Source organism: Nymphalis io, chromosome 6, assembly GCF_905147045.1.
Source record: "Nymphalis io chromosome 6, ilAglIoxx1.1, whole genome shotgun sequence".
In the NCBI taxonomy this organism is placed as follows: domain Eukaryota; kingdom Metazoa; phylum Arthropoda; class Insecta; order Lepidoptera; family Nymphalidae; genus Nymphalis; species Nymphalis io.
Window position 1 is genome coordinate 11,537,464 of NC_065893.1, and position 72,089 is coordinate 11,609,552.

At 34.2% G+C, this 72,089-nt stretch overlaps 1 protein-coding gene and 1 non-coding gene across 2 annotated transcripts; one reads left to right on the forward strand and one right to left on the reverse strand.

The window, feature by feature from the left end:
- Positions 1–25,101: 25,101 nt before the first annotated feature.
- On the reverse strand, positions 25,102–27,191 carry LOC126768958 (zinc finger protein Noc). The gene is made up of 2 exons (XM_050487457.1): positions 26,765–27,191; positions 25,102–26,653 (listed from the first exon to the last, which is right to left on the reverse strand). The coding sequence occupies exons 1-2, from the start codon at positions 26,849–26,851 to the stop codon at positions 25,400–25,402; spliced, it is 1,341 nt and encodes a 446-aa protein (XP_050343414.1). The 5' UTR covers positions 26,852–27,191; the 3' UTR covers positions 25,102–25,399.
- Positions 27,192–48,781: 21,590 nt separating this feature from the next.
- On the forward strand, positions 48,782–48,853 carry Trnae-cuc (transfer RNA glutamic acid (anticodon CUC)). The gene has a single exon. It is a non-coding gene; the product is annotated as a tRNA-Glu (tRNA).
- Positions 48,854–72,089: the final 23,236 nt, after the last annotated feature.

A 72,089-nucleotide genomic window follows, 5' to 3' on the forward strand; every position in this document is an offset into this window, starting at 1 on the left:
ATTAGTTATTAATATATCCTTAAACTAATTGCGTAATTCTATTTTGGTTTTAGTTATGTTTTACTTAATATAAGATATGTATCTTAATTTTTGGATTACTAATTGAATAAATAAATAAACAAGCACGAGATGAATTATAAGCTCAAATCAGTGCATGAAAAATGCACAGCACGTGAGACTTTCTTTAGGATATTAATTACTGTACTAGTTGTAGTAGTACTTTAGGATATTAGATACTACTGACAAATATTGTGGCAAAGGATCAGAATAACATAAAAATTACCATTTTATATATACGTACGTAACAGCCTGTGAATGTCCCACTGCTGGGCTAAAGGTCTCCTCTCCTCTTTTTGAAGAGAAGGTTTGGAGCTTATTCCACCACGCTGCTCCAATGCGGGTTGGTGGAATACACATGTGGCAGAATTTCAGTGAAATTAGTTTTTTGGTAGATACCTTTCACGCCGAAGGTTGTAGGGGTTCGATTCCCACCCAGGACAGACATTTGTGTACATGAACATGTTTGTTTGTCCTGAGTCTGGGTGTAATTATCTATATAAGTATGTATTTACAAAAGAAAAGTAGTATATCAGTTGTCTGGTTTCCATAGTACAAGCTCTGCTTAGTTTGGGATTAGATGACCGTGTGTAAATAATGTCCCAGATATAATTGATTGATCTATCTTTTTTTTTAAATAATCAACATAAGCGCCATATTATATTTTTATCATGTCCGAATGTGTTTCCCCAGTGACTATATTATCTTGACTTAGTAATCATTATTACGAACGAATTCAATACAATCAAATCTCCTTTGTTACAATTTAACACATAAAAAACAAGTTGAAAGGTTAAGTAAAAGCTATTATTTAATTATTTAAGCTTATTAGGAAATTATGTATTGTATTTATCTTAAACATTTGGAATGACATATAAGAATCAGTTCAAGAATACACATGACATTTGTCATAGGTTATTTCGTGATATAATACAATAGAGGAATGACTCGGCGAATAGCGTAATGCCTTTCAAACGAAATCTACGCAAACAATAACTTGAAACCGATTTAAGAGAATTTATGGACACACGTTTCCAAGATCCTTGCGCTGCGTGAAAGTTTTGCCAAGTTTTATTGCCTATTAACTAGAGAATTTTCAACTTTACGCTTTTATAATAAGGTCTATTTAGCTGTAAATGTTAAGTAGCAACACAAAAACATGATGGACGACTAGACACATCGTCTATTATACTCTAATGTTCCAATATATTATCTCTGAAAAGAGGTCCCGCGTGATAAATTGGCCAGACATTGGCATTTTTTATGTCGTGCGCTTAAATTACACACAAAAAGCGCCAGGTGAGGTTTTGCTAAAATTGTGTTAATTTATAATATTTATTGTCAAGTCAGGTTTGTCGCTTTAAATTTTGATCAGCGCGAAATGTGTGAGGTTCTTGTTATTTTTTTGCAACTAATCGATATTTATGTTCAATTTTAATGGAATTTAAAAGTTTTTTTTTTCGATTCGTTGTTGTATTGTTGTCGAATAGATTCGTCAACAGTAATATCATATGATAAATCGTGTTTTTGTTATAGAACTATAACTTGACAAGGAATTAGTTTTGTGTATTTTTTATAGTAAAACATAAAAAAATAATTAAATGTTTCATTTCTTTAATAAGAATGATTATTGAAAAAAGATTAACAATACATAAGCAAAATTTTCATGGATATTATTACCACCAGGCAGGAATCCAGTTTCTTGGGTATAACATAAATAAATAATTTTATCTATATCATTTAAAAATAAACATATTTTTTTATAAATGAAAATATCTTATTAATTTTATCACAGGTCAAGCCGGTAAAGCTCCTTAAGAGTGGCAGCCACGCTTGAAATTCGGTTAGTTTGACATTATTAATATCACCAACAACCTTTGTTTCAATTGCTGATAATTGATTTTTTTCCAGATTTTTAAAATAACAAGAAAAATTAAGTAAATAGTCTAAACGACTAATTTAGACCCAATGCTATCAAGCTAGAAAAATTTTCACTAAAACTAAATCAATGTACAGTTCAGTCATAACACGCTGTATGTACAAAGAGAAAACAATATCGTTTATTTTGAAACGAGATTACAAAATAAAACGGAGCATCGTAGCTTGTATCTCGTAGGCTGTAGTCGTAGCGCTGAAATATGAGCCATGTATTATTCAGGGATATTGCCGTATAAATCATTCGGGGGAATAATTCACAGATATGCGAAGCGAAGTTGTCTCGATACGAAGTTTGAATGGTTTTCATTTCAATTTGCGTTAGTTTTATTTGTTTCTTGTTGGGGTTCATTTTAATATGGTATTGTTTGTGACGTCACTTGCTTGTAAACACGTTACTGTAGATGCTACTTCAAGTTGATGTTCAAGTGTTGGGAAAATTATAAGTCTTTAAATTCCCACAAGTTTAACAAAAGAAAATAGTTTTAAGTGTTTTTTTATCTGTGTTAATTCATTCAAACGTTCGTTTTTTTTTCTATTTAATGTTTACACACCTTGACAGTGAACAAGATAGAGAATGTTCTATAAGCACCAGAAAAAAATCTAAGTTACACTTATATGGTAAAAAATATAATAATAATAAATGGACGTTCTAATGAAAAAAAAATCGACTTAGATATAAATTATTTTATTCAGACCTATTAAACAACAGTTAATTAAAAAAATGCATTCATCAGTTTGTCTGAAAGCTTTCACGATATATCTTGAAAAACTCAATTCATCACAATTATATTTTTTAAGCTCAGACTTACACACGACTCCATTACGATTTTGTTTCACTTATATTATATTTATATACTTAGTTTAAAACTAACTATAATACATTTCATATCAATATCACAGACAGCGTTGTAAAAATATATATTGCAGTCTGTGAGCCTGGGTAAGATACATATTTGCTACGAAGTCATTTGTAGGGAACTTCCATTTGTATAGAAAGCCTGCTCCTCTGAAAATGGCGGTCAGTTATCGTCTGAAATAAATCTGAATTTTTCGTCGCTGTATAATTGTTTTGCTATACGAAATCTTAGTATAGAGTAGCATTCCTCTCTTTAGATACGAAACTGCATTCTTCTTATAACACATACGAATCAAATTATTTCATAAAACCAATATTATTTTAACATTTATTTATTCAAATCCTCAATAATTCACAAGCCGACTCAACCTTTACAAAGTGATTTAAACGTTAACATTTTATGCGATCCGTCTAATTTATGATACCCATTCAAATCGTCCCACTAAAACATGTCATTGATGTAAATTATGCGTCTTCTTAAACTAGTGGGTTGTTAATCTTGTTTTCGATGTCTTATTAATGTACGCTATTTGATACGAACATAAATAATGCTAATTTATATAATTATTCCATGATTTAAGTATATAATAATTCTTTAATATGAGTAGAATTAAATATTACTTATTAGTAGAACAAATTAATCATCCTAATTTGTGTTTTTTATTCTATTTATATTTTGAAATTTAATTCCAGTGAAAAATATACTCCAGCGTCTAGGCGTGTACAAAAGTTACAAAGGACTAGAAAAATTAGAAGTGTCATCGTCACTAAATAAACATGGCTCCGTTGAAAAAACACTTCTCCCGCTGTGCATAATATTTTAAACTCCCCTTACTAGTACAAATGGCTGTCGGCACTCGGTATTATTTTTTCTACGTATTATGGTGCAAGTTTTAGGGATTTTTTTAAATCACTGCAATTTTTTATTTAATAATAATTCGTGATTTCATATATATACATAATATATATATATATATATATATATATATATATATATATATATATATATATATATATATATATCGCAAATTATCCAGTATACATTTTTGAGTATCACTTAAGCCTATTTAAATATCTAGCACAACACGTTATGGTTAACGCGAGAGAAACCGTGCGGAGCAGCTAGTAAACTAAACAGTTTATTTAAATATCAATCTTATTTAATCAAAATAAAAATTTCGAATAAGCCTGACAAAATACGTTATTATTATAATTATTATTGTTATAAAAATATAGTTATATTAAAAAAATACATCTACAAATTTCGGTCTTCGTCTGAAAAGAAAATCAAGAGCTGCATAATATCGCTTCTTCTCATCCCTCGGACCTTCAATCTGTAATAAATTCTTGAGGAGTTCCTAACACTTGGCGGAGCAGACAAAATAATTTATGTTCCCAGTTTACGGGGCACTTTCGCGAACAAATGGCTGCAGTGAGGTGACTGACATCTATGTTATGGCACCATCTCTGTGTAGCATCAGATTAATTGTTTTTACAATTATATTTAAGAAGTAGTTTACAAGCCTTTTTTGGAATTGGAGCAGAGAAGAAGTATCCAAAACTTTTTTTCAAAAGGAGAAGAAGCAATGGGTATGTCATGCAGATGTTACTTTTCTGATAATACTATAAGATTTACTTTATTTTTTTTGTCTTCAAGATACATATTTCGATTAAACACTCTATTTATATATATTAAACGTCTCATCTAAATATCAATGAGTGTCATGTCTGTTTATGCAATTATTTACTGGACAGATGAAATATTGTTAAATATATATACACCAAATATTTTTGAAGCAGCGTAGTCCAAAAACCTACATATCTACTCATTTAAAGGCGAGGACTCGGCCCAGCAGTGCGAAATATTCAGACTGTACATGTTGTAATAACTTGGAAATTAAAGATTCTGTAATGTCATTAATTATTTCTTTAGATAACTCTAACTAACCGTCCTGGCTATGGACGGGTAGGATAATGCTCTACATAGATCTCATATATTGAAAGACAAATATACAACGAAAATGTCTTGTTTTTTTTTTTGAGGTGGAACATTCAAGTTCGTACGCAGAATATCTCAACAAAGTTTCATTACAATCGGATGAATGATTATATAATATATAGCATAAAGGGCAAACATTTTTTCATAATTTATAATTCATTTTTATTTATTAAAAAATGCTAAGAATTATTCATTAATTAGTATATTATTGTTTAAAGAAGTATAAACTCAAATTAAATACTATAATAAGAAGTTAAATTTTCCCTAAACTATGTTAGATTCAAAGTTTTATTCGTTAAGTATAGAAAGTCGTGGCAAAAAGTTGAAGGCAAAGATTACAGTGGCTTGGAAGGCGACGGCTCATTAGCCAGATGTTATCATGTAACGAATGTACGCTAATGGTCGAAGCTTCTATACAGGAGACAATACTGGTTAATGGTTAGCGGGAAATCTTTTAAACGCTGCGGATAAGCGTGAAGTTGCACGTACTATTATGTGGTATTTTTCAATCAAATACAAGAAATAGATAAATGGGATGATGTTTTTTGTAACATTTAATGTATAAAGCAACGCTGTCTCTATTTTTTCATATAATTACTTTAGTTTAGATTACATTTCGTAATATATCAATCAATAAAATAAATCAATTATTATAATATCAAAAATTAATCGGTCGGATAAACAACGCTATAAATCAAATCGTAGCCTTAAATTTCAATCCTTTTGATAGCGTTTCCTTAATGTCAAGTTTGAAATTTTCACTCGCTTCAGGAAACGGTCAGTTCGAGCGAACAAGGGACCTTTGATTCATTAGCCATCATCAAATATTCAGGAACACCGCATCCACCCTCCGACGGCAATTATTAACGTCGTGTCTCGACACGGCCATGGTCGAGTTACGAGCCACTAGATTTATTGTTATTACCGCACATTTCCTCCGGGTAACGTTTTAATTACACAGATCGACGATAAAGCATCCTGGGGGCGCACTTTTCTTCATTAGAAGACAGATCGCCAGCATCTACGCTGAGAGATTTATATCCTCGCCATTAATGGTCTTCCGATAGTTCCATTGTTCTTTGAAAAAAATACTCACAGACGATCATATTTTAGAGCAATAACTTCGTTTCCCTGATATCTTCAACTCGAGAACCGTTTGTCACGTGACGAGTTATATTGACTTTCTGAAACTTCGTAGTAAATCGATGATATAAAATCTCATAAATCACTCCTACTTCATAAGCCAAGGGTCCCTTTACGGTTTTTCATATACCTAGTATAAAAAAGAAACCGCCAATCGGAAAACTTACCTTGTTTCCGATGGAACACCATAAAAGCATTTTCCTTGAATCCTCACCGGGTAGTAACTTCGATATCGGTATTGAGAAAGCAATTGACGTCAAACCGCTTATCATTTTTCATTATTATTTACCAAGCGATAAACAACCTTAATGGTACTAATTTAGCGTGATTGCATAAATAATAAAGGATTCTCCATATCCATTCAAAGGCGGTGCTCAAAGCATCATCAATTATAAGTATTAATATAGTCATTTACATTTCAATGATATTGTTTTTTGTGCTCATCTCAAAACAGACAGTGTGGAATGGAATATTGAATAGTGTTTACAATAAGTCCGATATTAGCTTGAGTAGTATTTGAACTTACGTGGGATCATGTGACATGGGGTCGTCTGCTGGCCATTTGTCACAGAGGCCATTTGTACTTGTCGAATCACGGCCATTAGATGCGAGTGTGTGACCGCGTTGGCCGTTTCGTGTTCCTATATAGCTGTTTCATAACTTGGTCGAGCCACAGACTAACAGAATTCTATACTATGGAAGTTGGAAATACTAAGCAAGTCTATTTGCAGTAGGACTAAAGATTATACAATGGCACTTATTTCCATAGCGTCTCATACAACGAACGTGCATCAAGGGACCAATGCTCTTGTCAATATCGAGCTGTATGAGAGGAGCTGTCCTGTCGATTTATCTTACTTTGCGGCTATTGTTACAGGCGATCGAGGTTACGGTTGATTTATAAGCAGCCTGGCTAATTACAAGAGAGAACGCACCATTAATTTCCTTTGATTCAACCTAATGTCTTCAGCTGACATTCGAGTGAACAAAGTATCGTATGAGTCAGTTTTAAAATCGTTTAAAAGCAAACTTGTATATTGAAGTCCAGTAATAAATATATTCGCATAAAAGTAAAGTTTATCTCTGTTCCCTTTGAAGTACGGTCCGAGAAAACAAACAAAGCAATAAAGAAGGCCTTTATCGGAGCTACGAGTCGACACGCGAGCTAATTTACAACACAGCCGTGGGTTTTATCTTCATTAACCCATCGATTCACAATTAAGACGCGGAATAAATCTCCGGTAATGCGCTCCCCGTCCGCGCCGCGCGCCGGTAGATTCTACTTCAAACAGATGTTATGTATAAATAAAGCCGCACAGAGGCAACCACTCGATATATTCCTGTCCGCGGCAAACTTTACAGATCTATCAGCACTCGCTAGTTGACGACAACTGAATCGAATTGTCACGGAAATTTCATCCTTAAAAACAATTGATTTAGAAAATGTCTTCCTGGTACTAAGTAGGACAACATTCAACTTGATTATCTATCCTGAAGGACGGTATATATAAATATGGGCCATAATAGCGTATAGGTAGCGATTACATATGCCATTGTTAATGAGACATCCTCGCAAGCCTCATCTTATTTCCAGCGTAACGAGTCGATGCTCACATTCGATTATCTGGCCGCGGTATCCGAAGCATTACACTTGATGTATCGTCGGCGACTGCGCGGGATTGTCGGCCATCGCTTGATTTAGTACGACCATTTCTTCCTGGCACTTCGTCGGATGGATACTCATCTGTCGCTAGTGTGACGAATCACTGCAATCGAAAAGCGTAGAGGGCCTCTAATGAATTGTCCCAAATAATTGGGATAGTATTTTATATCGGCATCATTTGTTCCTTGATCGTTGCATTTGTTATACGGCGTTGATTTGTACGATGTCTTAACCTCCCAGAACGTGCATTAGTCTTCCTAATAAGATTAACGAGGGCCTTAAATCGTTGCTCACCTGCGAGAGATTTTGTACAGATACCGAAAGCGTCAAGTAAAACTCGATCTATCTTAAACTGGACCACCAGTAACAAGACAGATATAATTTATTAGGTGCTACGAGATTAAATGGCGATTTATAAGCTTCATTTATGTCGCTCTTTAAATATCTCTTCTATTTTTGGTAGCAGTTTTATTTATTTAACTTTTTTGTGATTGTTTAATATATAACACAGGTTTTTTTAATAACATAGTAAAGTAAGTCAATTTTGTTTTGTATAAAAATACGAATATTTTTAATCACAAAACACAAGTATAAATACTGAGACGTACCAAAAAAATACCACGTATAATGGATAACTATAACCTATTTTGGCACGGACGTTTATCAATCTTAATGATCTTTTTTTAAAATGTTTTGGTATTCTTAACGATCAGATAAAATCTCTCAATGCCCCATTCGATAGCCCGGTTTGTTTACGAGATGAACGCAACGTGTCCTCGCGAAGGAATGGCAAGATAAGATTGACTTTGATGCATACTTTAGACCTGACAGACATGTCGTCATGCTAAAGCTTCGTTCAGACGCAAAACTTATTATTGTTAAATATCTTAGATAACATATATCTTTAGATAACATATAACAAGATTTTTTACGATTTTAGCTTAAGCACGTTTATAAGGATTTTATAAATAAATATAGGTGGGGTCCGCCCACCTATTTCATATATGATAATAGGCTACCTGATGGTGTGCTACCGACCTTGGGAACTAAGATGTTATGTCCCTTGTGCCTGGAATTTTACATGTATACATTTAATATTTATAGATTAATCTATAAATAAATGTAAACTCCCACTGCTGCGCTAAGACCGCCAATATTCTCGACGAAGATGTAGAGTTCATTTCATCAAGCTACACCAATAGGGTGAATATTAAATACTTATTATGTATATTTAATTTTAATTAAAAATATATGAACACACCTTTATGAAACCCCCAAAGCTATCTTTTAAAGACGCTGAAGTATATAATGCCGATGATAAAACAGACTTGATATTCGCCACTGTCACTGCAAGCTCACGATGCCCTATAAATGCCTTGGTTTACGAGATCGACACACGGTGCCTTCGCAAAGAAGCCGAGTCGATAAGATTGACATTGATTCATGCTTCAAACTTGACATATGCGTCCAGTCATTTCTCTAAAGCTTAGGGTCCATTTCATTGGTAGTTTTTTAGTGTTCTTAGTGATAAATTTAATTATTTCAATAGACACATTCACATAGAAAAGTATTTTTGAAGTCTGATTTGACAGTTACAGTTAAAATAAAAATATGAACACTAATTCTTTGATTAAAAATAAATTCTTGTTATTTTTTTCTCTAAACATAAATATACTCGTATTTCAAAATTGAACTTATTTTCATTTTTTATTGGTAATTGCAAATGTAATTTTATAATCGATCGAATAAATCGATTAATCCAATTATTTAAATTATACTTATAATTATAACAATAATAATAATAACATCCTGGGACATTTTTCACACACGGTCATCTGATCCCAAATTAAGCTTGTACAGAGCTTGTACTATGGAAACCAGACAACTGATAAACAACATACACTTTTTTTACATATATTATTTATCTGTCGCAAAAAATTAAAGTCGCTTGCGCAATTATTAAATTGTTTTTCAAAAATATATTTACGGCAAGTAATCGTTAAGATAACCGCAGCAAAGCCGAATGTATGTACATCTTACAAAATTCGTAAAGCCTGTAGTATAGCAAGGAAAATTTCGAAAACAAAACAAATATTTCTCTTATATACATTTATATTGAAATGAATCTATTTTACAAACCAAAATTCAGAATCTCCCATAATATTAAGTAATTCTTTTATTAGACAACGTATTCAACATAAGCCTAAACATTTAATATGTGCTAAAGGTGATTAAAAAACGATGTGATCGACGATAATACATCTTGGGAATTGAACGATTGCCTTCACATCGTTTCCAATTATAAAAAAAGAAACTGTAAACAAAACAAAGTTATAGTTGTATCTTTTACATCCATTTGTTGTGGTAGATTTTTGACAATCAATAAGAAAATTTTATTGAGTTAAATAAAGATTTTGATTTTAAAAATTAAACTCTGTAAGAATATTGTTTGTGCTTTGTGTTTAATGTTTTTATCGGCTTTTCATTTTGATAGCTGTGACAACAGGCTGTATTAACTGCGTAACACACAACAACAACTGTGTAACAGCCTGTTAAATGTCCCACTATTGGGCTAAGGCCTCCTCTCCCTTTTGAGGAGAAGGCGTGGAGCTTATTCCACCACGCTGCTCTAATGCGGGTTGGTAGAATACACATATGGCAGAATTTCAATGAAATTAGACACATGCAGATTTCCTCACGATGTTGTCCTTCACTGTCAAGCACGAGATGAATTATAAACACAAATAAAGCACATGAAAATTCAGTGGTGCTTGCTCGGGTTTGAGCCCACGATTATCGGTTAAGATTCACACGTTCCAACCACTAGGCCATCTCGGTTAGTGCTCCACGCTAATAGTAATAGAATATAGGTCCAATTAAGTGATTTCAATTTAATATAACATAACTTAAAAAAAATCAAAAAGGTATTCCATAAAGTATAATATAAAATACTTTTTTACATATTAAGAAAATTCGGTAGCTACACAGATACAATACATACAATAAATTAATTCACTATAATTGTTCATTTTGTTTATAAGTAGATAGATATTCTGAACTAACCCTTAGATTGGTATGTCTGTCGGCGTGTCAGTCTGTATATAACTAGTTATGTATCTTAAAACGGCAGTAGCATTTTATGTTTAAAAATTAAAGATAATCGGATAGAGCTGTCAGTGATGGACGAGCATTTTAGTTTATTACGAGTCGGCGCACAGTGCATGTAGAATGTGATGATTTCACACGAACTTTTCCAAAAAATTTTTTTAGGAAGCTAACCAATAACAGGGTTTACAGTATTGGTGTATATATTTTTTATTCGAACGACTTTTTAATACTGATGAAGTCATACATCAGCAAATGTAAAGACAAACAGTTGGTAATGAAGATTCTATCGAAAAAAATTGACAAGAAACTCTGTTCTCACATTTTTACACCTATTTACATATTGACGTTTATTAAATATAATCTTTCATATGTATAAATATTTTATATTATTAATTAGGAGACAAACGTGCAGATAATGATGACAACTTACCATCAGGTGTTCCACCTTACCATCAAGTCACCCATGGACGTTGCGGGGAGTTGCTGACCTTGAGATAACCTGTGTACTCGATGGTTGATAACTTAAATATCCTTCTCCGGGAAAACCTCAGGAGAGAGGTCATTCCACAACTTGCACGTGCGAAGAAGGAATGATGACGCACGTACTTTAGCGGGATGCCAAACATCCACACGGGATGGATGAAATTCACTCCAGCGAAATTTATTATTTATCCTAAGTCAAAATCAACGAACACTAGCTCCATGCTTTTATTAACTTTTTATTTTTTTATCGAGTAATAAGCCAAATATTATTATTATCAATGTTTTTTTTTAGTTATATCTTTACTCATATGATTGGTTGCGCATTAATGTATGGAATGATTTACAATAACGATATCTTACTATAAAACATTTTTTAACCATCTTCTTATTTTAATTAAAGAAAATCTATTTGTTTTGTTTTTGGCATCTCTCATGACTGTAACGACTCAAGTCGTATAAGTGTTATGCGATAGTCTCACTTAAGTCTCTTGTAATAAGGTGTTTTATTACTAGCATAAAATATTTATTATAATTCAATTATTTCTATTATCAATTTAGAATTTATATGATGACGTCTTTATATTCGGATGCTTAGAAGCAGCGCTTGGACGGTCACGTCGTTTGGAATTATTAATCTTATTATTAGTTACGAGATATTACAGTCGAAGTTTGTGTGTTCTAATGTCGATTTGAATTATCGATTTTCTAACTTTTCTAATATTAAGTTGTTATTTTAAACTGCTTCGATTTTTCAATTTAAACAAATACCGATCGTTAAAAAGGCTCCGAATTAATTTAAATCTAAATCAATTATTTATTTATATTATGAATTACAGTGTGTCTAATAAAATCTTTTTAGCTTCAAAAGTGTGTGTTACAAATAAACGTTACATATTATTCCAACAATTTTAACTCTTTAAAGTGGAAGGAGTTATCGATACTCTATGTGGGACATCACTAAGCACCTCGAACAGGCTTTGGTAATTAAAGCTGATACATGGCGGATAAACTTCGATTATCTTTATTAAAAATTCATGCTTCATTTGCTATATTAATGAGACAAGATCGCTTATTAAATATGAAATTATGACGGGACTACACGCAGAGAGATTTTGAAATACGACTAAGACAAGCTGCTACATCACTTATTTAATTTTAATTCGAAATCTTTATTCAATATAGAATATAAGTCTGGTTACACATGTTTCTAGATGGTTGAATTACTTAAACTAAATACTTTACTTAAATGACGTTTATTTGTATCGAACACTTGAAATGGAATCATGACAAGAATGCTATGATCATTTCATAGTTGAATCGTAATTCAGATTAATTGAACAAAAAATTAACGTGATGTCACCAGTTACGTTACTCATATATATATTTTAAAAAGATTTTTTGCACAATTACTACTATTATTTATAATGTTTTATAAACTCGCATACTAAAAAAATACATAACATATAATAATATATATTACCAGAACTATATATATTTTAAATTACTTTAGATTCAAGAAAATGAAGTCTTGATGATTGAAAAATTGTGTATATTTTAATATAATTCCTACATATTCCTCGTTGCTCAACGGGCTCTCTATTGACAAATTTTCAATAGCAGATCGGATTCTGAAAGTTTATATTGCTTAAATTCCCGGGACTCGGAAAGTACGTAAGGCAGTTAGTTGGTCATGCGCTTGAACATTTTCCAGTCGTGTTGGATTTGCCATCACGTCAGATTATGAGAATGACGGAATAGAGAGAGCACTTGACTTTGCGTACACACTTATGCACTATAATGTAACTTGCTTAAAGTTGATATCAGCGGTCATTTATATTATGAATGACCATCGTAGCCAAAACCCTTCAGGAAGACAGCATCACAATCATCGCAATAAAGTTAAATATATAAAAAGTTATATAACTCAACAAAGATTGTGAGAAAAAATGCACGCTTATTAAGACAATTAAAATCGTTAACTATCAAGAAAGTATAGAACCGTCATTTTTATAATCGAAATTTAACATTTGTTTATTGAAGTTATAATATCAAAAGCTATCACGTAACATCGATCGATCACGCCCACGGAACGTAACCACCATAAATCATTCATCAATACTCGGACCCGACGTGCAAACGTCAAAATAATGAACGCCCTTGCTTCCGTTCACAATTTCATCATAAAACAGTCTGAAAGTCTTTAAACATAGAGGCTGTAATTACGTAAACAGACATATTGACGTACGTCTGAAAGGTAATCATAAGCTAAAATTTATCACGAAGTGAATCATTCATGCGTTAAGACAGCTGACAGTGCGGCACATATATTATATTGATCGACAGCCTGACGTTACTTGTCACGGGGATAATGTTGTTGCCACACTTGTACCAACCGTGTATTCAAAAAACTACCTTAATTCAATTCATCAAAACGTAAAATAGCTTAAAGCTAATATCGCGTCTAATGACCTTCTAGACTTGCACCCCTATAAATCTAACGAAAAGAACAAAGTCCCAGATGTTAAAGCTTATTCTAAATCCGTCCCTATTACACTTACATTTGATTCAGAATACAATGAAACTGATGGCCTTTGAAGAATTATAGGAATCATGGAGTACGACAGAGCATCAAATGACAACGGCATTTGAAAATTAGACTCTATGCATTCGTAATAACTTTTAAAATTGAATGCTTAAATAATAATGACATAAGACGTTGACGAAATAGGAGTTGCTGAGCGCGGTAGCGAGACGTGTCGCGGCGTGTCATCGGAACGCAATGAAGATTTATGAACAGACCTGTACTATGTACGTACAGTCAAAGCCACATATGTTCGTGCTTCTGATAGTTTTGATCAACTGAACATTTCAAATGTAGTCATTGTGATAAATTATTCAACTTGATTTTCACACTTCACAGGTATGATGACGGTTTGGAGTTAAAGACAAATTGTATATCGAATTTCTTTATTAATCATCCACGTAAATTAATATTTAATAATTTTACAATTCAAATAAATCTCTAACGACCGGGATTTTCCCAGTTAGGGAGATTGAGATTTTTTAGTTTCTAATTATCGTTCAATCATCGACTGTATCTTTATTTATTTATAATGATAGTTGTTTCTCTAACTCAATTCTACATTATTTAATAATTCATCAAATATTAAAACATTATTACGTAATTTTCTTGAATACAACGGTTCCGATTCATGCACAATAGAATATATAAGTTTATCTTTTAATATTAATAAATTATTTAAATATATATAATAAAATGTTCCATTTTCTGCGTTTGAATGTTTGGAATACAACATACGTGAAATGGAATTAACCAAACGACACCGTACCCATGATACATGAAAAGGATTATAGTTTATTACTAGAAAATGATCAAGGTTATCTTACTACAATAATTAAATTTGAAAATAGAACAATTGACAGTTATTACGAATTTAATATACAAAATTGCTTTTTACGTTTTTAAATTTAATATTTTAGATGCAGGTTAAATTTTTTATTCTGTTTGAGCTACAAACTTTGATATTATTTTTATTATTTTGAAATTAAATAAAACATAAGCTGCTTAAAGTTCAATAAGCTGAATAGCTTATATTTTTTTTAATAATCGTATGAAATTAAGTTATATACCTTTATTAAAAATTTAAAGTCTTTGCATGTTCATACAAAAATAATGAAACACAAAAACCCTTTATAAATCCTGTCAAATACAGCCCTTAAAGTGAATTTAAATTTAAGACAACTTCATATTTGCGTATACACGAGTGTAGAGTTAAACTCGGGACGAGCGGTGTCTCATTACGTATTAACGCCTCGGGTTGCACTTTGAATTGAAAACCGGTTCGCCCTCACGGCGTACACAATAACGCTACGCCTGTGTAGCTTTTGTGTCAACTACATAGATTTTATGTGCTGTTTAGATGATTGTCGTGCATGAGCTTTGGACTTGACGGGATTGTTTCTGTTTCATATGAATATCGTTATTAATAATTTTCAAAATGTGTAAAATTAAGTAATCTTTACGAAAACCGGCATAATATGGCAACAATTATTATAATTATTATTTTATAATGTTCTGTTAACATATACCCATACTGGCGTTTATAAAATTAGGTTATGAAATCATACAAAGAAAGTTTATCATTCAAAATTATCCTTTTTATATTTGATTTTTTTATAACAAAAAAAAAACTTAATTCTTGTTAAAACATATCTTCATGTTTAAGAGCTATTTATAACAATATCGTAGTTATGAAATTAAACTATTCTTTTAAAGTTCAACATTAGTATAATTCATTATTTTCTTCAATTTATCTATTTAGACATTTTTACAGAAAGCTTAACTCTATTAAATAATATCAAAATAAAAAGTGCCTCATAGATCATTAACTTAGTAGCGATAAATTATCACAGCAATAAAATAAATTCTAATATCAAAACCAACAGAAGTTACACAAATATACTAATACGCCTACCGACCTTCATTAAAGCCGTCATCGTTCAAAAGGAAAATTGATTTACGACACTGCATTACGCCATTACTTTATGACGCGAGAACGCTCAGAAATAAAATACTAACAAACATACAACCGGCATCCACGACTATTATACCCACACAAATATACAAACAAAACCACCGAAATTACCATTTACCTTATCATAACGGTTTAAAGTTGAAAATTGAACGGTGTACCCTAATGCAATAGAAGAGGGATGCGGTCACGGACCGTCATAAAGCGAATAAAATACGGGACAGAAAGAATAAACGCTCGTATAAGCGCTGTAATGTCTGTCAACATAAAATATTGTATCCTGCGAGGTTGGGAGCTACAGTTCAAATTGTTCTGCCTCTATTGCAGCATTAATCTTTGTCGCGTGAAATGGGAGACGTGGAAATTGCAGTTCTTTGAATGTTCTTTTGAAGGCTGACGTTATATAAGCTTCGCTGTTTTCGTTTTATTTTCATCGACAAATTTTAGTTTAACATTTTAAGAATAGTTACTGATTTTCTGTTTGCAAATAAATACTGTCTGTATTTATTATATATATGTATATATGTTAGTCTTTAGTTAACCGTAAAGCTTGAACCTAGGACTTTTAGATCGGGACGACAGGTATACCATTGAGTAATAATCTCCTTTTTTTGTTATCAAAATTAGGAGATCGGTTTAAAATTCAGACATGCTTCTTTCATTTGTGATAATTTTAACATTGAAATCGATATTTTTTGCATTAAAATACCATTGTTTGTTTGTATATATTCATATATAACAATGCCAAATACATAACATTATTATTTTATTTAATAGTATTAAAGTTATGCGATAAAAGATATAAAAATACAAAATAAAATATAAATCTGTTATTTAAAATGGGTTTAACGAATAAATAAGGCGCTTCACAAAAGCAGAATGACAAAATAAATGTTTTAAGTATTTCCTGATCTTAATTTTACTTATGATAAGACGTAATTCAGACTGATAAGGAAGTACCACGCTTATTTTTATTATATTACATGCTTTGTTGTCTTCGCAGAATATAAAATAATATTTTATTACAAAAAACAAAACACGACTTTACTTACACGCGCAGTTAAAATGAAATCTTTAGTTGATTTGTGAACTTAATTGTTTTTAAAGTAGTTTAAAACTAGTATGTGTTACTTACTGTAATTATTATAAACGAAAGAGGAATGTAGTGAGTCAAATGTAAATAATTTATTGCATTATAAAACACTAAAGCCTCTTACAATGCGAATGCCTGTCAGAAAATTGAATACCAGGTGAACCATCTGCTCAACAGTCGTATATTTTTAACTACAATGTAACGTAAGTCCAGCGACATACAAGTGACAATTTCGTATTGAATAAATAAATATTTTAATATAATAAGTAGATAATAATAAACCTCATTATGATTGTCTCGCGGAATTCTACGAAACACAATGTGACGCTTAATTTTAATTGTTCGATAGCAAATGTCTCGATGTATAAACTGAATCGCATATTGTAGACTAATATATTATAATAATATAACTAAAAATCATAAATACTTAAACTCTCTATATAACCTTAAATGTTAAATACTTTCTTGTAATATTATAAATTGGATTTTGTGACAAAGGAAAAAATGACGATTAGAAGACCCCACCACTAAATACTTTGTATTGTTATGAGTTGACTGGGGGGCTGAAATGATTTAATAGGTAAACAGGCGCTATAATAGCTTCTTAGATCATTATTAGTTGCTCATTGATAGTATGGGGAATATATGTTTAATATTTTGAGTAAAATTATAATTATGAGGTGACGACAATATACTTGTCCATTTTCTCACCTCCCATCTCTTTCATAGATATAATGTTTATGCTCTTTATTCGTTTTATTCATAGAAAAATGCGCCAAGTGTGAATAAAATTCGTTTCTTTGAGCAATGTCAGGAGAAATCACTAGAAAATACTAAAATTATAGTAAAATCCTTATTCATTGTTCTTCATTGCTTTGTATAATGTTACAGAACTTACTGTTGTTTATTTTTAACACATACCACAAGCTGAACGCCTGGTTGTCAACAGACCGCTACCGTGTCAATACCGTGACAGGCGATAACTCTGGCTGACACTTCTTTTCAAGTCTTCTATGCTCGTGACATGCCATTAGATAAACTTTTCCCGATTGAAACTAGGCGTAACTAACATAGATAATATGTTAATTATAATTGATAATGAATTTTTTATTGACTGTTTTTTTATTAAATATAAATATATAATAGTCATCAATGTGCGCGCCATATCACAAATTTTAATTAAGGTTTTATTTGTGAGAAAAAATACTAAATGCAGTAATTATCTTTGTTTGCAAATTGAATAGGCTTAATTGTTGTGTAATTTATTTCGAGTATTTTAGATGAGAACGATTAAAGTGTTAATAAATTGATTTACGATTCATTGAAAACTATGTTTAATAAGCCATTAATAGTTTAGTAATAAAGAAAAAGTAATTAATGTTTTTATTTAAGATCGAAGTTTAATTGAAATTAAACCATTTCTATTATACTAGTACTAACGGCCTTACTTATAAATGTGGTTTAGTGGATTAAAAGATGCTTTGTATACTTCTTTTAAATGTCAAATTAATGATAATAATAAGAGCGAAATCAACGTTTAATTAACTTACTGGTGGTAGGGCTTTGTGCAAGCTCGTCTGGGTAGGTACCACCCACTCATCAGATATTCTACCGCAAAACAGCAATACTTGATATTGTTGTGTTCCGGTTTGAAGGGTGAGTGAGCCAGTGTAATTACAGGCACAAGGGACATAAAATCTTAGTTCCCAAGGTGGCGCATTGGCTATAAGCGATGGTTGACATTTCTTACAATGCCAATGTCTAAGGGCGTTTGGTGACCACTTACCATCAGGTGGCCCATATGCTCGTCCACCTTCCTATTCTATAAAAAAAAAAAAAACATCCTTTTCAATACTTATAAAATCTTTTGCGTTGAGTCGCACAGCAAAAACTAACTAAATCTAGAAAGCTGAATTTGGAATATAAGTTTATTTTATAATAATAATAATAATAATAATAATATCCTGGGACATTTTTCACACACGACCATCTGATCCCAAATTAAGCTTGTACAAAGCTTGTGCTATGGAAACCAGACAACTGATATACTACATATACTACTTTTGTTTTGTAAATACATACTTATATAGATAATTACACCCAGACTTAGGACAAACAGACATGTTCATGCACACAAATGTCTGTCCTGGGTGGGAATCGAACCCACAACATTCGGCGTGAAAGGCAAGTGTTCTATCAACCACGCCAACCGGCTCGTCAATATATAAATAATGTAAGTATGAAGTACCTAAGAATGGTTTTTTTTGTGGAAATTTCAAATTTAAGGGCAATATCCTCCCATTTAAACTTAGTATGCATTTGACTTGTTATTATAGATTGAATTCACGGAACGGGCAGCTATGGATCGTCTGTGGTAAAATGAAGAGTTAGGTGGTTTATCGACGAAACCATATTTGATATGATTATATATTTTTTTTTTTATTTTATTTCATTGATATGAAACTATTTTTTCGTCCGCAGCTTTGCTCGAGTCTTAAGAGAGAACTAGAGAAGAATTAGAGATAAAAAAGTTTATATACAGCCTATGTCCTTCCTTGAGATTCAAGCTTACTTCATACCAAATTTCATCAATATCGGTTCAGTCTTTAGACGTGAACGCTGACAGACAGAGTCATTTTCACATTTATAATATTAGAATAGATAAATAATGCAAAAAATTAGGCATGTACATGGTTTGAGGTACTGGATATCACCTAGATGAATATCTTTAGTAATAATATGTGTGATTATATTATAATCTATGTATTTCATGCCAAATCATATTTTTTTTTATAGAATAGGAAGGCGGACGAGCATATGGGCCACCTGATGGTAAGTGGTACCCAACGCATATAGATAATGGCATTGTAAGAAATGTTAACCATCGCTTACATCAATGCGCTACTAACCTTGGGAACTAAGATGTTATGTCCCTTGTGCCTGTAATTACACTGGCTCACACACCCTTCAAACCGGAACATAACATACCCAGTACTGCTGTTTTGCGGTAGAATATCTGATGAGTGGGTGCTACCTACCCAGACGAGCTCGCACAAAGCTCTACCACCAGTAAGAATCATCAAGACTCATATCCAAAAGTCCAATTATTGAATTTGACAAATCAATTATAAGAACTAAATACAATTAAAAACGTTGTATAATTGCATATATCTTTAACGCTAATTAATATATGTCAGCTACGTAACAGTCATTTAATTTTTATTGTTGTTGATGATGGTCAAAGTGACAAGCGTATACCGATTTTGAAGAACGATTAAGTCATTATAATTTTGTAATTATCATGAAATATACATCAGAGGATAGATCCGATATGGATGGATAGATGGTATGACGAGAACACGTGATTGCGGGTTTATATTTAATATTCTAAGTTTATAAAATATTCTAAGGAAATCTGCATGTGTTAGATTAAAATATGCCAAGTGTAACAATTAATTTACTTTGAAGTAGCCTGGTGGATTAAGCTAACAAAATGAGCCATTAATAAGTAGTTAGGTAGTTAGGTTAGGTACTTTATTTTGTGTATTTTTTATTTGATATAAGAAGACAGACAGGCAGATGTTCCAACTTTGGGAATAGAAGATATTATAACTCTTTGGAGTAATCTAAAATGTATAAAATGTTTTGACAGTGTTTTGACACTTAATACATTTTAGATTACATAATTGACGGTGGCTCGTTTTATTCTTCTTGCAGCTTCAAGGGTGAAAATGATCAATTGATCTGCAATACTAAAATAAAAAAGAAATTAAAAACTTATAATTAATATACAGCTGTTGCTTTAAGCTTGTACCAAACTCGAAGTAGCCTTGTAATTTGTCCCTATCGATGCCATAGCTATTGTCACAAATCATTAACTTTCATGTTATTTTTTTATCAATTCAGGGCTATTCGCTATACGAACTATTGTTCGGATAATTTCATTTATTCAATAAGATTGTTTAATAACAGTATACGCGTTTTGTTCAAGTCATTGTTTTCATTTTGTTGTAATATTTTTGATAATTATAGCATATTCTTAAATTACTCACCTACTGTTTTAACGGCTTTTTTATTGTGGTTTAAATTATAATTTACATTGAATTTCGACGTCATTCTGATCGCATATAAAAATAGCCAAGATGGCCGCTTGGATAACATAAGTAGATCTTAATCGAAGATCGTTTATTCAAATCTGGGCAAGAATTGCTGAGTTTTAATGGTGTCTATGTGTTTTTTTTTATAGAATAAGAAGGAGAACGAGCATATGGGCAACCTGATGGTAAGTGGTCACCAACGCCCATAGACATTGGCATTGTAAGAAATGTTAACCATCGCTTACATCACCAATGCGCCACCAACCTTGGGAACTAAGATGTTATGTCCCTTGTGTCTGTAATTACACTGGCTCACTCACCCTTCAAACCGGAACACAACAATACCAAGTACAGCTGTTTTGAGGTAGAATATCTGATGAGTGGGTGGTACCTACCTAGACGAGCTTGCACAAAGCTCTACCACCAGTTAAATAATATATAATAATGTTTAATTCATCTCGTGCTTGACGGTGAAAGAATCTTAAAGAAAAGTGTCAAATAAATTTTGCCAATCCGCAATATAATCAACTTCGCAGGTTGTATTAATAACAGCAAAACTATTCTATAAGAACACACTTCATTACCCACGCGTGAAAAGTTGTCAACCGGTGATATACTATTTTGATACGTGAATTATTGAAATGTTATAATTATTATTTTTGAGATTCGAATTTGTTCTTACAGATTAGCCCTAATACTGTACTGTATGTTATTTCTCTTGAACACCAGAACATTCCCAGATACTTTTCCATTCAATTTTATAACAACAATTCCTTGCTTAAGTAACTATTTTCGAAAATACTTAATACGAAACTGAGTTTCATTTTTGTATCTTAATATTAATTAAAATATATTTGACTTTTGATGTAAGAACAAGGTTAGCTTGAATAGTTCTAATGAACTTATTTTTTTAATGTTGCAAATTGTAAAATAAAGTCAAGATAGAGTTTTTTCTGTTATTTTCCGTAATTTAGGTATTTATTTGTATTTTTAAACACAGTTTTTTTAATTTAAAACGTATATCTGGTTAATTATTTTTCATTTCATATCTGATTTCATTTTAATAGGTTTCATTATAATGGCAATGTATACTGTAATGATGGCTGACAGTTTGCTAGTATATAAATATTTATATGACAAACATCAGAGTATATGTATATTAATAAATGAGCAGACGTTGTTTTCATAATGAATAACTGAAACAAACTACTAAAGCAATATTGAACTTATACCAGAAGACACAGCGGTTAGATTTAGTTAGTTTGTTTGCAATTTAACTCAAATTTGCCGTTTATGATTTTTCGACGGTCGACAATATTACTAGATTTATATGCTTTCAGTAACAGCCTGTTAATGTCCCACTACTAGACTAAGGCCTCCTCTCCATTTTTGAGAAGAAGGGATGGAGCTTATTCCACCACGCTGCTCCAATGCGGGTTAGTGGAATACACATGTGGCAGAATTTCAATGAAATCAGACACATGCAGATTTCTTCACGATGTTTTCCTTCACTGTCAAGAACGAGATGAATTATAAACACAAATTAAGCACATGAAAATTTAGTGGTGCTTGCCTGGGTTTGAACCAACGATCATCGGTTAAGATTCACGTGTTCTAAGCATTAGGCCATCTCGGCTTCTATATGCTTACGGTCCTCACAATTATCTGTGTTAATGTATTTTTAAAACAAATATTGTAATTGTTGTGGCTACTTTAAAAAGCTTCACATGTTAGCTATTTTCACTAAATTGTTTTACGTTTGTCATTAAAACATGTAGTAGCTACTAGTGGTCCTTAAAATAAATAAAATAAAAAAATAAAATAAAAATAACAAATACAGTCAAAATTAAAAAGAGACGCCGTAATCTCCTAAAAAAATTCAATTTACAACACAATATTGTATACCAAGAAACTTTATAAGTCATAAATGAAGTTTGACTCGAAATTGTGTATCATTCGACAAACCTATTGTATAGTAACAAGCGTCACCTAACAATAGCCGACTTTAATATTCCACAGCGAAACGCATTTATCACAAATCTCCATCATTCACTGATTCCATCACGCATTGTTGAACATCCTGTCCACTAGTTGATTCGGTATAAAAGGCCGCTCACTTCATTTGAGGGTTACAATACGCTCACACAGGTTTTAAATAACCCTAATATGACTATAAAAGGTTGAACCGTTCTGCATTTAAAATATCAAACACATAACACTATTATATTATTCATGGAACATACTAATATTCAGGTAGAAATCAATTTGCATATCAACAGAAACACGATTCGACAATAGTTCGATGAAGGGTGGGATAACCCTCTAATTCGCTGTGCGGGTCTATAATATCCCGCATGCATAATTTATACTCTGATATGTTAATTTACTTCACCTTATGTTTATGCTAATCTTAATTGGTTATTTCGTTGCACAGATTACACTGACGTATCTCATCAATCGTTGGTGCTCATCTGTCAATGGTAATCACACCGTGAGAGATTGAATACATTTCCCCGCTGGCAGCATTATTATAATAAACATTATTATCTCAATTAATGATCTGACGATTTATTTCGTCTTCAAACATTTTAATGACACGATTAAGAACGTAGCACATAAAAATATCGCAGGTCATGTAGATGTTTTTATAACATGCATGATCCCAAAGAAAATTAAAACTAAAGTTAATTCAATACAGATTTTGAAGGTATTATTTTTGTATAATAAAAACAATCAAAACATTAATTTTAAAAAATATATGTAATTTTTATTATTTCCTAACACCTGATTGAAATATGACAAGAACATGACATGACATACTATTGTGAACTCTGTTATATGAATTTGAATGCTAAAAGGTTTTACTTATTAATGTATTTTTTTTCTAGTATATTATAAATAAAAATGGCAATTTGATCTCAATTATAAAATTAAAATGATTACCCAAATTACTTCGTTGTCTTTTTTCATTTTATTTCACTGAATAAGTTACTTTCATTTATAATTCTGACATCGCTTACTAGATGGCGTTAGTTGTATCGAATTCTCAACGTTGTATGAAACAATAAAGTTCGAACTATGTCAAAGTCGTACCAAGTTATCTAATTGTTAACTTGTTAATTTTATAGCTTTTGTGATCGATTGTCATAATATTGAGCGAATAATAAAATAATAAATAAATCAAAACACGCTACATACCAAAAATAATATTATTATGATAGTTTATGAAGATCAAAATCTTTAAAATATAGGCGTACTTATAAAAATGGAACATTCAATTTGAATTTACTTAATAAGAAAAATATAAATAAAATTGTTATAAAACACTAAATTTCATATAAGAATGTGATATTAATCATTAATTTTGTTTCAATTCTCTGTTCTATTTTTTCTGTTGGTAAAAAATATAACGAATATATTATTATAAAATAAGGTCAAAAATAAAATCCTCAAAAAGAAGAAAACTAATATTAAATGACTTTATTGTAATTCAGACTCTGTTATAAACTAGTCTATCATCTGTCTCTCAGCCTTTTCGTGCGACCAATTATGTTTTTGACAGTTGAATTTCCAACATGACATGGGCCTAATCAAAATAGCATTTATTAAAAAAACACCACATTAACAAACTTGACAGCTCACGGCTTTGTTATTAATGACGTCCAGTCTCTCTTGTACCTACTTCGTCTTTTTATAGTTTTTTCAATGAAATAAAATTGTTTTGTTAGACTTTTTCTGTTCGCTTTACGTGGGCGGTAGCTGCGCTGGTATTCGCGTGATTGCAGTCTCGTTTTATCACGCTACGTTACTGTTGATTGACGGCACTAATATGTATGTTAGATGTACATTAATCAATCATTCGTATCGGCTTATTGCTCCGTGCCAGAATTAAAACGGTTCAAGAATGATGTGTAATTTACTTTATGTGAGCTCTTATGGCACTTTCTCAATGTGTTTATTATGATTTATTGATGTAAATTGAGTGAAAGTATCGTCATATTCAAATTTGTATTTGCCATCTTTATGCAGCAATAAAAAGTGATTGATTACTTGTATGTAAATTTTTTTCATCGTTGTTAAAATGTAGTAGAAAAATAAATTAAAAACTGTATAATTTTCACAAAGATATTGTATTTGAATTTTTCATTTAATATTAAACATAGATATTATTATTTTACACAATTCATTTGGCTGTACATAATCTTTACATAATCCCTACATTACCAGTGTAGATACAAAGTCCGTCGGAAAGTTAACTTAAATTATTATCTATTTAAAATTGCACTATTCACTAAACTTGTCATGGCGGGTTACGCCTTACAACATCAATTAATCTATCATGATATCACAGAAGAAAATTGGACATTACAAACATTAAAAATGTCAGTCATTATCCTCACTACACTAGATTACTGATGCACTGCAGCGGCTCCGAGCCTCTGACTATACATGGCGTAAGGCGAGTAGAAAGGACCCAAAGCTGGATTAAAAGCACCATACGGTGATGTGCCAAGGCTTGCTGGTAGAGCTTTAGAATATGGATGATATCTGCTCGCTGACAGTGGGCTAAGAGGTGCCGTCGGATATGCGCTGCGTAGGCCAGCAGTTGTAAAAAGAGGATTTAATGGATTCAAAAGCGATGCCTGTGAAACTGCAGACGAAGTTGGTGTTGATCCGTCCGTTGTGTGACTTCTTAAATGTTGCAGGAGTTCTTCTGAATTTCCAAAACGTTTTCCACAGTAGGACTCACCTACAATCCAGTTACAGACGTAGGGACGGCTCAACTGTGGGTAAGGAATATTACCGGCGGCTCCCTGTTGCGATAAGGCCATAGCCATAGCTAAATTATACTTTTGGTGATCGCATTGCGTACATCCGGCGGGACACGCACCGTTGCTCATTAAAAGGTGATGGTTGTTAACAGAGAATTGGCAGCCAGTGCAATAAGGGTCCTTGCATACCGGAACCAATGTTTCTCCTCCCGCCGGTGTTTTAACTCTAGCATATCCAAAATAAGGGTTTGCTGAAGAGCCTGGGAAGCCAGCTGCTGCTGCCAACATAGCAGCATGGTGGGCGCTCAATGGGGCTCCGGCGTAAGGGGGTCGAAATGCAGGATTTGCGTGTTGTTCCATACCAGGTGGGCAGCAAAGTCCAGCCAATGGATTAAATCCAGATAAGCCGGGTATATTTTTAAATGCCCCTAAATGATCTTTTCCGTGTCCTAAAACTTCTAAACCAGAACGAATAATAGGACTGGTCCCAGACGAGGCAGCAGGTGAAGACTTCTGATCATTAGAAGGACTAATCTTTCCAATTTCTGTTGTTGGCGAAGTTGATTTTCTTCCTGGCGTACTTTTTCCGGACTTTTTGTCATCTGAACTGTCAGAACTTGCCTTTGATGGCGGACGAGATTCCTCAGGTTTTTTCGTTACGACATTAGTTTCATATGGTTTGAAAGCTAAATGTTTGCTTTCTGGCGTTGAACGTGGTTTATCCGGTTTACCCGCACTAGGTGAAGAACGACTAATTGCATCACTGTTAACACTATTCACTGATTTCTTTTTGTCAAGCGGCGGCAAGAGCGGCTTGGTTGGCAATGTGTCTGCGCCGATTTGGCTACAGGTTTGCGCTAAAAGCGCAAGAGGGCTTTTTTTGGAGTCCAACTGTAACAAAAGAAAAAAATAATTAATATTTGTTAAATAAAAAATAAGCATAAAAATATCTATTTATTTAATATTAAGTTTTTTTAATAAATTTCTAAAAAATATACTTACAGACGATGGAAGCGGTGTTAAATAATCTGGTTGCAGATACTGATTTGGATTAGTAGTCATCATGGCTCCGTCTTCAAGTACCACCATTTGGAGATTAACTTAAACAATTTATTATTTACGATTACTTTTACACTTTACGTAAGTCACTGTCGGTTCTGTAACACAACTACTCTATGACACGGTCGCGCGAAATACTTGGAACGAATGCGTGCGTCCGTGACGGCGTTCGAGGTGACTGTGAGAGACGAGACCCCACCAGCACACGACGTTTCATTGCCTCCCGCCTGCCCCGCGAGAGAAGGATAGCAATATCTCAAGTCTTTGTTAGAGAAGCAACGCTATATCTCTCCGCTGCAGCACACAGTCATAAAAAATAAAGCGGAAACGACACATAGCTGCATTGCGGTAGGGGAAAAAGGAAAGGCGGCATGGCGGGCAGCCGGGTGCGGATTGAGACGTGCGATGGCGTTGGTGGCGAGCCACCCATGACGGCGTCGCTTTGAGCCGCCGCAGCTCTACCTGCCCGCTCCGCTTCACTCCGTAGCTTTTTTGTTCCACGCCACTTTTATTACGCTTTCGACAACGCTCCTCTCGCCGGCGCTTTGCTGCTGACACATTTGAAACTACTTACTCTTTTACAGTCGCCTTTGTTCTGGGATGTGCTCAGTTCAAAGGGGAAAATTGATCCGTTCTATGGCGTTTCCACGTAACCGTTTGATGTGTCAACGCGTGTTTTACGACTAAGTCTGGGCTTTATCTTTCGATATTTCACTTTATTGACAATACAAAGTTCATATCGTTAATGTTAATCCGACACTAAAACCTGTCAAACACGGCTCCGTTCAAACGGGACCCGCGTTGCGATCAAATTAAATATGTCAATTTGGGAACCCATATCAACAGCTGCGAGCGACGTCGGGCCCTTTAGAAATATTGCTTATTGTGTCCAAACAAAGATACTAAGTATAACGTATGGGCGGACGACAGAGGTCGTAAATAACCCGGCGGGTTGTAATATATTTGACAGTGCGCGGACATGCGAAACAAAAAACATGTTTATTGCGATACGGGGCCTCGCGGGCCGGAGTTCTTCTATAAATTAGAGACGTGGGCATTTTAGTGTTTATTTAGGAGCGCATAGGCGTCAGGCTGTTTATTGTTAGTCTAGTTTGTGACTAAATCATGGTATACGTGCGTCGACTGCGACGTTATCACTTGTTGGCTGCGGAATTGAAATGTTTTGCCAACAGTGAATTCAGTTAGGCGTCGCGCTTGTTTTATTCAAGTGTCGTATATCGTTTCTCATAAAAATAAAGTCGTTTATACGAACGTTTTCTTGCATTTAACGCTTGCTCGTTTCTCTATTTTTATTTTCAATTGTTGCCTCTTATACATTTGTTTTAATCGTAAATACTAGTTAATACGTTTGTTTAATTTAAGGATTATGTTACTAATTCTAATATCTTAAATAATCTTATCTTTTTCAAAGCTTTTTAAAAGTAAACATTTCTTTCTAGGATTTTCTGAATTCAGTTAATAGTTTTTAAATTCATTTTTAAACTACATACGATGCTTAAGCTAGGTACGATGTTTTACGGATATTAAAAAAATTATAGAATGAAAAATAAATCCACTATGAACTAACTTAGTATGAATAGATTATCGTTACATTTTAAAGTTACTTAATATAAAAATATAAATGAAAATTTATAGTGAATAATATGCTTAGTCAATTTTTTTTTTTATATTCGCCGGGAGGGCAAATGACTCTACTCCACCACTCTACTCTACTTGATAAGGGGATTAAAAAAAATCCGTTAAACGGCGTACCAATGACCTGAACTAATGGGGTCTTATCTCCATAGATAGGCTTATCTTAATGGATTTATGGGGTTGGTGGTAATCGACGATTAGATTTATTTTTATATAGTATTTATATGAATTTATTTATATTAATACATGATATACAATTATTACATTTTTTCCACTTTTAATATTATTATTTTTTATTAGTTAAATTATTTATTAGTTAAAACATAATTATAAGTCTATATATAGTAAATATATATAAGTTAAGTTTCTTTTCTTTTATGTTTTATTCATTTATACTATTATTCGTAACTTATTGATGTTACGTCACAATAAAATAAAATACAATTATATTTATATAATTATATTTATACAATTATATTTATATAAAGATAAATACTCTAAACATCAATTATTCATTCGTTATCAACACCAATGGTATCCCGCGGTTTCACCCGCGTTAAATGATTACATACACTCGTTTCAGACAGTTTGCCATATTAGTCAACGGTCAGAAAGAAAAGTAGTAACCATAAATGGCGAATGTTCTTCTGTGTAGATTATATAGCGAGAAGTTAAACAAAAATATTTAGTATTGTTCTGTTTTGGTTTAAAATGTGAGTGACCCTGTGTACATTCCAAGGTTAGTGGTGTGTTGATGACATAAGGTATTATATGAATATTTCTTACAGCACTAATGTCTATGGGCAGTGGTGAAGACTTACCATTGCCTTTCTATTAAAAAAAAACTCAATAAAGGGACTAAACCAAAATAATTATTCAAATCAAATTTTTAGTTCTTGGGATTAACGGGAATCTTTGGATTCTACTATACAAACTCTTCAACTTTACAATAAAGCATTTAACTTCGTCTCTCGCCGCAATAAATTAGCGAAACTAAAACGAATTATACGCCATTAATAATGTGTACACGTGTAAACATATTTCATTATAAATTGACAAGTAAAAAAATTGAGCAAAAAGTGCCGAAAGAACTCCTAAATAGAATAAAATGGTTGGATATGGTAATTTTTTGCCGAGTTTTGCTTTGGTTAGAATAAGGGATTTTAAATTATTTGAATATCTCTTATTTTGAGGAAGTTTAAAGTTTATTTTATAATGCTACTCCTATTTGGTTTGATGGGTGCACATCTGTCTGAAAAGAATTTGACACAAACACGAGATTAACTATTATAAATAGTAGGCCATAGCGGCTTTTGATACCTTTTTTATACAATATTATAAGATTTACAGAATATTGTCATATAAAAATTATCTTTTTTTATAGAATAGGTAGGCGGACAGTATATGGCCCACCTGATGGAAAGTGGTCACCAACGCCCATAGACATTTGCAATGTAAGAAATGTTAACCATCGCTTATATCGCCAATGCGCCACCAATCTTGGGAACTAAGATGTTGTATCCCTTGTACCTGTAATTACACTGGCTCACTCACCCTTCAAACAGGAACATAACAATACCAAGTACTGTTGTTTTGCGGTAGAATATCTGATGAGTGAGTGGTACCTACCCAGACGAGCTTGCAAAAAGCTCTACCACCAGTATCTATTAAATAATACATTATAATAATCTTCACTAATATTAGGTCCTTACACATGAAATTGGCGTTTTGTACGGGAGGAATATAAAGCCAATTTTTTTTTGTAAAATATATTTAACTAATGAAAGTATGCACCGTTGTTATCTTGCGCTTTTACCATCTCATAGGTAGTTCATTGTCCCTTTACTAAAAAACTTACTGTAACTGACAATAGATATCTGCCGTAATCGTTTGGCCAGATTTTAGTGAACGACACCGGCGCTAGTCCACCAAACACTCATAAGTAACTTTTTCTAAGTCAATTTTCGTTTGTCAGCCATTGCGACGAGTGCTTTCGATTATCATACTGTAACCACTTTTCATCACAAGTAATGATTCGATTTAAAATCCCTTCATTATTGTGTCGGTTGAGCAAAGTAACACAGCAGTCGACGCGTGTTTGGAAGTTCGATTCACTCAATTCATGAGGTACCCATCGTTCAAGTTTTTTTAATTTTCTATAATATTTTAAGTGTTTTGTGATGGATACGCTTCCACAATAGCTTTTGTTCTGGTTCGTTGTAGGTTTTGAAGGTCGAAATTTCCAGAACGAAAACGTTGAAACCAAAAACGTACCGTGCTTTCTTTTGCGACACCAGCGCCGTCCTCATCATTTATCCTTCATGCTGTTTCTGCAGCAACGGTGCCACGGTAGAACTCGTACTCGTAAATATACCGATATTTTATGTTTTCCATTGTGCGGTAATAAGCGACGCCAAAGAAAAAAATAATGAGGAAATAACAAATGAATGACTGTTTTTAAAACTTAATTATTACAAATGACAAGTAAAGTACATGAAATATCAAATTAGTACATATATCATGGTATAATATTACAAAATGATGAAAACAAAATAGATGAAATTATCAAAATGTAAGATATAAGTAAATTAAATGTTTTCTCTGTGACAGAACAAATAATATTATGTAAATAGACCTTACGGATTACCATAAGCTGAATGAAAACAATAATAAAACATATTAGAAAATAACAGATAAATTATACTATTTGTAATTGTATTTTAAAAATATACTACAATATTTTAATTGTAGGTTATGTTATAAATACCAATTAAAATTCTAAAGTTATTAATAATCTCGTTAAATACATAAAGTTACAACCACATATGCGTATAATCATGTGATCATTCTAGGAAATCATTTTTATTTTACGCTAAGCCCCGAGATAAGTGGAGTCTGAGCAAAGATTTCTAAAAAACTTTCCGTGTAATTAGCTGGTCTATGTCCGTAGTTATCGAATGGCTGGCGCCGGTTTAAGGGATGGATGATTAGTACCGTCGACACCCGACAAACGCGCCAATGACGAACGGATGCGGCGAGATCAAAGAAATCGGCACCGACAGTTCTAAGCCAAACTGGGCGTAGAAACTATAACTTATCACAACTACAAGTCAGAGCTTTGTTTGTTTGTTTAAGCTAACTAACTGAATTTAAATCGGATGGATTTTGAAAAACCCGCTATATATAACAAAACTTATATATGTAGTCAAGTATACAATTTACTTCATTTGCATATTTTTTTTATTATTATACATATGTACATATTTTATTCATAATATATTATATAAACAATATACATATTCATATAAAGATTTTTTTATATAAAATACGTTTTTATTTGTACAATTAACTTTGAGCAATATTGCCTTCTGGTTATTGGAATATGTAATAAATATCATAAAAACTTGTCATTTGACATTTAAAAAATCAACTCCGATTAAAAATAAAATATATTACTTTATTTCGCTGTACTTTTTTAAAAAGCTTTATAACATTTTTTTTTATTTACACACGTGTTGTGTTAAAAACCGTTTATTGTTGACATCAATAGTCAAAGTTTCAAATACGGTATTATGTTTGGAGCCGTTTGCTTTGATTTTACCGCATCCGCTCTCAAATTGACGCGGTCTCAACAACAGTGATCACTGATCATAAGACTGTTCCAATATTGTTCCAATTATTAAATAATATATTTACTCTAGTATTCCAAGCTTCAACCGCGGAAATTTAAAATTACCAATGTGTTTTCAATTAATTTTGCTTATAAAAACTTTTGTCTCTCGGGCTGTTCGACGTTATTCATAAAAAAATAGATTTGTTAAAAATTAATTTTATTAAAAAATGAGCGAACGGTTCTAAAATCGCTTAAAAACTTCTATTGTATACTAGCGCTTTATCCACAGTTTCGCTCGCATTACAATTTAGAATTGCTAAATACCAGTTTACATAGCTATTCCTTAGTGCTAATGTACTGTGTAAAAGGAACCCGTATGCAAATTTTCAAGGTGCTTCAGTAGTTTTGAGTTTGCGTTCGTATATCAGTCAGTTAGATAGTTATTCTTTTATATATATAGATATATTACACTGAAGAAATCGCGAGCATACATTGCTTAATATATTCGTTACAAACCGTGGAAAGATAAAGGTCATTTACTTATTACTAAATTTAAACCTTAAACATTTTAACAACCCTATGTTAACTTTAATAATTTACTCTGTATGTTATTTGGCGGCAACAGTTTAATCGTATTCCAGTCTCCTGCTATCCTTATTTGAAAAACTTGAACGCACCGAGTCAAATGACGACAGCTCGCTGTGAATGCTTGTCTGATTATCTACCATATATTCGTTCTAAACAAGACAATGCTTTTTGTTGTTTTATTCGGTTAAGAAAGAGATCTCGTATTAAGGTATGTGTTATTCATTTTAATAGTAAATATAAGTAGTATGGGAGATAAGAACTCACATGATGATGAGAATTCAGCTGACTTAGACAAATACATTCAATAATTCTTGATCTGATTTATATCATCCTTATGACAGATCTATATAATTTTTGTAGTCTTTTTTTTTCTCGCAGTTGAAACCTTCAGAAAGGTACCCGGGTCCTATGGGGGTGAAACCGGGTTATGTGGGATTCTTACCCACTAAAACCACTGCGATGGCCATCCTCAGCACGGATGGGAGAGGCTGCAGGATCGTGTTGATATAACGCATCCGCGGCCTCTCCCGTGCTTTGCTCCACTCGTGGCTCGGCGGAGCTCTCATCAGGGGGCGAATCTCGCCCCCCGCACTCCTCGCTAGTGCGTACGTTGCGCGAGGCCATCACGGCTGCCGTCCTCCACAGGGCCGTCTGAAATAGGACACGTGAGGCCCCCACCTCACGCATCCATGGCCCGAGGGTTACGCCCTATCTTTTAAGCCCCGGGCGTCTGGGCTATGGGAGGGCCGAGACGACACCGTGGTCGTCTCCGCCGAGCAGGATCGGCCCTTTCCCGTTCCCGCTCCGCCGTCTCCTTCTGAACATGGTTCAGAAGGACGGTCTCACAGAAGGAGGCTACGGCCCTCCACGCCGATTCCCTGCGAAGCATCGTCGACACGATTGCTCGCAGGGACAGGTCTTGTCCGACTTCACGGACCAGGATCTCCCTCTCCGCACTCCACGCGGGGCACACCTCCAACGTATTCTGAGCTGTGTCCCGGTCCGCGCCACAGTGGTGACACATCACCGTCGATTCGCGTCCGATCTTACACAGGGGGTTTAACATGTCTAGATTAACCTTACCACATATAACCGAACTTATAAACGTTGCTTAGCGGCTGTTTAGTTAACCTTTTGCTCTTTCTGTTATCATTGATTTGACATTCGAAAGAAGAAGGCAGCATTGTCTCATTGTCATGTAACTAACCACCCGCTAAATAACGTTTATAACTAAGGCCGTTAGTCATCACTTTGTCAATCTTGACTCAGTCAATCATTGGCTTATCTAAAACATCCTTTATTTATTTATATTATTATTTATATCGTTGACTTTATAATTTTCAAGACAAATTTGATAAACTATTATATCTGCTTTATATTTTCTTAGAATTACGAAGACGTTTAAGTTACTCGAAAGTAAATCGTAAAGATTTTATTGCAAAAAATTAAATAGACTTCGCAAAGTACGGCCATAACAAAATACCTGCGTGCCCTAATTGTAATATTTATTGCACAGTAAATCTTATCGTTAAGCTGCAAGAAATAAAGTAATAGAAACGACATCTTTAGACCTTTCTTATCTTAGCAATAAAATTTCAACCTTTTGTCTATTGTATTGTATTGTATTTTCAACAAATTATTCTTAAATGATTTAGGGCAACGGGCTCAGCTTAAGGAATTCAAAAAAAAGTCATAGCGCCATTCACAAAGCTTAGAATAGTTATGACGAAATAACTATATTATTGTACTGGGACGCTTGTAAAAACACTCTTAAAATTTTAACTTTTAATAATCAATATTTTAAATGCGATTGTGAGTTTATCACTTGAAATTGAGAGTATTTTGTATTTTGAAAGTGACAGTTTGCGGGTTTATTTAACTAGGTGGTAGAACTTAGTGCATGTCCGTCTAGGTACCAGATATTCTATCGATTTGAAGGGCGAGTGAGCAAGTGCAACTCCAGGGCACAGGGAACATAACTTCTTAGTTCCCAAGGTTGGTTGTACATTATGTATTTAATTAATGGTTAATATTTATTGCCGTGTGGTGACGGTGACGAATATCACCACCCCATTTCATCCCGTGGGGGTCGTAGAAGTCGACTCGAGGGAATATACACCAGAGAACGGGCAGCAGCGTCTCTCTGAGTACTATGACTAACTTACTGCGATCGCCAACCCGTCTGCCAAGCGTGGCGATTATGGCATATGGATATCATAACTGTGACATCAATTCCATCGCGAACAAAGAAATTTGGCAACTCCTTTCTTTGTCGCACTTCCAAAAAATGCAATTTCTTACCAGCTCACGTGTTCCCCTCCTCTTACAACCCGGGTTCCTTCAAACGAGGTGTGAAGAGGCATCTTGCGGGTCGGCAAGGCGAAGGCGGCTAGTGCAGAACGTTTTTCCCGTCTGTACTGGCCGTCGTCGCGTTTGGACTCTACTACCACTTACCATCAGGTGGAGTAGAGTCATTTGCCCTCTCGGCGAATATAAAAAAAATAAAAAATGGGGATATGCCATAATCATGATTCGCGCAACTAAACCACGGCCCCTAGTCCCCAGCAGCCCTGCTATTCCTAGCCTTGGTAACAGCTGTGGTAACGGCGGGGCAGGGGGTGCTAAGAATCCCCGGCAGATTTCGTGTTACCAACACCGACGACCTCTGGCCCTGGCAACATATAACACGCGTACACTGCGGACCGACGAGAAGATCATCGAACTGGAGGAAGAAGTGAGCAGGTTACACTGGGATATCGTCGGATTATCCGAAGTCCGAAGACAGGGGGAGGATACGATGATCCTGAAATCCGGTAACCTTCTCTATTTCCGAGAGGGCGATCAACTGTCTCAAGGTGGTGTCGGGTTCGTAGTCCACAAGTCCCTCGTTAACAACGTTGTGAAAATCGAGAGCGTGTCGACTAGGGTGGCGTACCTTATACTCAGAATCACCAAGCGGTATTCTTTGAAGGTCATACAGGCCGACTGCCGACTTCGACACACTCTGACGATAAGGTTGAGGTCATGTATGAGGATTTATCTAGAGCCATACATCCCAATAAGAGTAATTTCACTGTTGTAATGGGGAACTTTAACGCGAAGCTGGGCAAACGATTCGGTGATGAGTTAAAGGTGGGACCATATGTAATTGGAGACCGCAATCCTCGTGGCCAGAAGTTGGCCGACTTTATGGAGAAGTTCACGTAACCTGAAAATATTTTTAATGCCGTATGATACTAATAGAGAATGTTTTATTCGAAGGCGATATATTATTATAATAAAACACGTAAAAATTTTTTTGCCGATGACAGTTAAAATTACATTAGAAATGAAAATAGAATCACATCGAGCCTTCGAGAATAATAACCATCTTGTTAAGACTTAATATTCGTTGAAGAGAAAAATTGTTACGCGTAAAAACCAGAACGTAGAGCAAGCAATAAATAAGAAGTGAACTGAAATAAATATTCCCTGTGTTTTATCAGTATTTATGGTCGCAATAAACGGGCGGGCTTTGTGAAATGCCGCCGTTGTAAATAATTTCACTGTGTAGCATGGGCCTTGTAACACTTGTTCGTTGAGCCGCTAAATGTTCTGTGATATATGAACGGTTCTTGCTGTTATTTATTGTTAAGCTAGTAGTTGTTCGTAACTTGATTGATTTTTATAAAACTACTTCAATCTTTTATGAAATAAGATCTATTAAAATATTGATTGACAAATGTCTTGATTTTCAAATAACTTCTGTGGAAAATCTTAAAATAGTCCAAGGTATTTCAGCAGTGCCGCTAATTTTATAAGTATTTTTAATAACTTGTGAAACTACTGGTTTTCTGTATTTTATTGTATATTTCATTTTTATCCATTTATAGAGACACAATTTTTAAGTCTGTCATCATTGAACCTAGTGAAATAGATATTTTAAGGTCGAATAAGAGTTCATTTTTTTTAATGAAGCGCTTCTTACGTTTTGCTTCTGCCACGTAATATATTGATGTTTTTTATAGAATATGTAATCTGTTATTTATGATACACTAATTTGCTTCAAACCTTGTGAAGAGTTATTAGTAGCAATTCCAACTGATTTCGTATTTTATAAAACCAGACTAATTAATCTTAATTTCTCAAAGGCTAAATATCTACAGCAAGTGATAAATAGTATAAGTAATTGTAACATGAATATTTTTTCGCCGTTATAGGCAGCTCTCTTATCTAATGGCTCCACTTTGTGTCGGTAAAATCAAAAGTAAGGGAAACAATGCTTAATGACTGTTTTAATGAGACAATTGTGTCATCCTGTTCTGTTAGTCATCTTTGTGCGTTTCAGAAGGTGGCGCTTCGTGAATGAGTATTGTTAGAAATCCATTATATATTGTACTTTTGAGTCGTCTTTTTTATTTAGATGGATTTTTATTTTAATTATTTAAGACAAATTCAATTTTGTCAAAATTAGTGATTTTAATGTTACAAGTTTATTTTGTAGTTATAAGTAATACAGAAATCAAGCAGTTGTTATAAGTTCAAATACTTATCAAGCGCAGAACCGGAAGCTTTAACATACTTTCAGATGCCTATACTCAGCAGGAGACTGTGATTGGTTGAATGGAGATTATGATTAGAAATTTCTGCCAACCTTCGCTGCCACCGCTCAGAAATCCGGACGGATCGCTAACCAACAGTCCGCAAGTGAAAGCCGATCTCCTGGCTAAACTCTTTGCCGATAACTCCGTGATCGATGATTGTAGTGCGCTACCACCAACAATACCTTCATGTGGCCACACGATGCCTGACATCAAAATCAGGCAACGTGATGTGCGTGCGGAACTGCAATCACTTAATGTACGTAAAGCTAGCGATCCCGATGGAATACCAGCCATATTGCTGAAGAAATGCACGGTTGAGCTGTCTCCTATGTTAACGCGCCTTTTCCAACATTCTCTTCAGGATGTGTGCCGGAGGCTTGGAGAAGAGCTAATGTGCAAGCGGTTCCCAAAAAAAGGGATCGGTCTGACCCAGCAAATTATCGGCCAATAGATATCACCTCAGTACTTTGTAAGGTGATGGAACGGATTCTAAACAACCAACTGATCCATTACCTAGAAGATCACTGTCTAATTAATGATCATCAGTACGGGTTTCGTCAATAAGTCGAGATGGCCCAGTTGTAAGAACGCGTGAATCTTAACCGATGAACGTGGGTTCAAACCCGGGCAAGCACCTCTGAATTTTTATGTGCTTAATTTCTCTTTATAATTCATCTCGTGCTTTTCGGCAAAGGAAAACATCGTGAGGAAACTTGCATGTTTCTAATTTCATCGAAATTGTGCTACATGTGTATTCCACCAACCAGCATTGGAGCAAGCCTTAGCCCAGCAGTGGGACATTTACAGGCTGTTACTGTACTGTACGGGTTATGACCAAAACGGTCTACAGGTGATCTTCTGGCGTACGTAACACACCTCTGGGGTGAAGCTATCGACAAGCATGGGGATTCGTAGGCTGTCAGCCTCGATATCTCCAAGGCTTTCGATAGGGTATAGCACAGAAGTCTTCTCTCCAAGCTGCCGGCATATGGTCTGCCTGCTCAGCTTTGCACCTGGATTGCCAGCTTCCTACACAAGTGTAGCATTCGTGTTTTAGTTGATGGTTGCGCATCACAATTCTGTGTAGTGAATTTATTTATTTATTTATTTTGAACAAAATATACATATCTTAAACAATATATACGATAGTAACTACATTAGTATAATACTGTGTCGTAGCTACTAACGCCCTCCAATTCAACAGCACATTTATTTATTATTTGTTCATTATAAACATAACAATCAAATATCATTTAATTTAATAAAAAATAATATATAAATATATACATCTAAATATATATATATATATACTATAAGGAAGGGATGGGGTAGGAAGGAAGAATAGGTTAGGTCAATGTTATGTTGATCGTTTTAGTAATGATTCAGTCTCATCATAGCCCAAATTGAGAAGCCAGTTGGTCATTTGAATTTTACACTGGTAAGTCGTAAGTGAGAAAATATTGTTCTTCTTATTTATTCTATTATATAAAATTGAGCTCAAATAATTGTATTGGTGAGTTGCAATCGCTGATTTAAATGGAATGGTCTGGCAAACCCTATCACTTTTGCGTTTGTTAGATACAAACTTAGTATTATTATAGGGAATATTTTTATACTTCCGAAGAATTATTTGCAGTATATACAGTTAACGCACTGTGAGAACTTTACAAGATTTATATAGTTCAACTGTAGGGAAACGGATAGGCTGAGAGATCATAATTTTTAATAAAAGTCTTTGTGCTCTCTTTAATCGAAGTATATTAATCTTAGCAGCACCTCCCCAAGCTGTGATACAGTAAGTGATATTAGACTGCACAAGTGCGTAATATACAGTTTTTAAAGTCTGGAAACAAACAGATGCCCTAAGATATCTAAATACATACATTATTTTCCTTATACTTGAAATTACAGATTAAATGTGATCATTCCAATTTAGCCCCTCATCTATGCTGAATGCTGGGGTACCCTAGGGATCTGTGCTATCTCCCACACTCTTTCTTTTGCATATCAATGATATGTTCTCTCTTGAGAACATACATTGCTATGCAGACGATAGTACAGTGCATGGTGGATACCACGGACGCGCAGCGTCTGGGCGAGCGGAAATTGAGGAGAGGCGGATCTTGTCATTGAACTCGATAGGACATTACAACTCTTCGCCAAATGGGGCTGTAATAATCTGGTTGAGCTTAATACCAAGAAAATACAGACATGTGCTAAAAGTCACCATTTTCCCCTCTTCCCTCCCTCTGTGATACTCCGCTGGTGATACAAAGCAAAATCGTCATGCTGGGGATTGACGTTCGCTGCGACCTTAGTCCAAGGGATTACATCGAAGCTGTTATAAAAACAGCTTCACGGAAACTCAGATTTCTTAACAAGGTGCGGCGTTTTTTCACACCACGACAACTGTGCCTGTTGTACAAAACACAGGTAGGGTCTTGCGTGGAATATTGCTCGCACCTTTGGGATGGCTCCGCTAAGTACCTACTGGAGGCCTTGGATCGGTTGCAGCGACGTGCAGTCCGCATTATTGTGCGACGTTAAGGTCACGAACACCCTCGAACCTTTACAATTGCGTCGAGAGATAGCAGCGCTCAGCTTTGAAATACTTAAAAATAAATATAGTATTGATTCTTTTGTAGTCAAAATCCTAATTAAGCAGTTAAAATAAGTATTATTATTACTTAAAAATAGCAGTTGACTGATTTTATAAAGTAACTACTCCTTTTATTTCTCATTCTAAATATTTTATATCGTTGTAGATAGTATAAATAACGAATATAAATGTCAAAGCCCTGTATAGAATATACAGCCAATTTACATAATAAAAAAAACAGTACTCAAATAAAATAAAGTTCATTTCATGTTAAAAAATGCTACTAAGAAAATATAAACTTATCATAACTTACTAAAAATGGACGTAACTAAATAAAATTACTAATTATATTTTTAGTCTTCCACTTTTTATATTTAAAATGTGATGTAATACGTCGCTTGAATGAACAAACATGCAATTTTAATAGCAATAAAAACAGAAGCATGAGAGCGCAAAGCTTATAAACATGTAAACGAACCATCACACACAGTGAACAGTAAATAAGCATTTAACACATTCTGAGAAACAGCAATATATTATACTATAACGTCATAAAACGCAGACCTTTATTGGTAATAAGATAAGAACTATTTCGGAAACGCAAATACTTTGGCAACGTTCTGCTAAGTGTGTTCGTAAGGGTGACGATATTCATAATAAACACTGATGTGAACACACATGTTAATAAAAATATCTTTATCTTAGTTCTAGAAACCCTTCCAAGTCTAGTTTTATTACTGAATATCTTAAGGCGTAGGAAAATATGTATTAATTGAATTTTTATATTTTAATATATATATTTTACTTTTTATTGTATTTAATGGGACTGTTTGTCTCAACCGAGTTTTTGCTTACTTCATAACATTACAATGTATAGGTATCCTAACTAATACTAAAACGCGAAAGTGAGTATGTTTGGTACGTTTTCACTTCTTAACTAGTTAATCGATCATAATGAAATTTTGCATGCAGGTTGTCAAGTGTACAAAAAAGGACACACGGTACTTAACACCTGCCTGCCCCTCCCTCAAATGCAGGCGAAACCTCGTGCGGAAACTACGAATCTATGTTAGTAAAACCTAATAGCTACCGCATTATGAAGCATAACGATAATTTAAACGTAAAAAGCGATTTTTCACTACGATTATTTATTTATGATAACGACCTTACAAACAAAATTAACATACAAGCTTAGAGTTTTTTTTAATGTTTTTCGATGTTATTTTATAAAGGAAACCAAAATAAATTTTATTTAAATACAAATATCTAAACAAAGGAGTCTTTGTTGAAAATATCGCACAATTAAATAAGTAATTCAGAATAAGCAACGCAACTACAAATTTGGTGAATTGAAGCCACATTACCATTATAATATGAATAATCCTATACAATTTGTGATTTCGTTCGAACACACATTCAACCAATAAATACAATTACTTCTAAATCGAACATATCTTCTATAAGGGTTCATTCATAATATTTTCTAACTCAACGATTACTTAAAGAATCTACTGGAGCGTGAAACAGGCTTACCCTTAAATAAAAACTTTTATTCCAAGCCATATTATATTACATCCCAACGCATTCGGTATAAATAAATGGTGGCCCACCATAAAGATAACGATAAACAAAATTCAGCTTTGCATCTTCCCCTTTTTTATTGGCAGGGGGCAATTTGAGAGGATGTTTTCTGCCATATTCACCAAAATAATTTAACACATCATAAACAATATTATTGTTATCAATAGCTCTTAATAGGTCGACATAAAGATCAAATTTATCTGCACTTTATTTTTGTTCATAGCAAATATCTTTGGTGCGGACGTAATTTATATTCCATTGATGGGTTACTGTGAGTTTACGAAATTGTTAAAGTCAGATAATAGGGTGATATTTACATTGGGGTTGGCTTACGTGCTGAGTGTGAGCTGACAGACGTTATGACTGACTAATCATAATGAATGAGGGTTTAAAATAGCTAGTTTAAAGATTATCTTTAATATATTGGTGTGACAAAAGCGGTAATTACTAATACGTATTTTCTCATCTATTGAATTATTTTAAAATAAAACAGCAGACACAGATTTATTTAAAGACGTTGAACTGAACGACTAAGTGTCAATGATAATTAATATAATATCTGTGTTGTAATAACTTATTACAGTAAGGAGTGTTGTCATTTTTGAGAACTTACACAATGAACTCTCCATTTATCGATTCTATATTGAATATGGCAACATTTTATGTATTAGCTTCTTTATTGTAATTATTTTCATAGATATTACAAATTTACAGTCACAAATTAATTTGCGGTAGGGCTTGCTTTCATTAAATAATTTTCTATCGCTAAATAGCAATACGTAGTATTGTTGTGTTCCGGTTGGAAGGGTGAGTGTGTAAGGACAGGCATAAGAGACAACATCTTTGTTACCAAGTTTGGTGGTTCATTGGTGATGTAAGAAATGGTTAATATGTCTATTCGTGAGCGATGTTGATCACTTACCATCAGGTGGCTCATCTAACCGACCACCACTTATTATAAAAAAAAGAGGTCAATCTCTATACTGCTAGTTTATATAGGTCGTATAAAATGTAGTAATTTATTTCTTCTTTTCATAATTACTTTGATTGAATTTATACAAAACTTATTTTTTTACACTTAATATAGTTGAACTAGAAAAGTTATAATTCTAGGTTAACAATACTAGTCACTATAAGTCTACAGCAAATATTCTCCTAGTAAAAGAAAAGGATGTTTTATTTCTCATACGGAAGAAGGTAATAGCGGTTCAGAGATGAAACCTAATTCCTTGTTTGCCTCTCATAAAAACACTCTTATCTCCCCAAACAGGCGTAGACGCAGCATTACGACCAAACAAACATTCAAATACCACGAAGCAAAACAAATACGTTAATCACATCACAGCAATTAAATATTCTTATCTAAATAAGTAAAAATCAAATTTATTCAGTGACAACGATATTTGATGTTAAATAATTCATAAATATTTTCTGTTTCTTGTCAAGAGGTTGAAATTTATAGCTTTGTGAATCCATTGCCGGTGACAAAGACTTGATATCTCATTAAGGTTCTGACTATGATATACCTGTTAAATGTACATTGAAGGTATATTAAATAAGAGTTAAAACATTAATGAAGGAGACACATCAATCTAAACTAAATTAGGAGATGGTATCGCTGATATAAATGTTGTTTGAAAAGGACTTAAAAATGGCTGTGGAAGACGTTTTGGCAGAAAGGCTCAACATATCAACAAGGACTAGCAAATAGTAACAAGCTAGAGGAATTAAAATTTGTGAAGCGAGTAAATACTCTGCTGCGGTATCTTTGAGATCTAAATTGAAGCTGAGTTCATTATGACCGTCATTTTTGTATTTTCGTCGAAATCAAATAAATGTTATATTTTTTTAATTAAAATATCTTAAGAAGAAATGTAAGCAATGTCGCTTATTTTCTATATATAATACAAAAATATCAAGTATAAATCCATTCCCGTTTAAGATGCGAGTCAAAGTGAAATTACCGAAGCTCTTGGAGCCGTGTGTATGAAAAATTCATTCGTAACAAAACAAAGAGGGAGAGAGATGTAGAATAATAATTTGAATAAATATTAAGGAGAGTCCCGTTCGGGTGACGTGACAAAAGCGAGCTCAGCCACGCGTGTTTATGCGTTGTGATGTTGTAATTTGCCAGGAACATTTGGCGAGGAGAGCGTAATGCGAGACGACGGCTTCACATACGCAAAAATGTTATTAAGTTTTTAAGGACACGTCGTGTAAGACGCGAGACATGTGACATGTTTTGCTTTTTTTTCTTTTATAAAATTATTACCCTCCCAGCGGAGATTAACTTTCAGACGCAAGACAGCGTAATTTCACCTAAGACGCTGGGATTACGCATTGTTTTCCTTTCTTCAAGGACCTCAACTTGATTGCTATTCTATACACATGTCGTTTTTCATGGAAACATTGGGAGTTAGCATCGTATTCTCTTTACGACCCACACATCCCCTATTCTCAGAAGGTTCATACAATAGGGTGCTAAGTGTTCTCGCAAACACAAAAATAATAACAAAATCCCCGTGTATTTTGACAACATAATACTCGATGGACACAAAAGCCATCACGTCACGAGCAATCGGTTTCACTTCCCCGCCGCCCTTTGAAGAGGGTTTTAAACAGGTTTCGCAAATAATTTATTAAAAAGTTTTTTGTCCCCGCTACGGCAGTTGGTTTACTGTGTGCTACCGTTTGACGGGATCCGCGATGAAAGATTTCTTGCAGATTATAATTGACAAGATCTTTGTTGCCTGTGACAAAGGAATTAAGTATAAATTGAGTTCTTTGTGTGGGCCAGAAGATTAGCGGGAGCAGTGAAGAGTATATTATTCCACGGGTATACAATTCTGGAACTAGAAATTAAGTATGGAACGAAGGGAAACGTTGACAATGTAAGATTTCTGTTAAATTTAATTCAATATCTCGCTTAGTTGAGATTAAAGACTTAATGCATTTAAGAACACTTTTCTTTAAAGCCTTGTTACTAAGAATTAGGACAAGATTTAACATCCAGAAAGTTTGTATGGTTAATGATTAACGCAAATCTCTTAAGACTTGTTTTGAATAAGATTAGCAACGAACCATGTAGTTTCATAAGTCTTCTGTTATTACCTATATTTGAAGTAATAATAATTATTAAATGCTTCTGTGATATCGTGGATTTTTGCGCTACAAGTTCTGAAATCATAAAAAAAGATTACATAACATAAATGTATTTTTTATATTTTTTTTAATACCCATGGCTGCCTTTACCTAAGGTAGGCAAATTAATGCCTGTGTTATAGGTTATATATAATTCATATATTATAAATTTAAATAAATATATAATACATATTTAATATACGTAATAATCCCAAGTTCATGGCAGGAATCGAACCTAAAACAACTGAGCTGAAGGCATCGTTACCGCCAACTGCGTCAACGAGCGAGATAAAATATAAAGGGCTATTAAGTCGTGTAATAAAGTATTCAAAATCAATAAAATATGAGAAGCTTATTTAAATCAACAATAATTTCCGATTGGATAAGATAAAGAACATTGATATTCAAAAGAAGTAGAACGTAAAAGCTTAGACATAATTGACGATTTCTTTGAACGTTGTTGACATTGGTATTGATGTCATCACATTTTATAATCGCAAGTGGTGGACTTGTCAACGTGGGTAGATTACCTATTCACGACTTGACATTTCGCCTGAATTATACTGGTGACAATGAAATCAATCTAGCAGAAGCGCCCACCCATGATGTTAAGTGTTTCCATCCAACACTTCGAAGAAAAATCGTCAAGCAGAAATATGCATGCTCAATCAAGATTCCGTAGCTTCCAACGTTCAATGTTATGTACGTTTTTTTGCTCCTATTAAACAAACACGAATGGAATCTTTCCAGAAATCATTTGTAAGGTATTGCAATACATTGTCGTGTAATTAAATAAGTCATCGATTTATGTCTAATTTATTCCATTAGCAATTTAATCAGGCGATTGGAATCGTTTCTGCTTAACAGTTATAACTGATTTTATTCATAACATGACGTCTAACAATGTTTAACGTAATAGATTATTTCGCTCGAAGACCATTAAAACATCATAAATTACGTTTTATATGGAACTTTTAGTTAGCATCGTTAAGTAAAAACGAAAGGTACCATAAAAATTTCTGAACAGTTCCGAGACTTCTGTGAAAGTTTTAATTTTTTTTTTCTGCCGAACCCGAGGGACGGTGCGGAATATAAATTCGCGTTGCACGACCAACATGCATACCAATTGTGGGTCCGCGTGACATGCACAATGTATGGAGGCGATGAATGCAGGCAAAAACCTGGTGGCAAGTACGTGCTACCGTCTGAAGCCTTGTTTCCGACTCAAACGCTAAATGGACTTATGGTAGCATTGTATGCGATGAGATTGGGCACGACATTTTAATGTTTGATGAGATGATTTTTTATTCGATCATAATGTAGTTTACACGTATATATGCTACTAACTAGTAAAATATCCTAACATACATTTTTAAATAAATATTGTAAATAATTGAACAATTCCACTAATAATCTAATACCGAAAGCATTAGTTGTTAAGTACACTAAAGTCTGATTAATTTTTTAATCCAAAACTAAATGAAATATAACTATAAAAACTGTACGTAGTTATCAAGGGTTACATTGAATAAAATTATTTATATATTAATATTCACGAAAGAAACAATCGAATTAAGGAAAAATTAATTATCGTCATCGTTATTTAATAGATACTTAATATGTTCCTTAGATGGCCCATTGGTAAGAAGGCGTGAATCTTATACGATGATCGTGGGTTCAAACCCGGGCAAGCACCACTGAATTTTCATGTGCTTAATTTGTGATTATAATTCATCTCGTGCTTGACGTTGAAGGAAAACATCGTGAGGAAACCTGCATGTGTCTAATTTCACTGAAATTCTGCCACATGTCTATTCCATCAACCCGCATTGGAGCAGCGTGGTGGAATAAGCTCCAAACCTTCACAAAAATGATTAATAAGATAGTAAATTATAACATAATGGGTTTGTAAGATCCATTAATTTAATTCCAATGCCTATAAAATATTTTAATTCATATTCATATTTATAGTTCATACAAGTACCTAATAATACAAAGACTGGTAGTTATTTAGATTATCGCATACAACCGTACAAATTCTCCAGCTTATAATAATAAAAAATATAAATAATATACATTAATTTTAATAAATATTTCCAGTTTATAATTGCAGATTTAAAACCATTATCGAACGTTCTAGATACAGAATAATTATTAGTAAATATATAATCTAGTTGCATTATGGTAATTAATACCTTTTGAAGATTGAAAGACAAAATATTGTCTCCCATCAACAAAGGCTATTCAGGGCCGTTTAAGGGCAGACAAAGGTCCGATAGGGATAAGCGTTGTATCCCGATCTTCAAATGTCGGGGACTTATTTCAGATTGATTCACACGGGATGTTTTGTTTTATTAATATTATAATCATTATCATTTTATTTATATCTTAACTACCACATTATGAAAAAACAAAAGACGCATTATTTTTATTTTTTTGTTGTTGATTTAAGTCGGTTGTTAAATATTAAATTATAGCAATTATTTGTTTATTCGGTTACTTGTTATGTTGATATATAAGGGTTTTTATTGGATGCGTGTATAACCTTAAGATAAATATTTTTCTATGATTTTGGTACGTACAAACGTCAATAGTAATGAAAGTACAGAAACTGAATCTATTTCAAGCTAAATCATAAAATCAAAAATTTATTACAATTTTAATAACAATATTGTTTCTAGCTATATCAAATAAAAATCACTACGTGTGTCCAAAAAGTCTCAAGATTGACGTTGATCGACAACAGGCAAGCAGACATGGTAATAGCTGCTTACCATATAATAAGTTGCTTTAGCGTCGTATCAACGAAATTCAATGCAACCGATTTGAAATTCACATCCGATGACATCGCGAACAAAAATAGACTACACGATTTTATCAATCTTGATACTTGACAACTAAAAATACTTATTATTCTAAATTGTTTCATATTAATATAAGAACATATATTATTTTTATCTATCCCGAAACCCGTCAACTCGTTCTCATTAAAATCGGTACGCAGAGAGTTCGGACGCTTATTTCAGCGCCTTTAAACGAATCCGATAAAAAATATTGCTTGAAATGTGCCATGTATATTGAAACATATACTTGTATACAAAATATGTTTCAAGACTGACATTGATGAACAACTAGTTCGCAGACGTGGACTGCTTACCATATAATAAGTCGGTGTAGCGTCGTTTAACAAAATTCCATTCAACGGATTTGAAATTCACAATCGATGACATCGCATCCTTACTTTTGACTTTAATTGATGGCTTTTCATACTCGATAAGATGTTGTCTCAAGATCAATCTTTTGTTCATTCTGTACGTTATACATTTTCTTTTTAATCTGACTTCTTTTAAACTGACTGTAATCTTAGCAAGTGGGAGAACCAAGTGGCTATTATTACGTGATAAATAGCATAGGGCCCTCTGTTGCCCTATTTAGGGAATTAGGGTTAATAAATCACTGGGTCGATTACTGTAATGTTCTAGTATAGAGATTGGTGCCCTAATTACTAATATCCTTATTCAGGTATAATAATTACTGTTCGCAGTAATATATAGTTTTCAAGGCTTAACCACTGAACCAAAATTGATAAAATTTGGTATAGAAAAGCAGTTCGCTGTTATGAATTTTATAGTAATAAGTAAGTATATAAGAGTATATTTTATAAATACTTGAGAATATCTTAAGCAAAGGTGAGTAATTATTTAATAAATTAATTTAAAATACAATATATTATATTTATTTAAATAAAATTATTAATTATAACAATTAAGAATAATAAGAATTGTTTGTTGTCAAGTATCAAGATTCATCAATTTTTTTTTTTTAATTTTGTATCTGTCTTGTTACTTGAATAAATACATTATTATTATTATTGTCAACGCATATTCTATTCATTTGTAGTATTGTAGTTTCTTAGTAAAATAGTAACGCAGCTTACAACACATCACTTGTTTTTAAATATTTCATTTATACCAATTTAAAAATATACTATATAAAGTATACCAAAAAGCGAAAAAAAACTCAATTTTGATATTTATATCCATTCACCGAATGATAATATTTTGAACCATTTTTTTTAACAATTTACTGGTCTGTACAGAACTACAATTTATTTTTTTAAGAAAATATTATTCTATGCTATCACTTATAACAAAGTTGTGGTAACATTATAATACATCATTTTCATCCCCTAACCCATATCCGGTATGGTCTAGTGGCTAGGATACCTGGCTCTCACCCAGGAGGCTCGGGTTCGATTCCCGGTACCGGAATATATCTTTTTTTAACTTGAATGGATTTATTGTTTTATTTACATGAATGCTTAATTTCTTTATTTTATTTTAAAGATTTATTTTTTTATTTTAATGAATACATCGAAAAGTTAAAGTATATATTTAACAAGTTATTGTATTTATTTAAAATCTCATAAAATAAAGCAATTATTATATTACACATACAATATAATATTTATTATTTTATTACATTCATTAAAAAATTGAATATGGAATGGGTCGTTTTTGGTAAAAAAAACTGCGTTTTTATAGACAATAATTATACATTTCATATCCACATAAATTTATTATTCCTTACATCATTAATCTACCAAAATCGTTATAAATAAAAAAAAATTTAATATGCAGAATGCATAAATGCACCTGGAAACACATCAAAGTCACTTTTGAGACAGAAACGTAACAAAAAGACCAAATAATATTCTCACTACGAAATATAATTAAATATATGTATTTATGCTGTTTCATAATAAAATATTTAAAAAGTGTACCAGTTATTTTTTTTATTGCTGCCTGTTAATTTTTTATAAAAAAAGGCGGACGGAGAGGTGATCCACTTGATGGGAAGTGGTCACCACCGCCCGTAGACTACCTCAAGAAATATTAACCATAGCCGCCACAAACCTTAGGAAATTGTTCGTCGAATTACATCATTATTTTTATTTGATTCTTTTTATAAGCTACTTAGATCATTAGTAAGTCTTGTTTATTTTGCTGTATTTCGATTTAAATAATAAGCTAGTCAGTCTAGTTACAACCACTTTAGACTTGGGCAACATCTTAGATCTATCTTGGTAAGAGTTGTTCTTTTTTCATAGTATCCAGTATTTATAGGCGATGTTGACATTTATTATCAAATTATAGCTAATAGTTTAAATAAATTTATATTTTTAAATATTAAACTATTTTTTCACGATTTTAGTTGACGGAAGAACTGTCTCCGGAACTGACCAAATCTGTCCCTAGTTGGTATTAAAAAAGGCAATTAAAAAAATATAAAACATACGTTAATATTTTCACGTGATACACATTTTCGTATTATCTTAAAGAAATAATAGTGTGTAGCAAATTCGATTAGATTTCAATTAATTTCATTGCCACTTCGCTTTTATTGTTATAATAAATCTCATTCATATATCTAGCTTAATTGAATCTTTATTTATTACATGTAACACGCACGTGTTTAATTAAAACGAAAAATGTATGCTTTTATTACTATGTATTCAGAAACTGCTGTTAAGAATGCATCCGTTTCGATATCTGACTTATCCTTTTAATACGTTATTATGATTCTAATTATTAATAAAAGTACGTAATTGTAATGACATCCAAATAATATCTAGCTTCACTTATAATCTAACTGACTTCTAAGTATTTATTTTTTAATAGAAAATATTTTGTGTTTTTTGTAACTGCTTATAAATTATGAGTTTGCATACGAATACTACAATGATAAACATCCATTCTAACTTCAAAGACTAATCCAAAATGTCGTGACATTAGGTCATGACTACAGGGCAAAAAATAATCAGTGCTCGCCTTTGAAACTGCATTTCAATCTCAGACAGACAGACATAATCATTCTCTGTTATAAATCGCAATGTCTCATTACCATATTCGAATTTATCAATCCCTAAATGTTTTGAGCAATTTTGACCTTTGTGTCACTATTGAACAGGATTTATTTCACTCTGAAAAATAAGATGCAAGACAGGATTTAAATTTCGTATTTGCATTCGCGGGTCTGTATCGCCTAACGATTGACAGATATCAATACGGAATCTACTTGTTGTACGAGTTGAATTCAAATATGTCCGATCAGATAGATTTACATTTTGAGCAAATTCAAATGCAACCTTCAATTCAAGAACTTTGCAATTTATATTTAAAATTACACGTCAGATAGAAGGTAGCTACTAATTATTTTTGATTGAGGTTGATAAAAAAATATATATTATTCAGAATATAACCAACTGTATACATAATTCGCTTTATTGCATCCTTTTTTTATTAAATCGGTCTCAAACCGTGAAATTGACTGTAGCCGATAAAAATACAAATTTATACAATCTATTAATTTTCAATGCATTCAAAATTATTACAGAAATCACAAATGAAACACATAAATTAAATGTTTAGCAATAAGTAATTAATTTCGTTTATACAAATCATGATCGCAATTTAATCAAATCATGTTGTTACGACTTGCCGAGTTGACAAGGTGTTAAATAGAAATCAATGCAAATCAGAACCGTAACAAACAAGCGTCAAAAGTAATTTCAAACTATTGCACAATAGCGAAATAAATGAACGGTTCTTTATTAAAATATTTTCATTGTGATTGTTACAATAGACGGTAGTCAATAAGATCATGTCGGATATTATATTATATGAGCCATGTGTTGATATAAGATTAGATGTGGTGCGTCAGTTGTCAAGTCCGACTCAGATTTACGACTAAGCGTTCTATTCACCGCCTGTCCATTATATGAGGTCTCTTTTAGATGAGTAATGTATGGGAATGGATTAGGTTACTTTATCGAATAATCTGTTCTTAGGACGGGTTCTTTACGTGATTTTTCTAATATGATAAGGTTCATTATTATTATGTAGATATTATAGATAGATAAGTATAATATAGATTAAATGTTTTTTGTGGTTGTGATGATGCGTATGGAATATTTTTTTATCCTAAACATCAGATTATATTTGATAACTAAAATACAGTTTAATTGGGAATATTATTATTATTTAACTATAATTAGTAGTTGCGTTTGATAAAATAACTCGGATACCTTTCTTTTTTTTTTTTCTCGCTGGAAAAACACATTTATGTGTTTCCCCCACATGAGGTGGGGGGGTATGTGGGACTCGCCGGCGCTGAAGGCGCCGGAATACCCACTAAAAAACCAGCGGTACCCACTCCGTCATGTCGGGGGACGTCACGGGATCGCTTGCGCATACTACCGTGCCGTCCCGACGGTTGGCCCGCTTCTGCGGGCCTCCAAATCCTAGGGGGTACTCGGGGTACGGAGACCCCCTGGCCCCAGCGACACTCACGGCGGGAGGAGAAGATGCGCTTAGCGCCGACGTCTTCTCTCCGGTCTTCTTCGGCGAAGCGGGTCAGCGGAGGCACTCTCCTCGCGCTCCCGCTCCGCGGCCTCCTTCTGCGACATGACATTTTCGCAGAAGGATACCATCTCCATCCAGGACCTTTCGCTACCAAGCATGTCATTTATCACGCTCAGCAGCGAAAGGTCTCCGCCGATTAAAGTCGCCAGGGAAAGGCGCTGAGGCCCCCAAGCGACACACTCCATCAGAGTGTGGCATGCCGTGTCCATAGGCGCACCACACTCGTGGCAGGAGGGTGTTACCCGCCTGACTATTCTGTGCAGGTACTTACCAAAGCACCCATGTCCAGTAAGCACCTGAGTCAGTCTGAAGGTCAGTGTGCCGCCTTTTCTCGTTACCCAGCGACTCAAGTGGGGACGGATCGCCTCCGTCCTGCTGATGGGGACCTCAGATCCTCCTCCCACCTGCGAATCAGGGCTTGCTGGGCGAGAGTCCTGATTCGCAGCACATCCTCCAAACCACGCGACCTCACTTCCGCCCGGAACCGGTACACTGACGTGAACACCTCCGCCTGGAGCTCCCAAGGCGGATCGCCCGCTAGAAGTGTTGCCGCTGTCCACGACACAGTACGATATCCGCGTATCACCCTCACCGCTATGATTCTCTGCGGCCTTCGCAAGAGAACCTTGTTCCGAGCGGTGAGAGCGTCCACCCAGATGGGAGCACCGTACAGAGCCATGGACCGCACAACACATGCGTATAATCGCCGGGTCAAGTTGGACAAAATGCTGCCCGAAGCTCCATCTTCCGTCCAGGGTCAGGCCCAGATACTTCATGTGGGCCTGCACTTTAATCACCGTTCCCTGGACGGTGATAAACGCCCCTCGAGGGAACTCGGATACCTAAAAGACCATAACCTAAAGCAATAACAATTAGATAAATTGGTATTTTAAAGCTGTTTATTTACCATAATCCATAAGAAACCCTGACATTCATCATGTTACCTTTTGTAAAGGAGATAACGGTGGACTTTAACTGCTCACCAAATAGCGAAAATAAAAGACTAATTGAAACAGGAAACAAAAAAAAAAACACGCTTTTAAAATCGTCTTTGTGAACAGACCCTCTATTATCTTATCCCTCGCATGTTTACGAAGCGGTCAAATTTCATATCTAGCGGTGCCTTTGAGTTCGTCTTGTATTATTTTCATTATGTTCAGAAAGTTTGGAAACCGTGTTATTGTTATTCTATCTTTGAGGTGTGGCAGGCCTTTTTTGTTTGCTCTCCGACGTAATTTATTTGGGACCTTCTTGTTTTGCCCGGCGTTACGTATTATCCTCTCTGGTTGTCAAGTTGTGCCGCCTGCGATGAATAAAATTGATGACGCATAACGAAATCTTAAGAGTCATGAATCGATGTGCCCTTATTTTAAATAATTTGATATAAACATCGTTTACATCGTCATATCAAGCATTTAAAAACAAAATATAATTATAAATGGGCCTTTTAATGTTAAAGCGTGGACATATCGCCTTGTGGACATCAGTGTTGTAAGTTTTATTGAGTTTTCCATTTTAATTTTTATTTCTTAATTCTTACATTTCACATTCCTGTGTCAATTTATCATGAGGGTGTGAACGAAAAGGCACAGTGAAACCATGATGAACAGCTTGCAAGGTGCTATATTCTCGAACGTGTCTACACTCGACCCCACTATCGTATAGAATTTTTATGCAATAGATTGAGAGTAAAACTGTATAAAATATCGAAAGAAATCTTGATCCTCAACCGTGATTTACTGACCACAACTAGAAACATTAATTTGACTGATTTATGTTTTCCGTTACATACGCTTATTCATTGATTGATTAATGATACGGCTGTGGCGAACACAGCTTTATAAGGAATTAATGTCACTTTGAACACTATTTATGTTGATACTTTAATAGGTTGTACATGAAAATAACAAATGTTAATCATTCTGTCTTTAAACGTCCTATTAAAAGTGATTGCCTGTTAAAAACATAAAAGTTAAAAAATAATCAATTCATTCCAATGCCACACATATTGTATTCATATTTCTGCACAAGCAAATTTTTAATACTTACAACTTTTATTTTTATTAAGAAGACAATGTTTTTACTTTGATTTATAAATGCCTTGAAAGGTCTAATTTCATTTCCTGATTATTATGTTGTTTCCTTATTATTTTACCTGCCAGTATTTCAATAAAACTTACCATTTTTATAAACAGTTAAAACTTTTAAAAATATAACTATCAACTCCACGTATTTTTTATTCTTTAATGTCTGACTCGGCAGCTACCGGTTTTTAGCTTCTGATTGACGGCTGTCGGCTCCGCTTACAGCCCTACAAAGTTATCAATTCATATATTAAAACACTTAATTCCAGGGAATAAGGATTATTTTTCCGTGATCAGAATACAAGATCGTTCTTTGATGTCGGCATTCATTGCGGCGCCGGTCGACATAGCTAGAACTTGAGTATCATCCACTTATTCATTACGAGTTTCTATTCAGTTTTAATCATAATCGGGACTTGAAAGATCCGCACTCGGGACTATTTCTAGCAACTAAATCGATTGTCCGTTATCAAATACCGAAGCGTTAATGACATTTTAAATTAATTTTGACACCGCTTCACCTAAACAGACGATATTTCCATGTGCCCTTTATTTTAAACAAATTTAAGGAAACACTGAGATGTAAATACAAAAATTATTGACTAAAATTAAATCTTTTACACAGCAGCAGATTAGCAAGACTAAATTAAGGCTAACGTATCATACAAAATCTGAGATCAACGATGCTGAATTCTTAGTTGATAACGAATATGCAACTAAGTGAGTAATTAGATATATTTTTAATAATTATTTGCTGCTTGGTATTTTGTAATAACCAATTGTGATGTGTAGTGCTATTGTGTGTTTCTAATCTTGGTATACAACACAACTGCTCACAGAAAATTCAAATGAATCATCTATGTGAGTGGATGATAAACAAAAGAGATTGCTCAAGCGCCTCAAGGTTTTGACTGGTGGAATTTATTAACAAAATTATTCAAAGACAATGAGGAATATTTAGAAGCGGCGAAGATAAATGATCAGCTCTATTGTGGAGATAAACACGCGGTATTATTGGGGGAGCAGAAAAATTAACGCTCATATTTTATTTGTGTCTGACTGCGGGATATGATGTTATTATTTTATAGGTATAATCGTTGAGGTGCAATTTACGCGACCAAACACACACATATATATATATAAATGTATACACATATATAAATGTCCTTAAATATAATCTAAAATGTTGACTCAGGGTTTTCCACTATGCCTTCTTAACTCCTTTAAATTCATAGAAAGAAGGGTTGTGCTCGTCTGTACTATCTATTCATTATAATATATTCTGCCGCCAAACAGAAACGCTTAGTATTGCTGTGTTCCAGCTTAAAGGGTCACTGAATCAGTGTAACTACAAGTACAACGGACATAGCATTTTAGTTCCTAAGATTCGTGGCGCATTGGTAGAAGTGATGGTTAACTTTTTACAGGGCCCATTTATAAGGGCGGTCATGACCTCTTACCATTGCGTACCTATTTTTTAGTGTCATAAAGTCAGGCATATGTTATATAAGTGATAAGGGTATGCATCAACCACTCATCCGTTATTTAAACACAACGTTATGGTTAACACACCAGAGCATTACTTTTAATTGCTGACTTGACTTGTTGTTGAGTTAGTGTATTTTAATTAATTCAGATTCTCTGGGCAAAAAATGAACCAGCTCTCCTATCACCAGTATAGGCAATGAGACGGGGTGTAATATTTTTGATGAAACTTTTTGCACTATTATTCCAAGGTCCAAGCGTTAAAACTGTCATTAGCATTGTAACAAAATATCATTTATATTTCTTATAATGCCAATGACATTTGGCAGAGGTGTGATTTGACGTGATTTACTATTACGTAGCACAATTGCTTATCTACCTTTCTGTAACGTATTATAATATATATTAACATGTAGAAAGAAGAAACATTATATATTTTAATAATATAAATTAATATTAAAGTATTAGATTGTGACAGATAAACATACTTAAAAAATTATAACGATAAAAATATATAATTTTAAACATACATACAACATAAGTTAAAACCTAATAATTACAATCTTACTAATTAAGTTTCAGAAATAAGTTATGTATATTATTACCCTTGAAATATCGTACAAACATTATATTTAAGGAGCCGCTTAGGTACTATAATTGTTGATAAGTAATACTTAGTGGTAGTATTACTATGCAATTCGCTGTTAAATATTACAACGTTAAATACTATTAGGTCCTTACAAATTAGCGTTTTGTCGTACTGACCACTTTGATCTGAAATATCACCTCTTTGGTTATGAATTCCAAATTCAAATTAATAAATTCATTTAGCTGGTACATTTGAGTTTTGAAAACAGTCATTCATTTGTTTTTACCTCATTTTTTTTTTCTTTGGTGTCGCTTATTATCGCACAATGGAAAACATGAAATTTTGGGTATATTTACGAGTACGTGTTCTACCGTGGCACCAGTACTGCAGAAACAGCTCAAAGGATTAATGATGTGTACAGCGCTGGTGTCATAAAAGAAAGCACGGTACGTTTTTGGTTTCAACATATTCGTTCTGGTAATTTCGACCTTCAGAACCAATCTCGTGGACGGCCGGAGACCAAAGTAGAAAATGAAGAATTAAAGGCTATTGTGGAAGCGGATCCATCATCTGTATAGTATAAAGCAAATCGGAAAAGTAGAAAAACTTGAACGATGAGTACCTCATGAATTGAGTGAATCGAACATGCTAACACGCGTCGACTGCTGTGTTACTTTGCTCAACCAACACAATAATGAAAGGATTTTAAATTAAATTGATCATTACTTGTGATGAAAAGTGGATACTGTGCGATAATCGGAAGCGCTCGTCGCAATGGCTGAATCCTGGAGATCCAGCCAAATCCTGCCCTAAATGAAAATTGAGTTAGAAAAAGTTACTTGTGAGTGTTTGATGGACTAGCGCCGGTGTCGATCACTACAGCTTTCTAAAATCTGGCCAAACGATTACGGCAGATATCAGTTGTTAGCAACTGCAAACCATGAAGAAAGAACAAGCTGCTAAACAACTGAGATTTGTCAATCGCTCTAGGCCACTGCTGCTTCACGACAACGCTAGACCAAACACTGCACAACAAACAACCACTAAGTTGGATGAGCTACAATTGGAATGTCTGCGACATCCACCGTACTCCCCGGACCTTGCTCCAACAGATTACCATTTTTTCCGGAATTTGGACGACTTCTTACAAGGAAAAAAATTCAACTCCGATGCGGCAGTCCAAACCGCTTTCAAAGAGTTTATTGATTCCGGCCCCCTTGTTTTTTTTAGTAAAGGGATCAATGAACTACCTATGAGATGGCAAAAGTGCATATATAACAACGGTGCATACTTTGATTAATTAAATATATTTTACAAAAAAAAAAAAATGACTTTATATTCCTTCCGTAGAAAACGCCAATTTCATATGTAAGGACCTAATATTTAGGTTCTATATTTAAACTAATTTTAACCTTTCAATAAAAAATACATAACTATTTTTATAAAAAAAATTAATATGTCAATAATTGACTATAAGTCTTACTCTTATATGTATCGGTGTTGCTTTACTAGAATTAATGCAAAATAACACTCAGAAAATCTCAAACCTTTTATTCTACGACGCCGCTCCAATGCGGCAGAATGTGGCAGAATTTCATTTAACATTTGCCACCTAAGACGTGTTAACGAAATTAATTATAGACATCAATATGTCAAAACCAGGCAAGATATTTTCGTGTGCTCAATAGAACACGAAAATATCTTGCCTGGTTTTGAACGCGCAAACTTCGGTTAAGATTTATGTGTCCTTACCACTGTGTCTCTAACGGAATCAACGGTTTTTAATTTAATCTGATAGATAAAGATTACCTCATTTTTCTCAACAACTTAATCGCAAAATTTAACAATAACTCAAAAAAGAGCACTCGCAACACAGCGAACGTGAAACTCTTATTTTTATTAGAAATGTTATATAATATAAAAATCTGGGACACGAATCCTACGCTGTAAAGTAGTCCGAAATAAGTTGCTACGTGACAACGGGAACTAATAGTTCGCCTTGAGAGAAAAAGGATGCTTTTAGCCAGTAGTAGGAAATTAAAAGGCAGTTAGTTAATTTTTTTTACTTCAATTACATCAAAATTAATAAGGCATTATGAATATTTCCTCAGTTAATTCCATTAATCAATGTTGATATGATAAATGGATGTAATAAGCTGTTGGTGTGTTACGAAAACCACATTAAACCATACAATGCTGTTCAATAAATTATATACAAAGCCTTTCTTTCTTTTATCTTGTATATCACACGCTATTGTGTTAAGCCTTAGAACAAAGATTGAAGTAAAATGGCCTAACCATGTTTGTATTTTATGATGACAAAATTATATAATTATAGGTACCTAATTAAACGTGTTGATGGAGATGACGAGTCCTTGAGTGGAAACCACTCCAGTCAGGTGAACTGATGACCTGGAAAAGGTGACTGGACTCGGTTGATACGGAAGTTGGATAACCGGGAGCTTTGGCGCATCTTGGGAGAAGCCAATGTATAGCAGTCGATTATGAATGGCTTTTGATAATGATGATGAATTAAAATTCCCTTTATACAAAGGTTGATATAATTTGATGACATATCACTATGGGTGTATGACACTGAATTGCTTCTATAACCGCTAGATCGATTTTGATGAACATTTTTGTGTGCGTTTGAGTGGATCCCAGGATAGATTAGATTGGACCAATTACGTGGCGTTGCGATTAGGTTCCAGGATATTTATGACAAATTAATAGAAATCTGAACCGAAACGGGCAGTTAGTCTTTTATAAAGACAAGCCATCATGTAAATCACATTACAATTTGTATTTAATTGAAAATAATAAATAAATAAAAGAACACACTACCTGTGTTTAATATCAAGTTAGTAATGTTGACTCACGATACCATATCCAAAATCTCACTTTCATTGCCACTGAACGCTCATACTTTTATATCATGATAATAGATAGGTACCCTACCTTAGTAGAATTTATTGTTAAGGATTTATAGCAACAATATCTAATTTACATGATAAAGTTTATTTATTTAACTCCATGTTGATTATTGAGTTTATTTTTCCTCCATCCTTTCCTTATAGTTAGCTAGTTGTTTCTTACCGTCTCGCTTTGTCATTTTCTTTCATCTCATTCTGTTTCTTTCTACCCAATTAGCTCTGATGTCTTAGTAATCTAATAATATTATACCCAATTAGCTCGTCTGGGTAGGTACCACCCACTCATCAGATATTCTACTGCAAAACAGCAATACTTGATATTGTTGTGTTCCGGTTTGAAGGGTGAGTGAGCCAGTGTAATTACAGGCACAAGGGACATAAAATCTTAGTTCCCAAGGTTGGTGGCGCATTGGTATAAGCGATGGTTGACATTTCTTACAATGCCAATGTCTAAGGGCGTTTAGTGACCACTTACCATCAGGTGGCCCATATGCTCGTCCACCTTCCTATTCTATAAAAAAAAAAAAATACGGAGATGCATTCTAATTTCATAAACGATTAATTCATATCAAATAGACTGTCTTATAAATGCTGTTATATTTATGTATATTATCTTTCAAAGTGAAGTGTTATTTCAATTGGTTGGTTACATAGTCATATGTATAATTTGACAAAATCATAATAATTGGTTGCCACTCTGTTTTGTGCCACGGGAGTTGTCTTATTAAATTATTATATGATATTTTTTGACTCGTGAAGTGGCTTGCAGCCGCGTTTCGAGGTCAGCCAGCGTACAGCCAGAGCCCGAGCGAGTATTGCCGCGATGGGTGTTGGTCCGGTTGGAGACGGCTGTTGAACCAATGCCGGGGGAAACTGTATTGACCTGCCGGTCAGGGAGACCCGAAGAAACGGCTGTTCCGCTGGCCGCCCGTGGCATAGTACAGGGGCCCGAGCGTGCCTAACCAGCTCGTGAGGCTGCCCCACCAGGCCACGCATAATCTCGGGGTGGACCGTCGTGCCGGCTGGTGACCGGTAGGTGGGGTCCCGGCGGCCACTTCCGGGGGGGTTCGGGGGCCCTTCCGTCCGGCGGGTCAGTGTATTTTTCCTTTTGGCAACCACTTGGGGAAACACGCCTCCACACTTTGCCCATCCCTATCGTGGCAATACATCGCTCGCTTCACGTCTCTTTTCCATTTAATTTCTCCCAAATGGCGCAACAAAAAAGAAATAACGGTCGTACAGCGGTGCTCACCCCCACCATACCCTCGCTGTTTGAGGTCGAGTTCTCTAACATCCGAGGACTCCACACTAACCTCAACGCTGTCCACCACCATCTCGAGACAGCACGGCCAGCAATGTTGTTTCTCACGGAGACACAAATACTCCGTCCTGCCGATACCAGCTACCTTAATTATCCCGGCTACACGCTTGAAGAATCCTTCAAAGCGAAAGCCGGAGTATGCTTGTTCGTCAGGACGGATGTTTGCTGTCACCGACTGCGCTGCTTGGAGGACCCCTCCTTCTCCATGTTGGTGGTACGTGTGGACCTGGTTCGTCAGAGCCGAGTCTACGTGTGCCTCTACAGATCCCACAATGGTGACTTGGAGACAAGCCGACTATTTGACCATCTTAGTCGGGTGGCAGATGCTGCGCAAGAGCAATTTCCTAACGCGGAATTGGTGTTTTTGGGGGACTTTAATGCTCACCACGAATCCTGGTTGAAATCCCTCAAAACTGACCATGCTGGAAGGACTGCTCATGCTTTTGCTCTCACACATGACTTGACCCAACTGGTTGATCAGCCCACCAGGATCCCAGACATTGATGGGCAAGCACCTTCTCTACTGGACCTTCTGCTGACTTCTCACCCGGTGGAATATCAGGTTGTGGTTCAGGCTCCTCTTGGCTCTTCGGATCACAGCCTTATTTCTACCAGAGTGCCACAGGCCAAGCTGCCGCCACTAGCGGTATGCAAACGTCGCGTTTGGCACTATAAGTCGGCGGATTGGGACGGTATGCGCGATTACTATGCGTCGGTCCCTTGGAAGGAACGTTGCTTCAGTGGGAATGACCCGACAGCTGGTGCCGCTGCTGTTGCTGGCGAGATCATGCTGGGAATGGAATACTACATTCCTAGCTCAGATCTCGTCAGTAGGAGTACGCGTAACCGTTGGTTCACTCGTGAATGTGCCGATGCTGTATCAGCTAAGCAGGCGGCATATCGCAAGTGGATCAACGGCTGCATTAGCGGGGCATCTAACATTGACTCACTGAAAGCAAACTATAATAAAAATTCCAAGTCCTGTAGAAAGGCATACACGAGAGCGGATGCACAGCGCATTGTACAGATTGGTCATGACCTTGTTTCGCATCCTAGGGGCTCCCGTAGCTTCTGGCGTCTGACCAAGTCTGTGCAAAACAATTTCTGCCAACCTTCGCTGCCACCGCTCAGAAATCCGGACGGATCGCTAGCTCACAGTCCGCAAGAGCAAGCTGATCTCCTGGCTAAGCTCTTTGCCGACAATTCCGTCATCGATGATTGTAGTGCACTGCCACCTACAATACCTGCATGTGGCCATACGATGCCTGACATTAAAATCAGGCAACGTGATGTGCGTGCGGAGCTGCAATCACTTGATGTACGGAAAGCTAGCGGTCCCGATGGAATACCAGCCATAGTGCTGAAGAAGTGCGCAGCGGAGCTGTCTCCTGTGTTAACGCGCCTGTTCCAACTTTCTCTCTCTTCGGGAAGTGTGCCGGAGGCTTGGAGAAGAGCTAATGTGCAAGGGGTTCCCAAAAAAGGGGATCGGTCTGACCCGGCAAATTATCGGCCAATAGCTATCACCTCAGTACTTTGTAAGGTGATGGAACGGATTTTAAACAACCAACTGATCCATTACCTAGAAGATCACTGTCTAATTAATGATCGTCAGTACGGGTTTCGACCAAAACGGTCCACAGGTGATCTTCTAGCGTACGTAACACACCTCTGGGGTGAAGCTATCGACAAGCATGGAGAATCGTTGGCTGTCAGCCTCGATATCTCCAAGGCTTTCGACAGGGTCTGGCACAGAAGTCTTCTCTCCAAGCTACCGGCATATGGTCTGCCTGCTCAGCTATGCACCTGGATTGCCAGCTTCCTACACAAGCGTAGCCTTCGTGTTTTAGTAGATGGTTACGCTTCACAATTCTATGTAGTGAATGCTGGGGTCCCCCAGGGATCTGTGCTATCTCCCACACTCTTTCTTTTGCATATCAATGATATGCTCTCCCTTGGGAACATACATTGCTATGCAGATGATAGTACAGTGCATGGTGGATACCACGGACGCGCAGTGGCTGGGCGGGCGGAAACTGAGGAGAGGCGGGAGAATCTTGTCATTGAACTCGATAGGACGTTAGATCTCATCGCCAAATGGGGCTCTGATAATCTTGTTGAGTTTAATGCCAAGAAAACACAGGTATGCGCTCTCACGGCGAAAAAGTCAACATTTTCCCCTCTTCCCTCCCTCTGTGGTACTCCGCTGGTGATGCAAAGCAAAATCGCCATGCTGGGGATTGACGTTCGCTGCGACCTTAGTCCAAGGGATTACATCGAGGCTGTTATAAAAACAGCTTCACGGAAACTCGGAGTTCTGAACAAGGTGCGGCGTTTTTTCACGCCACAACAACTGTGCCTGCTGTACAAAACACAGGTACGGTCTTGCGTGGAATATTGCTCGCACCTTTGGGATGGCTCCGCTAAGTACCTACTTGAGGCCTTGGACCGGTTGCAGCGACGTGCCGTACGCATTATTGGCGACGTAAAGGTCACAAACACCCTTGAACCTTTACAATTGCGTCGTGAGATAGCAGCACTGAGCGCTTTCTATCGACTGTATCACGGCGAGTGCTCTGAGGAATTATTCTCTCTAATTCCTGCTTCCCCCTTCCTTCTTAAGTCCACGCGAGCTGGTTCTCGATGTCACCGCCTAACTGTGACATCAATTCCATCGCGAACAAAGAAATTTGGCAACTCCTTTCTTTGTCGCACTTCCAAAAAATGGAATTCCTTACCAGCTCACGTATTCCCCTCCTCTTACAACCCGGGTTCCTTCAAACGAGGCGTGAAGAGGCATCTTGCGGGCCGGCAAGGCGAAGGCGGCTAGTGCAGAACGTTTTTCCCGTCTGTACTGGCCGTCGTCGCGTTTGGACTCTACTACCACTTACCATCAGGTGGAGTAGAGTCATTTGCCCTCCCGGCGATATAAAAAAAAAAAAATAATAATTTTTTAATAAAAAAAAGCATATAATAACGGAAGCATTTCGTCCAAATTACAACCACAAAAATAAAAAGTTTTTAATTTTACAAAGAAATTTGAATTTTAATACACTTTATTTAACACAAGACTAGTTAATTTTATATTTCATAGGCTTATTAGCATCCTTTTCCCAAGTTAAAATTCAATAAAATTAATGAGCTCTATTACTCGTCGTTAATTATTCATAATTAACATCATTCGGTGTCTTTGATATGTCAAGAACTACATAAATTATTATTGGCCTTATGTATGTTCTTGTATTAGATTTATTTTGATTATTATTTCATATACATATTTTTAAGATTTCAAAGATAAGTCGCAGAGACCACTTAAAAGTTTTAAAAATGGAATAATTTAATTCCAAGACTACCAATTCATATACAATTTATAAATGTATTACCATACTCAAAATATTATTTCTATATTTTATATAGCATATCGTACTTTTAAAGGTTGAAATCATAAACATCAGCAGAGTTGATTCTAAAAAGATTGCGATTATACAAACGTATGCTATAAACTGGAACTTTATTTTAAGTTGTTTAATAAATTACAGTTACTTATTGTGTCAATAAAATTTTACTTTATAAATTTGGATCATTTAAAAATTGTTTGACATGAAAAATATACATGTAACAGATAGAAATGAAAATAATATACAGTTAAATTATATTATTTATCAATATTTAATGTTTAACAAACTTTCACGTTGCGCTTAAATAAGGCATTCATCATTCGGTCTTATTTTACCTATGAGCTGCTATTTTAACGATCTCAGGTAACGTTGAGCTCTGTAATTACACTGACTCCTTTCAAATCGAAACATAACAATAAAATGCTTTAATCTGTAGTAAAATGGGTTTATCTGTAGAGAAATGTATGATTATTAATTCGGTGCTTTTCCTACGCTTCAAAAAGCAGGTTATGACTTTGGTCCTAACATCCTGGCAACTGAAAACTCTTTGGTCATATCAGTTTGCCGTTCTGTTGTGCTATCAGATTTTACTTTGATTACACGCACGTGAGAGTGGTTGCCATGACCAAAATCGGTCAAGTCAATAATTTCAATAACTTTTGATGCCAATGTTATGTCATGTCATCATGGGTAGAAGTGACTAATTACCCTTCTAAAAAGATAATTGTTATAGGGCCAAATTATTTATTTAATGTAATATTTTGGCAATTAAGTACATAGTCAGTAATGTAAAATTCCGATATATTTGCATAATATATAATTAATATGCTATATATTTAGCCATTAATTGTTATTTGACATTCATTGATTTTGAATCCAAATGAACATTTTATACCGTAATTACAATGTTTTTAAAATATATTTTAATGATTTTGGTTATATTAATGTCTAATAAAATCTTTATTTATACGTAAATTTACATTTGATTTAGACATATTATGCCATAAGCTTGCATTGAAACAAAAAAAATAATAAAAATGTAAATTAATCTTCATATACGTCTGAAGAATACTTATTTATTTCAAAATGATTGTTCATTATCGGAATATAATATTAACGGACGACTTATTCGATTTTTAAGAGGTAAAAAATGAAAAAGCAGTTGTAAATAAGCATTTGCAAGTCTGAGCCGTCAATTTATCTCCTAAACGACAAGAAATATAACTAGTTTCAGCGATTAATGAAGAAGAAAAAAATACCTCGTTATACGGAGCCCGCATCAAAACTGTCCAATTAATTGACAGCTGACAGGTGCGCCGGACGTTTTAAGTGTAATATAAAATTAATTATACAATCAATCAGACGACATGTCAGGGTCGTAAAGGTGTTGCTTTTCGCACGGCCAAATGCCAATCAACCTTAAAACGCCAAAACGGCCACAGTTTCACCATTTGGGACGCTTGTATCATAATTCACATCGCGATTTTCATCCTTAATAATTTAACATTTAAGTCGATTATTCTTGGAGACTTTTGGTCCTTATAAGACGGGGCTGTCTTCATTGTTGTCGGTAATTTAACAGGCCGATTTGCCACACTTTAATCGAGCAGTCAATATTCGATGTGAACTGGCTGAGTTTAAATCGAGTTTCATAAAGAGAAATCTTTATGTGAGTCTGTCATTTCACGCACATTTATCGTTAATTCGCACATACCTTATGTTTATGTTCATTTGCTGATGCGTTAACACCATAAATGATTTCTCATAATCGTCTTTTTTGTAAGGCTCGTCTGCCATATTAATGCTGTATAAAGTTTCATTAAACCTTTTACCTTAACATTATTACTGTTTTCGTTATGTTATTTGAGTCATGGCTATTAATTTTACTGCCGGTCGCTTTCATCTACATGCCATTGGATTAAATAGCTTATCTTAAACAATATACAAAAATATTTATAATTTTTATACTTACAGAAAATGTTAGTAAAAATACCTAATATTTTAATAGTGTATCTATTACAACTTTTGCTTCTTGGTAGTGTAATTAAAGACTACTATCAGTCTAAAGAGCTTGTGGTTATTTCAATTTGCCATAGGTACATAGTGAAAAATCCCCGCCTACGTACGAAGCGCTTTGAAACTACATTCATCGTTCGCACTGTGAAACTGTGGAATGCTTTGCCTGAGTCTGTATTTCCGGATAGGTACAACGTTGGTGTCTTCAAATCCAGAGTAAACAGATTTCTTCTAGGCAAGCGTGCTACATCCTAGACCGTGTCGATGCTTAACATCTGGCAAGTTAAAAATTAGTAAGTGTAATGCTTTTATATTAATTAAAGGATTTTGATTTGAGATGTGACGAAAGAAACTTAGGGTGTTTTAAGTTCAAGAATGCTGGCTGAAGGCACATGTCTCATTATAACATCATATATATCAGTACATATATAAGCGAAATACTACCGACTAACTGATTCATCATGAGGTTTTTTAAGATTGATTAAATTAACAGCATACAGCGAAATACCGTTGATTGACTCATCATGAGATCCCAAAACTATAGGTCCAATTTAATTAAAATTTAGCATAGTTACTCCATGCTCGACATAGACGATCACCAAGAACGGATTTTACGCAATTTGAAACAGAAGTGTTCACCTTATTTAAAAAATTAAAGGGTTCGTATGAATTTTACCAGTTCGAAGTCAGGGGGAGCAACTAGTAAAGCAGCTGTCGTTAGGAACGAGAATAGCCTAAGAGTTCAGGAGCGAATCTGAAATTTACACATGGCTTAGCAGCTTGTCATTAAATAAGTGAAGCTAAGAGACCCTGAAACTAAACAATCACCATAACAAACAAAAACAAAACAAATACAACATGCCCATTTATAATACTAATATGCGATTAGCATAGCTTTATAATATTCATGCATCCTTAATAACCATAAACATAAAATTTGCATAATATATATTATAATGGTAATTTTAACTTTCGCTATCGGCATTTATATTCGTATAAGCTGTTTCTCGTGACTAAGTCAATTTATTTCTGGTACATTATATGTCCATTTTCTTATCAATCTCCCATGATAATTCAAAGTCAAGTTTAATTACGATCGGTTTAGTGGTTTTGCATCCACCAAATGCGTTGGAGCAACATGGTGAAATAAGCACCAAGCCTCTGGGCTAAAGTTTCCTTTAGAGGAGCAACAATGGATTATTCAAATGTTGTTACTTTAGTGCTTGGTCGATATTTTTAGATTAGGTAATAACTAGAATGACAGAACTATAATTGCGTTTAAAATATTGTCATCATAGATTTATTTGTAAGTTTCGTCAAATGAATTATATTATTAATTAATGAATTTTAATAAAAGGTTTTATATGTATCTTATAAAAATTTTGAATATTTTTAAAGAATTAAAGCCATATCACTAAGTAAAATATCATTAAAAATATTCGAAAAAATATCTAAAAAGAATATTACTGAAGAATATGCGGAGAATTATTCTTAGAATTTACTATAATATTTATAGTAAATATTTTATATTTTATGGCTTTTCAATAAATAACGAATATTAATGGTTTCTTAGTTGTTATGACCTATAGTCTGATAGAGGTCTACAATCGTCTGAATATCAAAGTACATAGCCTGTGTGCAGCTTCCCTATGCAAACATAATTAAATAAAAATATATTTAAAACATATGCATGAATGCAATCAATATTGCATAATGGGTGGGCTGTATTTTAGTAAATATTAGTGTAAATCAAGCAAAAAAAATGTCAATTTTCGATTTCTCTGCCCACACCAAAATTGTAAATCTTTTTATAATTAAGCAACGTCTTCCATAAATTTGACATCTTGCAACAAATTTCAAAATGAGAAGTTAATATAACAAGGATTTATTTGTCTTCATAAAAATATAAGACTTGAAATTAAAAATAAGTGTTGCAAAACTGCCTTACGATATGATGTGGTTGATCCATTATTCAAACACGATGCCGCTTTCTTGTGACTACATTTCTATCTTTGATCTGAATCAATTTACACTAATCAAAGTCCTTACACAGTGGTAGTTGAAGGTACCACTTTTTTGACGTCCCGTTGCGATTGAAAATGATTACTGTAGTACTGTACTTGTTGAAGTACAAGTTATTTTTCTACAACATGTTTATCGAGTGATTGCAGCTTGTGACATAGTTCTTCTAGAAAATTTTATATATAATACTGTAATTATATAAATCACTTTGTATTGAATTTCATTGTATGATAGGCATACAATTAAATTTTCGATTTTCCTTAACAATTCGACATTGATTAATTAGGTAAATTTCCGGATCCTTTGACATTTCCGGGTTTTTAAAACAGGAAACATGGGATAAATAATATTTTTTATAAGTAACCATTTATATAAAAAAATAATAAATCAAAAGGTTTAAGAAAACTTAATAAAGTTTAGTAATAGGGTAACAGATTAGAAGAGAACATGTATAATATTTTTAGGTTATTTTTCAAATTATTTTCTTTTAAAAAAATCATTACTCTATTATATTACTTGTTGAACTCTGCGCAAGCTCGTCTGGGAAGGTACCACCCAGTCATTAATTTACCAATCAACATTACATTGCTGTTTCAACTTGAAGGCCGACATTGCCTGCCTCGTGTAAGGTATAGTTAATATTTATTGATGAAAAGTCTCCACTTACCATTAAATAGCCCATTTTGACATTTTCTTTTCTATTATGAAATAAAAAATTAAACAAACGAAAATATTTCCATACTAGAAATATCAACCAACCATATTGGGGAGCACGTGTCCCTCGTTCTATTCATACAAATTTTATAACATTCACTAAAGTAAGCTTAATAAATTCCTGCACTCCGTATAAGTGACAACCATAAATTCACTTAGTAATTGCTCACCTATGAACAAACGAAGAATGTAAATTACTACAAATTAACTTTTAAATACGAGCTATAATGTTATTCGTTGCTAAAAACGCACGTTAATTAACTGAATTGCGTTATTTGTATTGTAATTAATATTTCATAGGCTTCTATATTCATCAAATAGATTCGTTTCGCTTTATTTATTGTGTCGTTAAATAGGTAGAATGGAAATGTCACATCCATGGCTCTATCATTTTTTGCATTTGTAATTGCGGTTTTGTCAAAATTCATTATGTATATCTATAGTAAACTAGTAAGGGGCGGGGGGGTAAAGGTGGTAGGTACAATATGTTCTTTTCTCCTTACAACTTTTATGCAAAATTTCATGATGATCGTTTGTGTAGTTAAGACATGAAAGTAATATTAATGTCCTCCAGACCGATTAGTTATGATATGTATTTGTTAAACATAATTGTCCTATTAATCGATAAAGGGCTTCTTTCCGAATAAGCAAAAGAGTTGGTCCTTATTTCACCACGCTATTGAAGAGCAAGGTGTTATATATACGTGGCAGAATTTTATACGTCATCCATGTTTCGTTTCGCTGGTTTTCTACACAGCTGAAGATCAATAATTAACACAGTTGTTCATTTGCTTGAACTATCAACTCGGCCATTTCGTAGATTGTGTTTGACAATAATATAACTCATAAGGTTTTTAAGATCGAATCGATATTTTTTAAGGAATTTTTTGAAGCCTTCAACTAAAGAAATATATGTACTAAGATAATACTAACGTAAATTTTATTCGCTGCCTTTACTATCATGATACTTTAAGCATTTTTTATCTTAACATTATTACGAAAAAAACATTTTATATGTAACAAATAACATAAAAAATACATATAATACATACGAGTAGATCTTGCTTTAACTCCGACGGAAACCAAGCACTGCTTACAATTTATCACATACTTGACGACCGATTTTTACTGATTTTTTTTTACAATCATTACCAATATAATAAATGCGAAAGTAGCTCTGCCTATCTGTTACACTTTCACAGATAAAACAATAAAGCGATTTTAATGAAATTTGGCATGAAGACAGCTCGAACCCGAAGAGACCTGCTTCCATTTCTAAACACACTGATGAAAACTATTCTGATATTAGTATTTAAATATAATAAACCAAATTCACTATCTAGTCTCAATGGTAATTGTTATGTCATTTCCATCGTTCTTTGACCTATGGCGAAACGAATAAAACTAACTTATTTGATTGATATAATGATATGAGAAACTTATTATATAACAAATAAGGCGATTCAGCTGGCTGACTATATAAGAAATAATTAATTGTTTTTGCACCATTGATATATAAACAAAATGAGAATTTGTTCTTAATTAAATGAATTATAATTGTATAACACTATTTATAATGTTTTATATCACGAGAAAATATTTATAATAGTTTAATAAAAACTCAATACAAGTGCTTATTAAGTATTTAGGTGTCATTTAAAAGGGCTAAACATTTTTTTTAAATGTTATTATTATATTTTATATTTAAGATATGAGAAGGGGACGACATATCCACGCACATATATACGTACATACACACATAGCATTGGTAAAAGTCGGATCAATTATAACTTGTAACAGAGTAGTTAAAGAAATAGTTAAGTATAATACATATTCAATTGTTTTTTTTTTACTTTCATAAATAAGATATTGTCAACAAAAATTACAAAATCATTACCTGAATAAAAACATAAAATAATAGCATGTTAAAGTGAATTCCATCTGATACCCACAGCGTACAAATTAATCTATCAAGGCGGCTAATCCGACCGGCGTTGGGGCTGTCAAGCCGCTTGTCAACCTACCTGTCAAGCGGGCTGTCAGGCGAGCTATCAAAATTATGACGCATGACTGCGCCTACCGCGGCGGCAGTGTTCCTTTTTTGCTTGCTGAATATAATGTGAAACTGAGTTTAATGACTTGTTACATTATTCTTTGAGCTTATTTTATTTATGCCAACGTAATTAAATTATTTTTTACTTTAAAATTTTATATCGTTACTAATAAAAAGAGCAGTAACTTATTTGTTACCAGTGCTGGACTTAATTTTCTCTCCTGTTATGAAAAATTATTCGAAACGTAATCAGCTGCGCTACTTTATTACGATAAGTATAATATATTAAGAGTATTCAATGATAATGATCTAGAACTGGACCATCACTTGACTATTTAGTTAATAATATAGAATTTTAGATTTTCAAATAAAACAAAAATGAGACTGTATTTTCCTTTTAAGCTTACATTTAACGAGCTTGTTAAAGAACCCTTTCAATTGAAATGTCACATTGTACAAAAGTTTTTTTTTATGTGAAAGGGACACATAAAAAACTGCTCAATGATCAAATTTATTAACATTAAGTCATTGCGCTAGATTATAAAATATATACTTGGCAAGTTTAATAGTCGGATGATTTGTTTAAATAACGAATATTTTTACTCTTTTTTTGAGTTAAATTTTCTTCATCGAATTTATGTAGGTCTGTCTCATAGTGTAGGTGTGTCTGTCTCATTCTAATTCCTACAAATTTATTGAAAAAAAAAGTACTCATACAGTGCTAATATAAATAGACTTACAATAGCGCATTTATAATCATAAAACATTCATTAAATAAAATGTACTTTTATTTCCCACTCAAACTTTATCAACATAACATTTTTATTCACGTCCGTAGTCGTGTCCGTGATGGATTAAGCTTTTATTATCTCGCCACGTCACGTCACACGATATAATGTGACATAATCCGCGCGCCCGCAATGTGTCAAGTGGACTGTCACGCGAGCTGTCAACTGTCTGCGTGACAAACGCGCCGTTACGCGAACTAGATTAACCATTGATCCTAATTAGAATATAAGGCCTCAATTTAAAATTAAATTATATCAAAATAAATCTAGACAACTCATTGCTACACGTTGACTTTAGGTCTAGGTTATGGACAAATATGAATGAGCTTTTTTATACAATGTAAGCATGTGGACGGCCCGTGGTCACCACCACTCAATCACATTGGCGCCGTAAGAGATATCAACATTCCTGACATTTCCTGATGCGCCACCATCCTTAGTTAGTAAGATGTTATACCTGTAGATACACTGACTTACTTCCCCTTTCAACCGAAACACAACAATAGTAACTAAGTATTGATGTTTGGCTCTACCCAGATAAGCATGCACATAGCCCTATCACTAGCTTTTAGTTATGCTGGGCTAAGGCCTACTCTCCTTTTGAAGAAGGTTTGGAGATGATCCAATGCGGGTTGCACATACCGTAGATTTTCATCCAACACATGCAGGAAAACACATGAAGC

Coding starts and splice junctions, on each gene's coding strand:
- LOC126768958 (XM_050487457.1), bottom strand. CDS start 26,851: ATGGTGGTACTTGAAGACGGAGCCATGATGACTACTAATCCAAATCAG. Junction 26,654..26,764: donor TAACACCGCTTCCATCGTCT/GTAAGTATATTT, acceptor CTTTTGTTACAG/TTGGACTCCAAAAAAAGCCC.